This window comes from Entelurus aequoreus, linkage group LG14 (assembly GCF_033978785.1).
Source record: "Entelurus aequoreus isolate RoL-2023_Sb linkage group LG14, RoL_Eaeq_v1.1, whole genome shotgun sequence".
Lineage (NCBI taxonomy): Eukaryota > Metazoa > Chordata > Actinopteri > Syngnathiformes > Syngnathidae > Entelurus > Entelurus aequoreus.
The window spans coordinates 6,509,358-6,581,446 of NC_084744.1; the positions used below are offsets into that span (position 1 = coordinate 6,509,358).

At 41.4% G+C, this 72,089-nt stretch overlaps 2 protein-coding genes across 3 annotated transcripts in view; both read right to left on the minus strand.

Moving 5' to 3' along the window:
• Positions 1-15,240: 15,240 nt before the first annotated feature.
• LOC133665240 (uncharacterized) lies at positions 15,241-27,060 on the minus strand. Of its 2 annotated transcripts, XM_062070487.1 has the most exons (6): positions 26,925-27,060; positions 24,191-24,481; positions 19,591-19,839; positions 19,385-19,486; positions 18,629-19,125; positions 15,241-17,385 (listed from the first exon to the last, which is right to left on the minus strand). In XM_062070487.1, exons 1-6 carry the CDS (start codon positions 26,965-26,967, stop codon positions 17,371-17,373), a joined length of 1,197 nt encoding a protein of 398 aa, XP_061926471.1. In that variant the 5' UTR covers positions 26,968-27,060; the 3' UTR covers positions 15,241-17,370. The 2 variants fall into 2 exon arrangements, with proteins under 2 accessions (XP_061926471.1, XP_061926472.1); XM_062070488.1 differs by lacking the exon at positions 15,241-17,385 and having other exon boundaries at positions 18,551-19,122.
• A 17,776-nt stretch (positions 27,061-44,836) lies between these two features.
• LOC133664328 (zinc finger protein 654-like) overlaps positions 44,837-72,089 on the minus strand; it is a 62,886-nt gene continuing 35,633 nt past the window's right edge. The window contains exons 9-11 of the mRNA XM_062068845.1: positions 65,953-66,921; positions 53,923-54,887; positions 44,837-46,415 (exon numbers count right to left, since the gene is read on the minus strand). Of these exons, the coding sequence (XP_061924829.1) occupies positions 45,344-46,415; positions 53,923-54,887; positions 65,953-66,921 (3,006 nt within the window). The 3' untranslated portion in view covers positions 44,837-45,343. The remainder of the gene's footprint in view (positions 46,416-53,922; positions 54,888-65,952; positions 66,922-72,089) is intronic.

A 72,089-nucleotide genomic window follows, 5' to 3' on the forward strand; every position in this document is an offset into this window, starting at 1 on the left:
CCGATCTGCCCGTCGATCTCATGATCCACTCTGACTCACTCGTGAACAAGACTCCGAGGTACTTGAACTCCTCCACTTGGGGCAATATCTCTTCCCCAACCCGGAAATGGCACTCTACCCTTTTCCGGGCGATATAATTTGACTTTTTTTGAAGTCCATTAACATACATGTAATTTGGTTGCTCGTATATAACATGCCGCCATGAACTCCATACCAAAGAGCATTCAGTCTCCCATTCTCAGTTATCACCTTTGTACTCCCACTGCTTTCTGGGTATTCAAACGGCACCATGAGTCAAAGTAGCTTGGTATATATCTTTAAAAAGTTTTTATTCTGAACTGTGTAGCCTTTTAACATTAAAATGAACTTTAAGCTTTTTTTCCCCCAAGATGGCGCCGCTGTAGTGGCTGCTGGTGGAAGGAGCTCTGTGCTCTTGTGTCATCCTTTGGTGTTCCTGGTGTTTCCCTCTTGTTGTGTTTGTTTTGCCTTTCGGTTCGGGACCCTTTGGGACTGTGTGACAAGGGGTGGCACTTTTGTGACTTCTGCTGTGCATTTTTGTGAACTTCTGGATCTGCCTGCCGGGAGCCTTTTGGCCATGGAGACCAGGTGCTGTGTCTCTGCCACACCAGAGTCCGTTTGGAGAGACTGGAGGATATGCGGATGAAGAGACATGGCTGCGGAGCTGGCGCCGAGCGCCGGGACGGACAAGCTTCACAATGTCTTGGCTGATCGAGCAGGTATCGGACACCTCGGTCTCCTTGGACGTATCCTCGCTCATCCATGCGGACTGGACACTGGCCGAGAGTCGGTGGGGGACCGAGGGTGGAGTCGACTCTATTGGTTGCTTTGTTGGGTCTGCTCCTGTCTTTGGCCATGCTCCCCCCACCCCAGCAGACGATGGCGTGGAACACCGCAGAGGCCACCACAGTGTATATGTTTTTTTTGTGTTTTTTTGTTGTTGTTTTATTTTTGTGGCTGTGTGTAGAAGTGGCTGGTTGCATCAGATCTGCTCTTTTAATGTCTTTAATGTCCTTTGTGTTATTTGATGTTCCCCCCCCCAGGCGTTTACCTGTTTCTCAGCTTTTTTGTAAGGGGCACCGGACGTTATTTCCTTGTAAACGTGGTTTTGTTGTAAAACTGTTGTACACAGTTTATAGATTTGAGCAAATATGATATGAAATATGATCAATCATGCAACACAAATTTAAACAACTTTTTACTGCGTCCCCCTCTCGAGGTAGTCTATCCCAGCGGGATACACCCTGGACCAATCACCACCTAGTTTTCATATAATACTATTTATGACAATCTGCCAAATGTATAAATATCTAATATCATTTATCACTTTTTAGCTACATTATATGGTAAAAATGTAAATAACTAGAGGGTACGGTGTCTAACCTAAACTCCTCACCATGCTATTGTTAGTATGCTAACTTTTTTTTTTTTTTTTTAGCTAATTTTTAACCTGAGAGCATGCTAACGTTATCATGTTAGCATGCTAACCCTTTCAAGTACCAAGTTACATAGTCATGTAACTTGGTACTTGATACATGTCAACTTTAACAAAGCAGAAAAGAAGCTTCCGGTTACGCCGGAAAACAGATGTTATTTCAAAATAAAACCACAGTTTATTTGCCAAAACACAGTGCCACAGATGAAAACAACAAAGAGTTTTTTAGTTGCGCCAGGAAACAGGATGTTACTTCAAAATAAAAGCACAAATTGTGCGCCAAAACAGTGCCACATATCAAAACCAGAACAAAACAACAAATCAGCAAAGCAAGCTTGTCGTTGCGCCAGAAAACAGGATGTAACTTCAAAATAAAAGCATGTTTATGCGACAAAACAAAGTGCCACATAAATCGAAACCAGAACAAAATAGCTTTTAATTGAGCCGGAAAACAGGATGTTACTTCAAAATAAAAGCACGGTTTTTGCGACAAAACACAGTTCCACATAAATCAAAACCAGAACAAAACAGCTTTTAGTTGAGTTGGAAAACAGGATGTTACTTCAAAATAAAAGCATGGTTTGCGCGCCAAAACACAGCGCCACAAATCAAAAACCAGAACAAAGCAGCTTGTAGTTGCGCCAGGAAACAGGATGTTACTTCAAAATAAAAGCACAGACTATGCGCCAGAACACAGTGCCACATATCAAAACCACAACAAAGTAACAAAGCAGCTTCTGGGTCTGCAGGAAAACAGGATGTTACTTCAAAATAAAAGCACAGTTTATGCGTCAAAACACAGTGCCACAAATTAAAACCAGAACAAAACAAGAAAGCAGCAAAGCAGCTTCCAGTTGCGCCAGGAAACAGGATGTTACTTCAAAATAAAAGCAAATGGGACTTGGAAATTTGACTCAAGTGTTCACTTAGAGTTGAAAACTATAAAGTGTTTTACAATCTATATTCACACATTTAATGAACTAGTAAAGTATACATATAGCAATGTTAATATTTGGTTACATGTCACAGGCAACAATGAGAAGGACAAGCTGTAGAAAATGGATGGATCATTTGATAAAATCATTCATGTGGGTTAACTGCCTTATTGTAACAAACCTGTCCCCTGTTCTTCCTCATCAATACATGTTTCCTGTTCTTCCTCATCAATACATGTTTCCTGTTCTTCCTCATCAATACATGTTTCTATCTCAACTTCATCGTCTTCATAAGTCTTCTTTCTTAATTTTAAATACAGTTCTCGAGCTGTATATTCGCTCACTGGAACTTCCCAACCATTTTCAGTCCTAATGAGCTCCCAGCGCTTGAAGAGTGTTTCATCACAGGGGTACCGCCCTCTTGGGGTACACCTCCTCCTGCAGTCTTCAATATCCTCTGGGAGAACAGCTTGGAGTTTGTCTGCTGGTTCATCATCTGGTGACGTGAGTCTGTTGTAGTCACTTATGTACCTATTGTATACTCCAACAACCTCCTCCAGCTGCTCCTACAAGGCAAAACATGAGAATATTAGCAGACTTTTGGGAGAGGGGAAATGGATCGGATGGTTCTTGGGACTGAATCGCTGCTCCGCTGGCTTATGTATGGATTTGTTTGTTCATATATTGGTGTATGTATGTGTATGTGTGTATGTGTGTGTGTGTGTGTGTGTGTGTATGTGTGTATGTGTGTATGTGTGTGTGTGTGTGTGTGTGTGTGTATGTGTGTGTGTGTGTGTGTGTGTGTGTGTGTGTGTGTATGTGTGTATGTGTGTGTGTGTGTGTGTGTGTGTGTATGTGTGTGTGTGTGTGTGTGTGTGTGTGTGTGTGTGTATGTGTGTGCGTGTGTGTGTGTATGTGTGTGTGTGTGTGTGTGTGTGTGTGTATGTATGTATGTGTGTGTGTGTGTGCGTGTGCGTGTGCGTGTGTGTGTGTGTGTGTGTGTGTGTGTGTGTGTGTGTGTGTGTGTGTGTGTGTGTGTGTGTGTGTGTGTGTGTGTGTGTGTGTGTGTGAATACATGCATGTATATATTAATATGTGTATGGATGTCTATGGATGTGTGTACGTGTATAAATGTGTGTGTGCATGTGTGTATACATGTATATACATGCATATATATATATATATATATATATATATATATATATATATATATATATATATGTATGTGAGTGTATAAAGTATGTGTATAGCCGTATAACTGTGTGCGTGTGTGTGTTTGTGCATGTGTGTGTATATACATGCACCCGTTTCCATATGAGTTGGGAAATTGTGTTAGATGTAAATATAAACGGAATACAATGATTTGCAAATCATTTTCAACCCATATTCAGTTCAATGCACTACAAAGACAACATATTTGATGTTCAAACTCAACATTTTTTTTTTTTTTTTGCAAATAATAATTAACTTAGAATTTCATGGCTGCAACACGTGCCAAAGTAGTTGGGAAAGGGCATGCTCACCACTGTGTTACATGGCCTTTCCTTTTAACAACACTCAGTAAAGGTTTGGGAACTGAGGAGACACATTTTTGAAGCTTCTCAGGTGGAATTCTTTCCCATTCTTGCTTGATGTACAGCTTAAGTTGTTCAACAGTCCGGGGGTCTCCCTTCTGCTATTTTAGGCTTCATAATGCGCCGCACATTTTCAATGGGAGACAGGTCTGGACTGCAGGCAGGCCAGTCTAGTACCCGCACTCTTTTACTATGAAGCCACGTTGATGTAACACATGGCTTGGCATTGTCTTGCTAAAATAAGCAGGGGCGTCCATTGTAACGTTGCTTGGATGGCAACATATGTTGCTCCAAAACCTGTATGTACCTTTCAGCATTAATGGTGCCTTCACAGATGTGTAAGTTACCCATGTCTTGGGCACTAATACACCCCCATACCATCACAGATTCTGGCTTTTCCACTTTGCGCCTATAACAATCCGGATGGTTCTTTTCCTCTTTAGTCCGGAGGACACGATGTCCACAGTTTCCAAAAAAAAATTGAAATGTGGACTCGTCAGACCACAGAACACTTTTCCACTTTGTATCAGTCCATCTTAGATGAGCTCAGGCCCAGCGAAGCCGACGGCATTTCTGGGTGTTGTTGATAAACGGTTTTCGCCTTGCATAGGAGAGTTTTAACTTGCTCTTACAGATGTAGCGACCAACTGTAGTTAGTGACAGTGGGTTTCTGAAGTGTTCCTGAGCCCATGTGGTGATATCCTTTACACACTGATGTCGCTTGTTAATGCAGTACAGCCTGAAGGATGGAAGGTCACGGGCTTAGCTGCTTACGTGCAGTGATGTCTCCAGATTCTCTGAACCCTTTGATGATATTACGGAGCGTAGATGGTGAAATCCCTAAATTCCTTGCAATAGCTGGTTGAGAAAGGTTGTTCTTAAACTGTTTAACAATTTGCTCAGGCATTTGTTGACAAAGTGGTGACCATCGCCCCATCCTTGTTTGTGAAAGACTGAGCATTTCAAGGAATCTACTTTTATACCCAATCATGGCACCCACCTGTTCCCAATTAGCCTGCTCACCTGTGGGATGTTCCAAATAAGTGTTTGATGAGCATTCCTCAACTTTATCAGTATTTATTGCCACCTTTCCCAACTTCTTTGTCACATGTTGCTGGCATCAAATTCTAAAGTTAATGATTATTTGCAAAAAAAAAAAAGTTTATCAGTTCGAACATAAAATATGTTGTCTTTGTAGCATATTCAACTGAATATGGCTTGAAAATGATTTGCAAATCATTGTATTCCGTTTATATTTACATCTAACACAATTTCCCAACTCATATGGAAACGGGTTTTGTATGTGTATATATATATATATATTTATATATGTGTGTGTGTGTGTGTGTGTATACGTGCATGTATATATGTATACATCCATCCATCCATTTTCTACTGCTTGTCCCTTTTGAGGTCGCGGGGGCTGCTGAAGCCTATCTCAGCTGCATTCAGGTAGAAGGCGGGGTACACCCTGGACAAGTCGCCACCCCATCACAGGGCCAACACAGATAGACAGACAACATTCACACTCATACATACATATATATAAATATATATGAATGTGTGTGTATCTGGGCAGCACGGTGAAAGAGGGGTTAGTGGGTCTGCCTCACAATACGAAGGTCCTGAGTAGTCGTGAGTTCAATCCCGGGCTCGGGATCTTTCTGTGTGGAGTTTGCATGTCCTCCCCGTGACTGCGTGGGTTCCCTCCGGATACTCTGGCTTCCTCCCACCTCCAAAGACATGCACCTGGGGATAGGTTGATTGGCAACACTAAATTGGCCCTAGAGTGTGAATGTTGTCCGTCTATCTGTGTTGGCCCTGCGATGAGGTGGCGACATGTCCAGGGTGTACCCCGCCTTCCGCCCGATTGTAGCTGGCTCCAGCGCCCCCCGCGACCGCGAAGGGAATAAGCGGTAGAAAATGGATGGATGGATGGATGGGTGTGTGTATCCCTGTATAGCTGCATATGTGAGTGCGTTTGTGCTTGTGTGTATATACAGTATATATATATATATATATATATATATATATATATATATATATATATACAGTCAAGAAAATAAGTATTTGAACACCCTGCTATTTTGCAAGTTTTCCCACTCAGAAATCATGGAGGGGTCTGAAATTTTCACGGTAGGTGCATGTCCACTGTATGAGAGATAACCTAAAAAGAAAAATCCAGAAATCACAATCTATGATTTTTTAACAATTTATTCGTGTGATACAGCTGAAAATAAGTATTTGAACACCTGTCTATCAGCTACAATTCTGACCCTCAAAGACCTGTTAGTCTGCCTTTAAAAGTCCTCCTCCACTCCACTGTATTATCCTGAATCAGATGCACCTGTGTGAGGTCGTTAGCTGCATAAAGACACATGTCCACCTCATACAATTAGTAAGACCCAAACATTCAGCATGGCTAAGAGCAAAGAGCTGTCCAAAGACACCAGAGACTAAATTGTACAACTCCACAAGGATGGAAAGGGCTACGGAGAAATTGCCAAGCAGTTTGGTAAAAAAAAGGTCCACTGTTGGAGCAATCATTAGAAAATGGAAGAAGCTAAACATGACGGTCAATCTCAATGGGAGTGGAGCCCCATGCAAGATATCACCTGGTGGGGTCTCAATGATGCTAAGAAAGGTGAGGAATCAGCCCAGGACTACAGGGCAGGACTTGGTCAATGACCTGAAAAGAGCTGGGACCACTGTTTCCATGGTCACTGTTGGTAATACACTAAGACGTCATGGTTTGAAATCATGCATGGCACGGAAGGTTCCCCTGCTTAAACCAGCACATGTTAAGGCCCGTCTTAAGTTTGCCAATGACCATTTGGATGATCCAGAGGAGTCATGGGAGAAAGTTTTGTGGACAGATGAGACCAAAATTGACCTTTTTGGTCATAATTCCACTATGCGTGTTTGGAGGAAGAAGAATGATGCGTACCATACCAAGAACACCATCCCTACTGTTAAGCATGGGGGTGGTAGCATCATGCTTTGGGGGTGTTTTTCTGCTCATGGGACAGGACGACTGTACTGTATTAAGGAGAGGATGACTGCAGCCATGTATTGTGAGATTTTGGCCAAAAACCTCCTTACCTCAGTGTGATCATTGAAGATGAGTCGTGGCTGGATCGTCCAACATGACAATGACCCAAAGCACACAGCCAGGAAAACCAAGAAGTGGCTTCGTAAGAACCATATCAAGGTTCTGGAGTGGCCTAACCAGTCTCCAGACCTAAATCCAATTCAAAATCTTTGGAGGGAGCTGAAAGTCTGTGTTACTCAGCGACAGCCCAGAAACCTGACTGATCTAGAGAAGATTTGTGTGGAGGAGTGGGCAAAAATCCCTCCTGCAGTCTGTGCAAACCTGATGAAGAACTACAGGAAACGTTTGACCTCTGTAATTGCATACAAAGGCTACTCTACCAAATATTAATGTTGGTGTTCAAATACTTATTTTCAGCTGTATCACACGAATAAATTGTTAAAAAATCATAGATTGTGATTTCTGGATTTTTCTTTTTAGGTTGTCTCTCATACAGTGGACATGCACCTACCATGAAAATTTCAGACCCCTCCATGATTTCTAAGTGGGAGAACTTGCAAAATAGCAGTGTGTTCAAATACTTATTTTCTTGACTGTATATATATATATATATATATATATATATATATATATATATATATATATATATATATATATATATATATATTTATATATATATTAGGGGCGGCATAGCTCGGTTGGTAGAGTGGTCGTGCCAGCAACTTTAGGGTTCCAGGTTCGAGTCCCGCTTACGTAGTCCTAGTCACTGCCATTGTGTCCTTGGGCAAGACACTTTACCCACCTTTTCCCAGTGCCACCCACACTGGTTTAAATGTAACTTAGATATTGGCTTTCACTATGTAAAGCGCTTTGAGTCACTAGAGAAAAGCGCTATATAAATATAAATTCACTTCACTTCACATGCATGTATACATATATATGTATACATATAAATATATGTCTCCTCTCTGAGCTGCCACCTTATCGTGGTAGAGGAGTTTGCGTGTCCCAATTATCCTAGGAGCTATGTTGTCCGGGGGCTTCATGCCCCCTGGTAGGGTCTCCTAAGACAATTTTGATTGATTGATTGATTGAAACTTGTATTAGTAGATTGCACAGTACAGTACATATTCCGTACAATTGACCACTAAATGGTAACACCCGAATAAGTTTTTCAACTTGTTTAAGTCGGGGTACACATAAATCAATTCATGGTAAAACATGTCCTAGGTGAGGGATCAGACAAAGAGCAGCTCAAAGACCTCTATGAAAAGTACAAATCAAGGACCTAGATTTCCCTTGCCTGGACGCGGGTCACCGGGGCTCCCCTCTGGAGCCAGGCCCAGAGGTGGGGCACGATGGCGAGCGCCTGGTGGCCGGGCCTACCCCCATGGGGCCCGGCCGGGCTCAGCCCGAAAAGGCAACGTGGGTCCCCTCTCCACTCATGGGAGTGGTCACAGAGGTCGGGTGCAGTGTGAGCTGGGCGGAAGCCGAAGGCAGGGCACTTGGTGGTCCGATCCTCGGCTACAGAAGCTAGCTCTTGGGACGTGCAACGTCACCTCGCTGGGGGGGGAAGGAGCCTGAGCTAGTGCGCGAGGTGGAGAAGTTCCGGCTGGATATAGTCGGACTTACTTCGACGCACAGCAAGGGCTCTGGAACCAGTTCTCTCCAGAGGGGCTGGACTCTTTTCCACTCCGGCGTTGCAAGCATTGAGAGGCGACGGGCTGGGGTGGCAATTCTTGTTTCCCCCCGGCTAAAAACCTGCACGTTGGACTTTAACCCAGTGGACGAGAGGGTAGCTCCCTCCGCCTTCAGGTTGGGGGACGGGTCCTGACTGTTGTTTGTGCTTACGCACCAAACAGCAGCTCAGAGTACCCACTCTTTTTGGATTCCCTTGAGGGAGTACTGTAGAGTGCTCCCCCGGGTGATTCCCTTGTTCTGCTGGGGGACTTCTACGCTTATGTTGGCAACGACAGTGAAACCTGGAGAGGCGTGATTGGGAAGAATGGCCGTCCGGATCTGAACCCAAGTGGTGCTTTGTTATTGGACTTTTGTGCTTATCACGGATTGTCCATAACGAACACAATGTTCAAACATTAGGGTGTCCATATGTGCACTTGGCACCAGGCACCCTCGGTCGCAGTTCCATGATCGACTTTGTAGTTGTGTCATCGGATTTGCGGCCTCATGTTTTGGACACTCGGGTGAAGAGAGGGGCAGAGCTTTCTACTGATCACCACCTGGTGGTGAGCTGGCTCCGATGGTGGGGGAGGATGCTGGACAGACCTGGCAGGCCCAAACGCATTGTGAGGGTCTGCTGGGAACGCCTACCAGAGTCTCTTGTCAGAGAGAGGTTCAATTCCCACCTCCGGAAGAACTTTGAACATGTCACGAGGGAGGTGCTGGACATTGAGTCCGAGTGGACCATGTTCCGCACCTCTATTGTCGAGGCGGCTGATTGGAGCTGTGGCCGCATGGTAGTTGGTGCCTGTCTTGACGGTAATCCTAGAACCCGCTGGTGGACACCAGCGGTAAGGGATGCCGTCAAGCTGAAGAAAGAGTCCTATCGGGTCCTTTTGGCTCATGGGACTTCAGAGGCAGCGGAAAGGTACCGAAAGGCCAAGCGAAGTACGGCTTCAGCAGTCGCGGAGGCAAAAACTCGGACATGGGAGGAGTTTGGTGAAGCCATGGAAAACGACTTCTGGACGGCTTCGAAGCGATTCTGGACCACCATCCGCCGCCTCAGGGGGGGGAAGCAGTGCACTGTCAACACCGTGTATGGTGAGAATGGTGTGCTGCTGACCTCTACTGGGCTGTTGTGGATCGGTGGAGGGAATACTTCGAAGACCTCCTCAATCCCACCAACACGTCTTCCTATGAGGAAGCAGTGCCTGGGGAATCTGTGTTGGGCTCTCCTATTTCTGGGGCTGAGGTTGCTGAGGTAGTTAAAAAGCTCCTCGGTGGCAAGGCCCCGGGGGTGGATGAGATCCGCCCGGAGTTCTTTAAGGCTCTGGATGCTGTGGGGCTGTCTTGGTTGACAAGACTCTGCAACATCGCGTGGGCATCGGGGGCGGTACCTCTGGATTGGCAGACCGGGGTGGTGGTTCCTCTCTTTAAGAAGGGGAACTGGAGGGTGTGTTCCAACTATCGTGGGATCACACTCCTCAGCCTTCCCGATAAGGTCTATTCAGGTGTACTGGAGAGGAGGCTACGCCAAATAGTTGAACCTCGAATCCAGGAGGAACAGTGTGGTTTTCGTCCTGGTCGTGGAACGGTAGACCAGCTCCATACTCTCGGCAGGGTCCTTGAGGGTGCATGGGAGTTTGCCCAACCAGTCTACATGTGCTTTGTGGACTTGGAGAAGGCTTTCGACCGTGTCCCCCGGGAAGTCCTGTGGGGAGTGCTCAGAGAGTATGGGGTATCGGACTGTCTGATTGTGGTGGTCCGCTCCCTGTATGATCAGTGTCAGAGCTTGGTCCGCATTGCCGGCAGTAAGTCGGACCCGTTTCCAGTGAGGGTTGGACTCCGCCAAGGCTGCCCTTTGTCACCCATTCTGTTCATAACTTTTATGGAAATAATTTCTAGGCGATGTCAGGGCGTTGAGGGGATCCGGTTTGGTGGCTGCAGGATTAGGTCTCTGCTTTTTGCAGATGATGTGGTGCTGATGGCTTCAACTGGCCAGGATCTTCAGCTCTCATTGGATCGGTTCGCAGCCGAGTGTGAAGCGACTGGGATGAGAATCAGCACCTCCAAGTCAGAGTCCATGGTTCTCGCCCGGGAAAGGGTGTAGTGCCATCTCCAGGTTGGGGAGGATATCTTGCCCCAAGTGGAGGAGTTCAATTACCTCGGAGTCTTGTTCACAAGTGAGGGAAGAGTGGATCGTGAGATCGACAGGCGGATCGGTGCGGCGTCTTCAGTAATGCGGACGCTGTATCGATCCGTTGTGGTGAAGAAGGAGTTGAGCCGGAAGGCCAAGCTCTCAATTTACCGGTCCATCTACGTTCCCATCCTCACCTATGGTCATGAGCTTTGGGTTATGACCGAAAGGACAAGATCACGCGTACAAGCGCCCGAAATGAGTTTCCTCCGCCGGATGGCGGGGCTCTCCCTTAGAGATAGGGTGAGAAGCTCTGTCATCCGGGAGGAGCTCAAAGTAAAGCCGCTGCTCCTCCACATGGAGAGGAGCCCGATGAGGTGGTTCGGGCATCTGCTCAAGATGCCACCCGAACGCCTCCCTAGGGAGGTGTTTAGGGCACGTCCGACCGACAGGAGGCCACGGGGAAGACCCAGGACACGTTGGGAAGACTATGTCTCCCGGCTGGCCTGGGAACACCTCGGGATCCCCCGGGAGGAGCTGGACGAAGTGGCTGGGGAGAGGGAAGTCTGGGCTTCTCTGCTTAGGCTGCTGCCCCTGCGACCCAACCTCGGATAAGCGGAAGAAAATGGATGGATGAATGGATAAATATATGTATGTGTGTGTATAAAGTATGTGTATAGCTGAATATGATTGTGTGTGTGTGCGTTTGTGCGTGTGTTTGTATATACATGCATTTATATACATATATATACACTACCGTTCAAAAGTTTGGGGTCACCCAAACAATTTTGTGGAGTAGCCTTCATTTCTAAGAACAAGAATAGACTGTCGAGTTTCAGATGAAAGTTCTCTTTTTCTGGCCATTTTGAGCGTTTAATTGACCCCACAAATGTGATGCTCCAGAAACTCAATCTGCTCAAAGGAAGGTCAGTTTTGTAGCTTCTGTAACGAGCTAAACTGTTTTCAGATGTGTGAACATGATTGCACAAGGGTTGTCTAATCATCAATTAGCCTTCTGAGCCAATGAGCAAACACATTGTACCATTAGAACACTGGAGTGATAGTTGCTGGAAATGGGCCTCTATACACCTATGTAGATATTGCACCAAAAACCAGACATTTGCAGCTAGAATAGTCATTTAGCACATTAGCAATGTATAGAGTGTATTTCTTTAAAGTTAAGACTAGTTTAAAGTGATCTTCATTGAAAAGTACAGTGCTTTTACTTCAAAAATAAGGACATTTCAATGTGACCCCAAACTTTTGAACGGTAGTGTATATATATATATGTATATATATATATATGTATATATATATATATATATATATATATATATATATATATATATATATATATATATATATATATATATATATATATATATATATATATATATATATGTATATGTATATATATATATATATATATATATATATATATATATATATATATATATATATATATATATATATATATATATGTGTGTGTGTGTGTATACAGAATGTGTACAGCTGTATATATGTGTGTGTGTGTGCGTTTGTGCGGGTATATATATACATGCATATATGCAAATATACATATGTATATACTGTATATAAATATGTATGTGTGTATACGTGTATAGCTGTAAATGTTCATGTGTGTTTGTGTGTGTGTGTGTGTGTGTGTGTGTGTGTGTGTGTGTGTGTGTGTGTGTGTGTGTGTGTGTGTGTGTGTGTATATGTCAATGCATGTATGTATGTATATATATATATGTATATATGTACTGTGTATGTGTGTATGTATACATTGTTGGGGTCACTGTGGGGGCCTGCTTATTGTTGGCCATTGTAACATTACACTTACACTCAAAGTTGGATATAACGCGGTTGTTGGAGTCCATGAAATACCGATAGTGTTTTTCCCGAGATCACGTTAAACAGAATCAATCAATCAATCAATCAATGTTTATTTATATAGCCCTAAATCACAAGTGTCTCAAAGGGCTGTACAAGCCACAACGACATCCTCGGTACAGAGCCCACATACGGGCAAGGAAAAACTCACCCCAGTGGGACGTCGGTGAATGACTATGAGAAACCTTGGAGAGGACCGCATATGTGGGTAACCCCCCCCCCTCTAGGGGAGACCGAAAGCAACGGATGTCGAGTGGGTCTGACATAACATTGTGAAAGTCCAGTCCACAGTGGATCCAACACATCAGCGGGAGTCCAGTCCACAGCGGGGCCAACAGGAAACCATCCCGAGCGGAGACGGGTCAGCAGCGCAGAGATGTCCCCAACCGATGCACAGGCTAGTGGTCCACCCGGGGTCCCGGCTCTGGACAGCCAGCACTTCATCCATGGCCACCGGACCTATGCAACTCCCCCTCGCAAGGGACAGGGGAGAAGAGGAGAGAAGAAAAGAAACGGCAGATCAACTGGTCTAAAAAAGGGGGGGTCTATTTAAAGGCTAGATTATACAAATGAGTTTTAAGATGGGACTTAAATGCTTCTACTGAGGTAGCATCTCTAACTGTTACCGGGAGGGCATTCCAGAGTACTGGAGCCCGAATAGAAAACGCTCTATAGCCCGCAGACTTTTTTTTGGCTCTGGGAATCACTAATAAGCCGGAGTTCTTTGAACGCAGATTTCTTGTCGGGACATATGGTACAATACAATCGGCGAGATAGGCTGGAGCTAAACCGTGTAATATTTTATACGTAAGTAGTAAAACCTTAAAGTCGCATCTTAAGTGCACAGGAAGCCAGTGCAAGTGAGCCAGTATAGGCGTAATATGATCAAACTTTCTTGTTTTTGTCAAAAGCCTTGCAGCCGCATTTTGTACCAACTGTAATCTTTTAATGCTAGACATAGGGAGGCCCGAAAATAATACGTTACAGTAATCGAGACGAGACGTAACGAACGCATGAATAATGATCTCAGCGTCGCTAGTGGACAAGATGGAACGAATTTTAGCGATATTACGGAGATGAAAGAAGGCCGTTTTAGTAACACTCTTAATGTGTGACTCAAACGAGAGAGTTGGGTCGAAGATAATACCCAGATTCTTTACCGAGTCTCCTTGTTTAATTGTTTGGTTGTCAAATGTTAAGGTGGTATTATTAAATAGATGTTGGTGTCTAGCAGGACCGATAATCAGCATTTCCGTTTTCTTAGCGTTGAGTTGCAAAAAGTTAGCGGACATCCATTGTTTAATTTCATTAAGACACGCCTCCAGCTGACTACAGTCCGGCGTGTTGGTCAGCTTTAGGGGCATGTAGAGTTGAGTGTCATCAGCATAACAGTGAAAGCTAACACCGTACTTGCGTATGATGTCACCTAGCGGCAGCATGTAAATACTAAAGAGTGCAGGGCCAAGAACCGAACCCTGGGGAACTCCGCACGTTACCTTGACATAGTCCGAGGTCACATTGTTATGGGAGACGCACTGCATCCTGTCAGTAAGATAAGAGTTAAACCAAGACAAGGCTAAGTCTGACATACCAATACGTGTTTTGATACGCTCTAATAAAATATTATGATCGACGGTATCGAAAGCGGCGCTAAGATCAAGAAGCAGCAACATAGATGATGCATCAGAATCCATCGTTAGCAATAGATCATTAGTCATTTTTGCGAGGGCTGTCTCCGTAGAGTGATTTGCCCTGAAACCGGATTGAAAAGGTTCACAGAGATTGTTAGTCACTAAGTGTTCATTTAGCTGCTGTGCAACAGTTTTTTCGAGAATTTTGGAAATAAACGGAAGGTGGGAGACCGGTCGGTAGTTTACCATGAGGTCAGGATCGAGGTTAGGTCTTTTGAGCAGAGGATGAATAACCGCTTTTTTGAATGCTAGGGGAACAGTGCCGGAGGAAAGTGATAAGTTTATAATATTTAACACTGATGGACCTAATAATACAAACAGTTCCTTGATAAGTTTCCCAGGAAGTGGGTCAAGTAAACATGTTGTTTGTTTTATCCCACTTACACGCTGTAATAATTCCTCTAATGTTATTTCATCAAAAATAGAGAGACTATTTTGGAGGGCAGTGTCCGTCGTATATACAGTCGTATTTGTGTTAATAGAGCCCAGTTGTAGCTGGGATGCGTTGTCTTTAATCTCCTTTCTAATGAGTTCAATTTTCTTATTAAAGAAATTCATAAAATCATCTGCCGAGTGGGTGGAGCTACTGGGAGGAGTCCCTTGTTGGGTTAGCGATGCTACTGTACTAAACAGAAATTTAGGATCGTTTTTGTTGAGGCGGATGAGATTTGAGTAGTATTTAGTTTTAGCTAAGGTAAGCATGCGTTTATAAGTTATTAAACTATCACTCCATGCTTGATGGAAAACCTCAAGTTTAGTCGCGCGCCATTTGCGTTCCAGTTTTCTACATGATAATTTCTGAGCTCTAATTTCTTCTGTAAACCATGGGGTGCGCCTTTTAGGGGCCCTTTTTTGCTTTAGCGGTGCTATACTATCAATAATTTTGCGCAAGGCATCGTCAAAGTTGTTAGTGAGTTTATCAATAGAGCCGACATAATTTGGGAATGGTGCTATTACCGAAGGCAGTAGGTCAGCAAGAGTCATCGTTGTGGCAGCATTAATGTTGCGGCCGCTATAGCAGTTATTATTATTATTAGCTTGTTGACAAAGAGTCAAAACTTCAAATTTTATAAGGTAATGATCGGACATTACTTTAGTATATGGAAGTATCATAACTTTGGAGGTGGTGACACCCCTGACAAGCACTAGATCTATTGTATTACCGTTGCGATGCGTGGGTTCATGTATTATTTGTGTAAGACCACAGCTATCAATTATGGTTTGGAGCGCCACGCACTGAGGGTCCGATGGGGTATTCATATGGATATTAAAGTCCCCCATTATGATTATATTGTCGGCGTGCGTCACTAGATCAGCAACGAACTCTGAGAATTCACTGATAAAGTCCGAATAGGGCCCAGGGGGGCGGTAGATAACAGCCAGGTCGAGAGGTAGCGGTGTGACAGACCTCATAGTAAGCACCTCAAACGATTTATATTTATTATTTAGGTTAGGGGTAAGGTTGAAATTTTCATTGTATATTAGTGCGACACCCCCTCCCCTTTTAAGAGGGCGGGCAACATGCGCATTCGTATAGTTAGGAGGAGATGCCTCATTGAGCGCAAAAAATTCGTCCGGTTTGAGCCAGGTTTCGCTAAGACCAATGACGTTAAGATTGTTGTCTCTAATGACCTCATTAACCAATAACGCCTTGGGAGACAATGATCTTATGTTTAAAAAGCCCATATTATAGGTATTGGGCTCTTTTGACGAGTTTTTGTTAAGATTATCCGTAGTGGCAATATTAACAATGTTGCGTTTATTATGCGTAGTGCACTTTAAATAGTTTCGACCATATCTAGGAATTGATATGACGGGAATTTTCCGATTGTTTGCTTGGTGCTGCAATAGACTGGACATATCATAATTTGCCACCTCAGTAGAATGCATGTCCACCTCTGACACAGACACAACAGAAAAAACATTATGTGAATTGTGAATTATTCTAAGAGAATTGCTATGCGTACATGGATTATCCAGCCTGGCGCTGGCTAGTTCTAGCTTAACTGACTCCTCACCCGGACTAACAGACATTGTAATTGCCTGTGACCGGGCTTGCTCTAGTGTAGTCAGTCAAGTGAGACTTAAATAGTAGTCTATGTTTCTAGACAGGATGATGGCGCCTTCCTGGTTAGGGTGAAGGCCGTCTCTCATCAGCAAGCCTGGTTTGCCCCAGAAAGAGGGCCAGTTATCAATAAACGTTAGTCCCTGCTGCCTACAGTAGCTAGCCAACCACTTGTTAAGCGAGACTAATCTGCTATATCTCTCATCATTGCCTCTCGCAGCCAGGGGGCCAGAGACAATTACTCGATGCCTGGACATCTTTCTGGCGAGATCACAAGTCCTGGCTATGTTTCTCTTTGTAATCTCTGACTGTCTCATTCTAGTGTCATTGGAGCCAACGTGTACAACTATATTCGCATAATTAGTGGTGCGATTAGCCTGTCGTACGTGTTTACTAGGCCTGTTGCGAGTTAGCTCCCTAAGATTAGCTTCAATGTCAGGTGCTCTGGCCCCGGGGATACACTTTATTGTGGCTGGTTTGCTAAGCTTTATGTTTCGGGTGATGGAGTCCCCTATAACTAAGGTGTGGTGCCCGATAGACTGGGGTGTAGGACTAGCTAAAGAGCTAAATCTATTATGCGTCTCAACCGGTACACCGTAGCTTGTAGGCCGCTTAGGACTGCTACAAGCTGGGCTAGTTAGCTCGCTACAGCTAACGCTAGCAGATGTGTCCGCAACATCTAAAGTTACGACATTACTCTGCTCTAACTGGCGGACACGGCCCTCTAGCAGAGCCAACCTCTCCGTGAGTATGGTGCAAGACGCGCAGGAAGCCATTACTCACAGTGTTTTCTGTCACCGAGTGAAGTTCCTGCTGTCCTCAGGGAAGTGGTCGCGGTCTGTAGGAGTAGCTTCTTACTGACCGGCGCTGCCTTTCTCCGCGCTAGCTTAGCAGCTAGCTAGCTGAGGAAAGGGTGGTGGGACAGAGATCGGGTGATTTGCAAGTTAAATAGTACCACTAAAAATGTTTGAGAAGTGATAAAGAAAGCTGTAGAACAATTAAAAGCACACAGATAGAGCGCTACTTAGCTTTTTCGCAACAGCGAACAGACGGCGAGCAGTCACGCACGGTGAACCGGAACCGGAAATCCTTTTCTTCTCCAAAAAGTTATGTGTGTAAGTCTGCTGCCTAAACCTGCTCGGTGAATAGTTCCCCACGTGAAGTGACGTGAAGTGAAGGGTGGATTGTGCTCCCACTATCCACCACTAGGTGGAAGCCTCACTGGGTCCTTCTTTTTGGAGACTTTCCTAAAGATTTACTTTGTAAATTTGTAAATACGCGATAATTTGGTGAAAAACAACACGATTGACTCTGGTGGAAAAATCACGCTATGTAGAATGTTGCGTTATATTTGACCGTGTTGTATCCAACTTTGAGGGTAGTTTGAACAGTAACATTGTGTTTCCCTATAGGAAAATAAAATGCTGTACTTTAATCAAGTGATTCTTTGTTGTACCACTAAATGGAGCCTCCATACCACTAGCAGTACACATACCACCATTTGAAAATCAATGCTCATTTGCATGTTTGTGGCTGTTGTTGTTGCTGTTGTTATTGTTGTTGTTGTTGTTGTTGGTGTTGTTGTTGTTGTTGTTGTTGTTGTTGATGTTGTTGTTGCACGTGCCGTTCACGAGTAGCATGTTTTTCAAAATATACTGTAACTATAGATGTAAACATTGTGTATGTGCTGACAAATTCATTTATGATTGTTTATCAAAATGTAACTATAGATGTCAACATCGTGTAAGTGCTGAAAGATTCAAAGATTTTTAACTGTAAAATCCTGGCAACTGAGCTGTCAGCTTTTTTACTGTACAATCTATTGTCATTTCTACAGTGTACACTTTGATGAATAACTTGCTTTGATATAACTCAAGCAGATACTTATTTTGTTTTACTATTAAAATGTTTTAAATTATTGACAGTATTATATTTGTTGCATTATTAGTTGATAAAGTTTAAAATATACTCAATAGCATGCAATACATGTTTTTCTGTCCGTCACAATGAAAAGATGACATTTAGTAAATGATAAAATGCTTTGACTCTTATTATTTCAGGGTTTAATGATGCGTTAAATGATGTGTCGGGCCCCCGGGCTTTGAGTTTGACAGCTGTGTTATAAGACATTTATTTTATATTTACCTGGATGATGTGGAGGAAGCAGAACTGTATGAGGTTCTTGTCCAAATCGTTTCCTGTGAATTGTCCTAATTCTCCGAGATTTGCAAAACAGAACTTCCATGGCGTACATGTGTGTAACCACCTGTGACGGCTCAAGCTGAATCCATCCTTCACACTGTCCTCCCCAGCATAACAGTCTGTATGATTCCTACGCAGGAAAGTTTGCGCTTCTGTGATGTGTTTATTTTCTCTACTTGATTTGGCCAGCAGTCGCTGTGGACAACCTCCAATACGAGTCACTGTGTCCAGGAAGTGGTTGAGAAATACTGAAGGATCACCGTTGTTATTGTCTGCTTCAATCCACAATATGGTGTCACTAAATAAGTCAGTGCAGGCACTAATTGTAATACCATATGTCGTCAGTTCGTCATATGAGTCCAAAAACCATAACTCGTTGGGATTGTTGATGTTGTATAACCTCATCTCTATCCTTCTATTTTGTAAATATTCATCTTCTGCTGTGGAAACAAAATGCATCAGTTAGTGTAATCACTGATCTACAAAAGCCAGAAGCAGTGAAGTTGTCACGTTGTGTAAATGGTAAATAAAAAGAGAATACAATGATTTGCAAATCCTTTTCAAGACTAGTGTTAGACTTAGATAAGTCACATCTAGTCTTAGACTTAGATTGGTCACATCTAGTCTTAGACTTAGATTGGTCAGGTCTAGTCTTAGACTTAGGTTGGTCACATCTAGTCTTAGACTTAGATTGGTCACCTTGACGTTTTTTGTAGAATCCCAAAAAGATGCAGAGCCCAATAAACACGAGTGCAACAATGGAAGTGATGATGACAACCATTTCAGCAACAGTTAATTTGCCTGCAAAGGAACACAAAAGTCATAGAAACATTTCTGTGTGCATTCATATCAAAATAACGTTCACATTTCAATATCTCACTTTCATTATTATTGATTATGTTTACCAGATAAGCAGTCCTTAGCAGTGATTGTAGCCATTTCAATGGTCAGAGGGTTGCTGACCTCACAAATATAAACTTGATGATTAAGAAACTTCCTGAGAGTTATTGTTAAATTTGGTCCAGTTTGCTCATTTCCACCTGATCTCCACTTAAACTTTAATAAAGGAGAATGTTTGGACTCTGTTGAGCACACGAGCGTCGCCTGGTATGTGTCAATCATCTCACAACTTATGTTGGGTTTGGATACTTTGTCTGAAAACACAAAGAAGAAAATGGATCAGAGTACAAAAAACAGAATTCTATAAAATATGCTGCCCCCTATTGATTTGGAGTGTAATAGACTTAGACTCAGACAAACTTTATTTATCCAGCAGGGAAATTTTTCAACACAGTAGCTCAGTTACAAAGGGTAAGGATGGAAATGATAATGCAGGTATAAGGTAGACTAAAAATGTACCATAGTAGACCCAGACTTCCCTCTACCCAGCCACTTCGTCCAGCTCCACCCGGGATATTCCGAAATGTTCCCAGGCCAGCCGGGAGACATAGTCATCCCAACGTGTTCTGGGTCTTCCCCGTGGCCTCCTACCAGTCAGACCTGCCCTAAACATGTCCCTAGGGAGGCGTTGGGGTGGCATCCTGACCAGATGCCCGAACCTCATCTGGCTCCTCTCGATGGGGAGGAGCAGCGGCTTTACTTTGAGCTCCTCCCGGATGACAGAGCTTCTCACCCTATCTCTAAGGGAGAGCCCGCCATCCGGCGAAGGAAAATAATTTTGACCGCTTGTACCCGTGATCTTGTCCTTTCGGTCATAACCCAAAGTTCATGACCATAGGTGAGGATGGGAACGTAGATCGACCGGTAAATTGAGAGCTTTGCCTTTCGGCTCAGCTCCTTCTTCACCACAACGGATCGATACAGCGTCCGCATTACTGAAGACGCCACACCGGTCCGCCTGTCGATCTCACAATCCACTCTTTCCTCACTCGTGAACAAGACTCCGAGGTACTTGAGGTATACCGTTATATTATATTATTATATTATATCATATTTTTATATAATCTATCCAATATACAACAAATCTCAATTACCATGTACAATATTATAGTATATGTTACAGCTGCAGCAAAAAAAGAAAGAACAGCATAAAACAGAGAGTAGATCCAGCAGAAAATAGACATTATAAACAAAGAGAGGTAGCTAACATGTCAGGTGTCAGGTAATAGACAGATATCATCTATTGCTGTATGGCGAGTGATTATACAGCTGGATGGAGTGCGGAATAAAGGAGTTATTGAATGGAAGACTGTGGGAACGTAGATGAAGGAGCCTCTTGGAGTATGAACTCCGCTGTCCCTCAATTGTCTGGAGGAGTGGGTGGGCAGGATTGTCCATGATGGCGAGCAGTTTGTCCAGTGTCCTCCTGTCCCTCATTCACACAAACGCTTCCAACTGTGTGCCAATAGTTTGGCCGGCTTTCCGGATCAGTTTGTCCAACCGGATTTAGTCTCTTTTGCTGGTGCTGCTCCCCCAACAAACCACTGCAAAGTACAGGGCACTGGCCACAACAGACTGAAAAAAGATCACCAATAGCTTGCTGCACACATTAAAGGACCTAAGCTTCTTCAGGAAAAGGAGTCTGCTCATGCCCTTCTTGTATACTGCTTTGCTGTTGTCCTTCCAGTCCAATCTGCTGTTCAAGTGGACTTCCAGGTACTTGTACTTCCCCACTGCTGCCACCTCCTGGCCCTGGATGTTGATGGGCTCTACAGGGGTAATTTTCTTCTTGAAGTCGATGACCAGCTCCACATTCAGGAGCATATGGTTCACCTGAGACCACTTCACATAGTCAGCGATCCGTGTCCTGTACTCTAAATTATGTCCCCCTCCGATACACAGCAGAGTCGTCAGAGTATTTCTGCAGGTGGCAGGACCTGGAACTATACTGAAAGTCTGAGGTGTACAGGGTGAACAGGAAAGGAGACAGGACAGTCCCCTGTGGAGCACCTAAACCACTGACCAAAGTATCCGACAGGGAGCTCCCCAGTCGCACAAATTGGGGTCTATCAGACAAGTAATCAGTGATCCAGGAGACAATGGATGAACTGACACCCATCCTGAGCAACTTGTCACTCATCAGAATTGGCTGAATGGTGTTAAAGACACTGGAGAAATCAAAGAACATGATCATCACAGTGCCCCTCCCACCATACAGGTGAGAGTGAGCACGATGCAGCAGGTAGATGACAGCATCATCCACTCCTACATGGGGTTGATACGCAAACTGTAGAGGGTCCAGAGAAGGAGCCACCAGGGGTCTCAGCTGAGCCAGCATAAGTCTCTCGAGGACTTTCATGACATAAGACGTCAGGGCAACCGGTCTGAAGTCATTCAAGCTTGATTTGATGGGCTTCATGGGCACCGGCACTATAGAGGATGTTTTCCATAGCGCTGGTATCCTTTGTAACTTTAGCCTCAGGTTGAAGATGAAGTACAGAATCTCAGTCAGCTGAGCAGCACAAGTCTTCAGGACCCAGGGGTTGACTCGGTCAGGGTCTGCTAACTTGGCTTGGTTGACTCTCTCCAGCTGTCGTCTCTCATGACCAGGTGTCAGACACACCGTGCTGGCTTTCTCAGTGGGGGTAGAAGTGGGAATGAGAAACAGCAGCGGCAGGCAACAGTTTGTGGATTGATGGTCAGGGGAGGTGTGATGACGGAGTAGTGGGGGGAGGGCCAGTAAGGGGTGCATTGCTAAATCTATTGAAAAACAAATTCAGCTTGTTGGCTCTTAACCTGCTGGTTCAGAGTTGTATTGTCCCGTGTTGCACAGTGTACATATTGGTAGAAAGTGGGTAAAATTGAGTCCAAAGAAGCATGATTAAAGTCACCCAAAATGAGAGCGAGGGCATTGAGGTGTTTGGTTTGTTGCCTGAATGGTGTCACATTCGCATGTACACTCCGATGAAGATTACAGAAGTAAATATGGTCAAATTCTAACCGTCAGAAGTTCGATGTCCGGCATACAAAAACACTCCTTTACAGTCATATGTCCAGGATTACACCACCTCTCGTTCACCAAGATGGCAATCCCACCGCCTTTCTTCTTACCGCTCAGGAGTGTGTCTCTATCCACCCGTGAGGTTGTGCAGTTGGGTAGAAACGCGTGTAGCCAAGTCTCCGTAAAGCACATCATACTGCACACGGCGTACTCCTTTTGAGTTCGGACGAGCCCGAACAATTCTTCCATTTTATTCGCCAAAGACCGCTTCTCCGCTCCTTCATCTTTGTGCCGGCACGGCATCCCCGGCGCTTTTTCCGTAGTTCCACGGGAATGTCCGGCCGCGATCCCCATAGCGCTGGCAAGGAAAGCGCTAAAAACTCTTTGCATGTGTAAACAAAGGGCCGGCTGCTCAACTGATCAAAGCCAAACACAAAACGGCCCGAGAAGAAAAAGAAAAGTAACGAAAACACACAAAAGCGCCCAAGAACCATTAGTGGTTTATGGAAAAGATAAGTAATAAAAAAAAAGCAAGGAAATTTTAGAATAATACCAAAAATAAAGTAAAATGAAGGACGTCAAAGAAGCTACTGTAATGTGCTGCCACTCTTTCAAGCGCATCAAACATTGTCAGAATAACTTCATAATCAGGAAGACACGGCATTATCCATCCATCCATCCATCTTCAACTGCTTATCCAGAATCGGGTTGCGGGGACAACAGCTCCAGCAGAGACGCCCAGACTTACCTCTCCAGAGCAACATTAGCAACTTCCTCCTGGGGGATCCCGAAGCGTTCCCAGGCCAGAGAGGAGATGTAATCCCCGCATCTGGTCCTTGCCCTGCCCCGGGGTCTCCTCCCAGTGGGACGTGTAACGAGGACCTCCCTCGGGAGACGCTCGTGAGGCATCCGCACGAGATGCCCGAACCACCTAAGCTGGCTCCTTTCCAAGCGAAGGAGCAGCGGCTCTACTCCGAGTCTCTCTCGGGTGACTGAACTTCTCACCCTATCTCTAAGGGACATGCCAGCCACACTTCTGAGGAAACTCATTTCGGCCGCTTGTATCTGTGATCTTATTCTTTCAGTCATGACCCACACTTTTCGAACATGTTGAAAAGAGAAACTGGAAAAATTGTGATGTATCATGTTGTATGCTTGCATGTTCGAAATAAACTCAAACTCAAACACTTCATGGCCATAGGTGAGAGTAGGAGTGTAGATAGCTCGGTAGGCCGAAAGCTTTGCCTTCTGGCTCAGCTCTCGTTTTGTCACAACAGTGCAGCAGAGAGACTGCAATACTGCCCCAGCTGCTCCGATTCTCCGGCTGATTTCCTTCTCCATCTTTCCCTCAATTGTGAACAAGACCCCGAGATACTTAAACTCCTCCACCTGGGACAGAGTCTTGTTCTCTACCTGTACTGTACAAACCATCGGTTTCCTGCTGAGAACCATTGCCTCAGATTTGGAGATGCTGATCCTGATTCCAGCCGCTGAACACTTGGCTGCGAACCGATCCAGCATTATCTTGTTGTTATTATTCGGTATTACATATTGATTTGTGTAAGCACAATATTTCTGTTTCATGGATGAAAAGATAAACTTACCTATAACCTCAATTTTATACGCATTGTGATAGAGCTTCTTGTTGACTCTGACTTCCTGGTCATAGTTTCCACTGTCTTCATAAGTGGCCTGTTTGATGGTCAGTACTGCAGAGTTCCTGTCCAGAAGGATTCTGTTCTCGTATGTAGGGGCCACAGTCTCCATGGTGCCATCAAAAATTACAATGTCGTAGACATGACGTGTCCAGTATATTTCAGTTGGCTGTCGATAATTTGAAGGTCCCAAGGTTATCGCCTGACCCTTCAGTAGATATTTCACATCCCGTGCAGAAACTGGGAAAGATGCATAAATAAATGGATGAACATTTTTTCACACATTGAAACATGGACATTTGATCTCCATTTTAACAATATTTTTGGATCATAGTATTATAAAACATTCATTTTGGAAAGTAATTTGTAAAATGTGTACAGTCAGGGGGAAAAGGACATTATTACTAATGTAGAATATTATCATTACTGTGGAATATCATTACTACTGTAGAATATTATTATTACTGTAGAATATTCTCAGGACATTTCATCGATCGCAACTGGACTGTTTGGTTTGTAGACTTAAATTGGTCAAATCTAATCTTAGACTTAGATTGGTCAGATCTAGTCTTTGACTTAGTTTGGTCAAGTCTAGTCATAGACTTAGATTGTTCGGATCTAGTCTAAGACTCAGATTGGTCACATCTAGTCATAGACTAAGATTGGTCACAACTAGTTTTAGACTTAGATTGGTCAGATCTAGTCTTACACTTAGATTGGTCACGTCTAGTCTTAGACTCAGATTGGTCACATCAAGTCTTAGACTTATATTGGTCACATCTAGTCTTAGATTTTAAATTAGTCACATCTAGTCTTATACTTAGATTGGTCACATCTAGTCTTAGGCTTAGATTGGTCACATATAGTCTTAGACTTAGATTGGTCATATCCAGTCTTAGACTTAGATTGGTCGCATCTAGTCTTAGACTTAGATTGGTCGCATCTACTCTTAGACTCAGATTGGTCAGATATAGTCTTAGATTTAAATTGGTCACATCTAGTCTTAGACTTAGATTGGTCACATCTATTCTTAGACTTAGATTGGTCACATCTAGTCTTAAGCTTAGATTGGTCACATATAGTCTTAGACTTAGATTGGTCACATCTAGTCTTACACTTAGATTGGTCACATCTAGTCTTAGACTCAGATTGGTCAGATATAGTCTTAGATTTAAATTGGTCACATCCAGTATTAGACTTAGATAGGTCACATCAAGTCTTAGACTTAGATTGTTCATATCTAGTCTTAGATTTAAATGTGTCACATCTAGTCTTATACTTAGATTGGTCACATCTAGTCTTAAAATTAGATTGGTCACATCTAGTTTTAGGTTCAGATTGGTCACATCTAGTCTTAGACTTAGATTGGTCACATCTAGTCTTAAAATTAGATTGGTCACATCTAGTTTTAGGTTCAGATTGGTCACATCTAGTCTTAGACTTAGATTGGTCACATCTAGTCTTAGGTTTACATTGGTCGCAAACATGATTTAGGTTTAGATTCAACATATATATTTATATTTAACATAGATTTATAATTAAGATTTAGGTTTAGTTTTAACATATAGATTTATATTTAACATATAGATTTATATTTAACATATAGATTTATCATTAAGATTTAGGTTTAGTTCTAACATATAGATTTGTATTTAACATATAGATTTGTAATTAAGATTGAAGTTTAGATTCAACATATAGATTTATATTTAAAATTAAGATTTAAATTGAACATTTATGTCACAGTCCCTGCAGTGTCTGTGTTGTTTGCCTAGGTGTGGTCATGTGTGGGCGGAGTTTGGGTTCCTGGCTTCCCAGTCTGGCACACCTGGCGCTGATCAGCCTACTCACCTGCCTGCCATCAGCTAATCACCTCCACTCCACAAAAGCCCTGGCCTCCTCACACGACGCTGCCAGATCGTTTCACAGCTCTCCACGTGGTAACGCTTCTCGCCAGTTCTAGTAGTCTTTTGATGATCTTGTTGATCTTTTCTTTGTGCCTTTGCTCCTGGTATCTTGTTCCTCGACTCACCATTGTTTCCTCTGCCTCCAGTGCCTACCTCCTCTAAGCCTGCCTGCCTGCCAGACACCTCCACTCCAGTTGACGACGCCTTTCCCTAATCCCTCATTTGCCCAAATTAAACCCTTTGGACTTTTAATCTGCCTGTCTTGTCTGCTTTTGGGTCCGCCATCTTGTTAAATCGTGACCATTTAGATATACTATTTAGAGTCAACATGTAATTTAAACTCTAATGTAATGAAAATTAGCTAAATTTGAGAAAAGTGAGTTGAATCTGAGAAATATATCAGAAAGAGTGGATTGCAGAGAAATAAGAGGTGAGGCAAAACAAGAGACAGCAGGTACAGGTCAGACCAGCCTAGCAAGTTCAGGCAAGAGAAGAATTTCACCCTTCCTCTTTTAGTCAAAGGTAAAAACTAGCTCTGGTTCCACCTGACTTCATGCCTCATCATAAATATCAAATATACTTTAGTGAAATGAGTGAATAAATACTGCACTGTATTTACAAATATGTACTGTAGTGTAAATGATGCAATAGTCTACCCAACAATTATGTACACATGCAACAAAACATGTTAACATGGCATCCTATTTAGTTCTAACCTGCAGTTTTCAACACCACATAAACAACAATATATATTTTTAAGTAAGAACAAAACTTACCTAAACTGCAAGTAAAAATGAAACAGATGTGTTGGTAGTCCATTGTAGTCCTTAAATATGCACTTATAGCAATATTAATACACTATTTTGATGATAACATGACATCACTGAAGACAAATGTAATGCCCTAACACCTGCTCACCTCTTCAAGCAAGACAATGAAAGTGAAAGCAAGGACATGTCCATTATAGTAGAGCAGAAGATTTTCACATTAAGAGCGCAAGCTGAGCATTCCCACTTCAACAAAATTAATAAAGTATATAAAAAGGGTGATCTAGTTATGTAGGGACTAGAGTTGTAGTACCGCGATACTAATGAATCATAGTCGATACTATACCTCCTCTAATAAGTACCGGTCCACCACCCCCCGCACCCCCTGTCGTCATCACATCATGACATTGCTGGTTTTACGAGCAGAGGAGCATGTTGGGCAGCGCACAAACACAGAGTACTTACAAGCAGACACAGTGTGTAGACAGAAAAGGGAGAACGGATGAATTTGGGTGTAAAAAGTAAAGACAAAAGTGAAGTTATAACACTGAAACACCCTCAGGAAGAGGTGCTTTAAAACATGGATAACTAGCTAGTGGCTAACGTCCATCCGCAGTCTGCAGTGTTTTAGCTACTTCTAAATCACTAATCCTGGCCTCCATGGCGACAAATAAAGTACGTTTCTTATATGTAGCATTATCACTGGAGGACGAGGATTAGCTAAACATGCTTCGCTACACACCGTAAGATACAATAGCTCACCGGCGTCACAATGTAAACAAATGCCATGGGTGGATCTACACCTGACATCCACTGTAATGATACCAAGTTCAGGAGAGTATCTAGTCGATACGACTATGATTACATCGATGTTTTTTAGCATCAGAAAATCTTCTTTAGTTTTTTCAAAATTCATATTATGTTTATAAAGTCATGAAATACGTCCCTGGACACATGAGGACTTTGAATATGACCAATGTATGATCCTGTAACTACTTGGTATCAGATCGATACCTAAATGTGTGGTATCATCCAAAACTAATGTAAAGTATCAAAGAAGAGAAGAATAAGTGATTATTACATTTTAACAGAAGTGTAGATAGAATATGTTAAAACAGAAAATAAGCAGATATTAACAGTAAATGAACAAGTAGATCAATAATACATTTTTACAGTTTGTCCTTTATAATGTTAACAAAATAATAGAATGATAAATGACACAATTAATGTCAGGCTTGGTAAAAAGGATAGGACTCAGATGCAGAGTAGGGAACTTTGACAAGCTTTTATTTTGGCAGCTTCCTTTCATCTCCAAAGTGAAGGAATACAATATCTATATCAACCAAAAAACTAATCGGCGAAAAAGGTTCCAAAAAATAGGAACAACCGAAAATCACTCCGAACGGAGGAAAACACAAAAGCAAATACGAACTATAATTGGCGCCGTATATGCTATAAAATGTATTAACAAAAAACGCTCCAACAGGAGGAAGAAACAACAGCTATGAAAAATTCTACACTATCCAATCTAATAAAGTTTAACAAAAATAGTCACTCAAAAATTTGAGGAAAGAATGAAAAATAACTGATAACTCACCACTTCGGCTGAATAAACTCAATAACAAAAAATCACTCTGATGAGGAGGAAGAAAGGAAAACTCAAAATAGCCACCAAGGGATTCAAGATCAAGGAACATAAGCAGGAGACAAGGCAAGGCATGGACATGGGCATGGATGCTAGAGAGCACGAATAAACGAGACAATCTGGCACAGAACAAAGGGAGGAGTGGGCTTATAAGACACATGAGGCTAGAGAGCACGAATAAACGAGACAATCTGGCACAGAACAAAGGGAGGAGTGGGCTTATAAGACACATGAGGCTAATAGGGAACAGGTGGAAACAATCAGGGAACAGGGATGACGTCAGACTGATGACACAAAAGGAAGGACAAGTGACCTGAAATGAGAGGAGAGTTTGTCAGGGTTGTCCCTGACAGTTTGGTCAAGTTTTAGTTTTCCTCTGCGTTTGTCTTGGTTTCCTGTTTTTAGTTCCTGTCAGCACTCTTATTTTGGTTATTTCCTGATTATCTCCCTGAGTGCTTTGTCCCCTCAGCTGTGGCTGATTGGCACGTGGCCACACCTGGTGCCAATCAGCCAGCTGCTATTTATACCTGCCCTGCCCTCCAGTCACTGCTGGATTATTGTCACTTCTACCTGTAGCTTCTACCTGTCACTATTTGTCATTGTAGCTCTGTCTACTTTTGTCCACTCCGCTCAAGTCATAGTTCCTTCCTGTCACAGTAAGTGTTTTTGTTTCTTGTTCACAGTTAGCCTTTGTGCTATTTTAGTTCATAGCCTAGTTTGTTCGCCGCCTTGTGCGTGCCTTTTGTTTGTACCATTTTTGTTTGTTTTTGCTATAGTGTTTAATTAAATCATGTTTTCCCGTTCAATGTCTGCCGTCTCTGCATCTTGGGGTTCGTCACCTACAAACTCTGACAGAGTAACTTTTCAAACTAAAACATGTAAATCACAAGACAGAAAAAACCAAGACAAGACATCCCTCACCGCGGTGTGACAATTAATAAGTACAGACCTAACTGCTTGGCATCTCTGCCTGTCGCACCTCCTCCAGTGCACTTCGAGGTCAGCTGCAGGGTCGTCAGCTGGTGCCACCGTTCACTGATGTTTCGCCTCCAAGCCAGGACACCTCGCGGTGGGGGGGCAGTGGCTAAGCGGGGACGTCTCCCCGCGCCACTCCCTGCAACTGACCTCAATGGGGTGTTGAGCCCCAAGTATTGTCCCTCCTTCTTAGCCACATCCAGAAACTTGCCTTCCAGAAACTGGCCTTCTCTGCCAACTCCTTGATGGCCCTCCTCAGGCTGCAACCGGTCATTCCCGCCGCACGCAGGAGCGAGGTCTCAGAACCTCCTACGAAGCCCCTGCATCCGATCTGCACGGGATGAATGGACGCAGACCAGCCTCCCCCCTTGCAGTCCTCTGCCAGGTCGCTGTACTTTGACCGTTTGAACTCATGTGCTACTGGTATTCCCTCCTCCCATGGCACGGTTAGTTCAATGATGAGGACTTTCTTAGCAGCTGAGGACCCCGTCACAACGTCTGGTCTTAGCGTTGTCTGTATTACCTCAGTTGGGAAGACTAGCTGCTTGTCCAGGTCAACATGCATCTCCCAGCCCTTACCAGGGGTAAGCAGAAGTGATGATCTTCCCGCCTCTGTCTTCTGTCCTACCTCTCCTGGTTTGATGAAAGTGATGTTTGGCCGATGGGGATCTGTGGATTTGTTTGCCCCGACTCTGCATCTCTCCAACAGCTCTGCCAACTTCCTCAGCACCTGATTGTGTCGCCACCGGAAGCGCCCCTGCGTCAGCACGACGTTGCAACCTGACAGGATGTGTTTGAGTCCTGCATTGTCTTTGCTGCACAGGGAGCACTTGCCCTCACTTCCGAACCACTGGGTGAGGTTTCGAGGGCATGGCAGGGTGTCATACGCCGCACTCACGAGGAAGCTGAGCCGTGATTGAGGAGTTCGCAAGATTTCGGCCCAGGTTATGACTCTTTGGATGGTATTCTCCCAGCAAGTCCATGCCACCTGTTTTCCCTGGGATACAGCCTTGCGCCACTTGTGAGACCTCTTCCACCACCATGGCCTTCCTCTGCTGACATACTCTTCCCAGCGTGTCCTGGGTCCTCTCCCTGGCCTCCTACCGGTCGGACGTGCCCTAAACACCTCCAGAGGGAGACGTTCGGGTGGCATCTTGACCAGATGCCCGAACCACCGCATCTGGCTCCTCTTGATGTGGAGGAGCAGCGGCTTTACTTTGAACTCTTCCCGGATGACAGAGCTTCTTACTCTATATCTAAGGGAGAGCCCCACCACCTGGCGAAGAAACTTATTTCGGCCACCTGTAACCGTGATCTTGTCCCTTCGGTCTTAACCCAAAGCTCATGACCATACGTGAGGTTGGGAACATAAATTGACAGGTAAATTGAGAACTTTGCCTTACGGCTCAGCACTTTCTTTGCCACAACGGATCAATACAGCATCCGCAATACTTACGCCGCACCAATCCGCCATGAAGTTGTCATTTATGTACTGAATTATGCTGAATTCAAGATAACATATTCATTTAAAAAACACACAAAACTCATTAGGGACCAATTAGACCAGGATCAAAGTCAAAGGGGAGTCCAGTCTCTTCATTGACTCCAATCCCAAAGTCCCAGTCATTATGTACAGTATTTTACCATCTTGCAAAACAGGAGTCACAACAAATCTGTTCACCAGAGGAGGAATTATTCTCCCAACATTTCTCATCACCCGCTTTTTGTCAAAAGTGTGTTTGACCCTGGAGAACAAACTAGACGATGCCTTCGCTAACATGCTTGCGAGAATGTACACCATTACCCCGAGCATTCCATCTTCCCCTGCTTCTGCGGCAGCCACTCCCTGGAACCCCTATTATGTCCGGGAACCAAAGATTGACATCCCCAGACCATTTGAGGGGGACTTTGACCTTTGTCTGGGATTTCTGGTCCAATATGAGCTCATCTTTAAACACCAGCCGTCTCGTACGCATCTGATGGGGCCAAGATTGCGTTTTTTTTGTCACTCCTTGCTGGTAGGGCTCTTAGGTGGGCCACAGCGGCGGTTGACCGTAAAAATGGGCTGGGCACCGACTATTCGGCTTTCCGCTCAGAACGCCGGGCCGTGTTTGACCGCCCGGTGGACGAGGGGGATAACGCCTCTTGCCTCCATTCCATACAGCAGGGCTCCCGCGCTGTCGCTGACTACACCCTGGAATTCCGCACCCTTGCGGCTGATAGCGAATGGGGCAACAAGGCTTATCGACTGGGACTCAGCGAAGACATAAAGAATGGCTTATTGCGGGACAGACCAAAGTCTTGCCAGGACCTCATTACTCTGGCGCTACATATGGACCAAAGGCTGATCGAGCGAGCCGTGGAATGTGCACAAGTAGCCCGTAACAGAAGCCCCAGACCGACATTTGTTGAGTCTCGGACTCCCGTAAGCTCCTTGTAACGGTACCAGGGAGAAGGAGACGGCACAGAGGCAGGTGAACGATTTAGTCTTAGGCGTGTTTATTATTAAGCAGCAAGACATCCAGGGGAAGTCAGAGGAAACGAGAAGCACAGCTCGAATTGAGGGAACAGAGGGATACTGCCACCGCCGGATGAAGGATAGGGTACGATGGACACCAGGCTGCCCTGTCAGAATTTATCGAACACCACCAGCTATTGCAGGGCACGCTCGGCTGTGTGTTGACAGCTTAGTTAGCATAGCAGCAAAGAAAACTTAACGAAAGCCCACAGCAAAACCAAATTACTTGCATAAGAAAGGTAAGTAAAAGTTCAATGATTTGTGTCTCCACGTGTAAAGTGTTTAGTACCCAGATGTGCAGCCATCAAGGAGGGAAGCATTTGTAAACATGAAAGTGAATGGAATGATAATGTAAAAGTCAAAAATCCGGGATAAGTCCATGTCAAAAGATGCTGAAACGCCACAAACACTTGCACAACAACAAAGATAAACATAACCCCCCAAAGGAGTGTTGTGTGGGTTAAGTGGCGGCAATTGCCGAAGGAGATCAATTCCACATATAGATATTAGCCATATAGTTATTCCACATTTAGATATTACCCATATAGTTATTCCACATTTAGATATTACCCATTTAGTTATTCCACATATAGATATTTCCCAGATACTTATTCCACATTTAGATATTACCTTTGTATATATTCCACATATAGATATTACCCAGTTGTTCCACATATAGATATTATTCATATATGTATTCCACATTTAGATATTACCCATATATGTATTCCACATTTAGATATTACCCATATAGTTATTCCACATATAGATATTACCCAGATAGTTATTCCACATTTAGATATTATCCGTATAGTTATTCCATATTTAGATATTACCCATATAGTTATTCCACATATAGATATTACCCATAGTTATTCCACATATAATTAACCATATAGTTATTCCACATATAGATATTACCCATATTGTTATTTCACGTTTAGATATTACCATGTATATATTCCACAAAAAGATATTCCCCATATAGTTATTCCACATATAGATATTACCTTTATAATTATTCCACATGTAGATATTACCCATGTAGTTTTTCCATATATATATATATATATATATATATATATATATATATATATATATATATATATATATATATATATATATATATATTACCCATATAGTTATTCCACATTTAGATATTACCTATGTATATATTCCACTTATAGATATTATCCGTTAAGGTATTCCACATATAGATATTACCCATATACCCAAACAGCTTCCCAAAAAATGCTCAGTCTTTCACAAGAAAGGATGGGGCGAGGTACACCCCTTTGTCCACAACTGCGTGAGTAAATAGTCAAACAGTTTAAGAACAACGTTTCTCAAAGTGCAATTGCAAGAAATTTAGGGATTTCAACATCTACGCTCCATAATATCATCAAAAGGTTCAGAGAATCTGGAGAAATCACTCCACGTAAGCGGCATGGCCGGAAACCAACATTGAATGACCGTGACCTTCGATCCCTCAGACGGCATTGTATCAAAAACCGACATCAATCTCTAAAGCAGGGGTCACCAACGCGGTGCCCGCGGGCACCAGGTAGCCCGTAAGGACCAGATGAGTAGCCCGCTGGCCTGTTCTAAAAATAACTCAAATAGCAGCACTTACCAGTGAGCTGCCTCTATTTTTTAAGTTTTATTTATTTACTAGCAAGCTGGTGTCGCTGTGCTCAACATTTTTAATTCTAAGAGAGACAAAACTCAAATAGAATTTGAAAATCCAAGAAATTATTTATTAGACTTGTTCTTCACTTGTTTAAATAAATTCATTATTTTTTTTAATTTTGCTTCTTATAACTTTCAGAAAGACAATTTTAGAGAAAAATACAACCTTAAAAATGATTTTAGGTTTTTTAAACACATATACCTTTTTACCTTTTAAATGCCTTCCTCTTATTTCCTGACAATTTCAATCAATGTTCAAGTAAATTTATATGTTTTATTGTAAAGAATAATAAATAAATAAATTAATTTAATTCTTCATTTTAGCTTCTTTTTTTTCGACGAAGAATATTTGTAAAATATTTCTTCAAACTTATCATGATTAAATTTCAAAAAAATTATTCTGGCAAATCTAGAAAATCTGTAGAATCAAATTTAAATCTTATTTCAAAGTCTTTTGAATTTCTTTTAAAATTTTTGTTCTGGAAAATCTAGAAGAAATAACGATTTGTCTTTGTTAGAAATATAGCTTGGTCCAATTTGTTATATATTCTAACAAAGTGCAGATTGGACTTTAACCTATTTAAAACATGTCATCAAAATTCTAAAATTAATCTTAATCAGGAAAAATTACTAATGATGTTCCATGAATTCTTTTTTTAATTTTTTCAAAAAGATTCGAATTAGCTAGTTTTTCTCTTCTTTTTTTCGGTTGAATTTTGAATTTTAAAGAGTTGAAATTGAAGATAAACTATGTTTCAAAATGTAATTGTAATTTTTTTCGTGTTTTCTCAATCAATCAATCAATCAATCAATCAATCAATGTTTATTTATATAGCCCTAAATCACAAGTGTCTCAAAGGGCTGCACAAGCCACAACTACATCCTCGGTACAGAGCCCACATACGGGCAAGGAAAAACTCACCCCAGTGGGTCGTTGGTCTCACGTTTTCTCCTCTTTTAAACCGTTCAATTAAGTGTAAATATCATTAATTATTAACAATAACAGAGTTAAAGGTAAATTGAGCAAATTGGCTATTTCTGGCAATTTATTTAAGTGTGTATCAAACTGGTAGCCCTTCGCATTATCAGTACCCAAGAAGTAGCTCTTGGTTTCAAAAAGGTTGGTGACCCCAGCTCTAAAGGATATCACCACATGGGCTCAGGAACACTTCAGAAAACCACTGTTACTAAATACATCTAAGTCCATCTAAGATGGACTGATGCAAAGTGGAAAAGTGTTCTGTGGTCTGACGAGTCCACATTTTAAATTGTTTTTGGAAATATTCAACATCGTGTCATCCGGACCAAAGGGGAAGCGAACCATCCAGACTGTTATCGACGCAAAGTTCAAAAGCCAGCATCTGTGATGGTATGGGGGTGCATTAGTGCCCAAGGCATGGGTAACTTACACATCTGTTAAGGCACTATTAATGCTGAAAGGTACATACAGGTTTTGGAACAACATACTGTATGCTGCCATCTAAGCGCCGTCTTTTTCATGGACGCCCCTGCTTATTTCAGCAAGACAATGCCAAGCCACATTCAGCACGTGTTACAACAGCGTGGCTTCGTAAAAAAAGAGTGCGGGTACTTTCCTGGCCCGCCTGCAGTCCAGACCTGTCTCCCATCGAAAATGTGTGGCGCATTATGAAGCGTAAAATACGACAGCGGAGACCCCGGACTGTTGAACGACTGAAGCTCTACATAAAACTAGAATGGGAAAGAATTCCACTTTCAAAGCTTCAACAATTTGCTTTCTCAGTTCCCAATCGTTTATTGAGTGTTGTTAAAAGAAAAGGTGATGTAACACAGTGGTGAACATGCCCTTTCTCAACTACTTTGGCACGTGTTACAGCAATGGCATTCTAAGTTAATTATTATTTTCAAAAAATAAATAAAGTTTATGAGTTTGAACATCAAATATCTTGTCTTTGTAGTGCATTCAACTGAATATGGGTTGAAAAGGATTTGCAAATCATTGTATTCCGTTTATATTTACATCTAACACATTTTCCCAACTCATATGGAAACGGGGTTTGTATATGTATATATATATATATATATATATATATATATATATATATATATATATATATATATATATATATATATATATAATTATATATATATATACATATATATATAACCCATATAGTTAGTCCACATTTAGATATTACCCATGTATATATTCCACTTATAAATATGATCCATTAAGGTATTCCACATATAGATATAGATATTACCCATGTAGTTATTCCACATTTAGATATTACCCATGTAGTTATTACCCAGTTATTCCACATATAATTACTGACGGAAGTGGATAGTTACATATATCCATATTTAAGTGTTACTTCTTTAGTTTCGTAGTCGTATTGCAAAACAGTTCCATTTTGGTTCTCTTTTGAGTCTTTGAAAGTGTACGGTATGTTCTGGCCTTGAAGTTCTGGAATGCAGGAGACAGAGAAGAAGGAATCCTCCCTGCTCCCAATGAGACATCAGTAGTCGCGCTGGAAGGTGGGGGCGAGAGCAATGGATAGAGGGCGGGGGGGAGAGAGGGAAGAACAGATGTCTTTCGTGATGTGTTGGTCAGATCGATCTCAGCTGCGCTAGTGAACGCTTCTGTACTGGATTGGTCTCACGTTTATTTTCAAAGCTTTGAAAATAAATCACAAAATACCCATTCTGTCTGGTGGTCAAATTGAACTCAGTTTATGTGTCATCAAAAGAACTTGGGAGCAGCCAGCACAACTTAATTTCTCTTGGAGGAAGATCTGCTGGGACGCAACAATTTGGGGGCTTCGTCCGAGATGACACGCTGACGATTGGAAATCTCTTGCACTCTTTTGGACAGACTCACTTGGCCAACACATACTGTGAATCAGGTAAGCAGAGCCTTTTTCTAAAATCTGCATTAGGAGTCTGTCCTGAAGTCTGTAAGCCAAACGCTGTTTTGTACCCCAGACGCAGAGTAGTGATTTTGATGGATTGATTGCATTTTTGCCGTGCCCGCCATTGCATTAAAGTTGTAAATAAGTGGTGAACTCACGTCATTGTGTCTCGACTACCATGACGGGTAGATTCATTGACGAGTGAACTAATAGTTGGGTGTGGCTCACCCTGGGTTTGATCACCCCTAAAAGAGTAACGGGTTGGATGCCCTTCATACGGTACAGTAAATACTCCCTGGTTGTGAGTTCCCTGTTGACATTTTTATGTGCACACAAACTAAGGATGGGTTGGAAGCCATTTGTAATAAGTACAATAAATCCCCTGATTGCAAGTTCCATGTGGCATTAACATGTGTACTAAAATTAAGGATCGTACGGGAGGAGGCCCTTCTGTACCATATGATAAATTCCACGGCTGGAGGCCATTTGTAATAAATACAATAAAGATTACCTGGTTGCGAGTTCCAGGCGGCACTGAAGTGTGCGCTAAAATTAAGGAAAAATAGACACAATGGCCACGGAGTGTGACAGACAAGAATGTGATGGCGGCTGGGGAAAATGTGATGAATGGTTATCGTTTAATGTTCAATTGAATGTACTGTTGTCGACAATGAAATTAGCAGGTAGAGTTTAAAAAAAAAAGAGAAAAAAAAAAAGGGAACGTTCCTTGAAAGGGTTAAGAGGGAGTTTACAACACTCGTAAAGTCGTGAACTCAAACGTCTGGTAAATTAAGAAAAGTAAGTGGAAGTTTTATGGTAAAGTGAAACGCAGAGAGAGAGCTTTCGTTTAGCTTTTTCTTGTGTGTGTGTGTGTGTGTGTGTGTGTGTGTGTGTGTGTGTGTGTGTGTGTGTGTGTGTGTGTGTGTGTGTGTGTGTGTGTGTGTGTGTTGGTCTGGTGGCAATCAATTCCGCGGGGAGAGAAAAACGAAATGCAGCGAAAGAACCGATAATTAATGAGACAAATATGATAAAATGGACTGACTGGTCTTTCGCCTATCGCACAGGCGTCAAATTATTTAAACGACCCGCCCAGACTTTGACTAGGCCACCGCCCCCAAGTGAGGGAGGTACTCACACGCCCCCTCTAAAATTGACTCCACCTCCGAAACTTAAAGTGTCTCCATTGACTCAAATTATTAACCCCTTCTTTTTGCACGTCTGACCATTTTCCTCCGGCAGATGGCGGTGCACACCAGACATTTTTGACAAATGACATACATTCATATTACACATGCTACGGGACACAGGGAGGGAACCTTTGGCTAAACACTTTGGACAAAGGTAACCCTGATATACACGGTGCCAAAAAACAACACATGGCAGGGACATCTTATCCACCACATACAGAATTGGACTAAGCAGGATGAGGATGATAAGGCTAATGACAGGGCAACAAGGAAACTACTACTTAAATTACAGATCGCTGAAGATGAAAAGTTAAAAGAACTAATTAGTCAAAAATCAGCCAAAGTATATTCAGCAGTGGGTGACCTTGCTTTTGAGTTCCAGCAGGTGGAGGAAAGAATCCTCAACAGATGTGAGACCAGACGGTTGGACTCGGGTGGTGGACAACACGGTGCTTCAAAGCAAGTCCGGGGTGGAAACTGTTTCGGCTGTGACCAGCCTGGTCACTGGAGTCGAGACTGTCCGAACAGGAAAGGTTCCGTCGTGCCAACAAACGAACACAAAGGCGTGGCAGAGGACGCCCACAGCAGGATCCCCAGCAGGAAATACAGACTGGCCCCCTGCTGGACATGAGTGTCAACGGACAATGTTATCAGTTCGTGATTGACACTGGTGCCACCCACTCGATTCTGAATGCAGAGGTACCAAAGAAACTGTGTGCTTCCTCTTTAAAGGTCGAAGGCTTCGCTGGGGTCACAAGAAGGTTACCTGTCACCAAACCACTTCCGGTTCAGATTGCTGGACACACACTGAAGCACCCCTTCGTGGTTGACCTGCACACACCTTGCCTAATTGGTAATGACCTCCTTTACAGACTGTACCCTGACATTCAATATCGCACAGAAGGAACCTTCCTTGTGTTACCTGACGGCTCAACCACCCAGCTGCGACACCACTACCAAGGCTCCTCCATGAGCTCATACCACAGCCTGAAACAACAGGAATGGCTGACATCCAACTGCTCTAACAGTGAAAACCCTGGCTGGCTGACATGCTTCTGTGTGTACCGCCAGGGGCGCCAAAAAGGGCGGGTAAAGGAGACGGATTCTAGGGGCCCATGATGGAGGGGGGCCTAGAGAGGCCCCCAATGATGATGAAATTATAACACAGGGGGCCCTGTAAAGATTCTTTTCATGGGGCCCAAAATCCCTAGCGGCGCCCCTGTGTACCGCCACCCGACCCGCCTCATGTTAGGATCACCAGTTAGACACTCATACCAGGAGGCATTTGACTCTTTTATATTTATATATGTTGGAACTCAAGGTGTGGCTGCTCATGTTGACCTATCTTTGCAACAACTAGCATGGTGTAAGATGGACACAAATGCTGTCCCACATTGTTCCCTTGCTCTCTGCCCCGCCTACAAAACCAAAGACATAGGTCCAATGATAAAACACGGCGTAGCTGCCACACATTGCACCGACACCCAAATACCACATTTTCAATTGTTTAAGTTTTCTGTAAAACACATAGCTATCGGCTGCACTTTAGACACCCCGGCTGTAGGCTACAAGGAGCTAGCAGCTACACAACAGCTGAGCTAAAACGACACATTACACATTTAAGCATATCAAATAATTATAGTTGCTCATTACATACACAAAGTTGCCATGACAGAAGTCTGATAGAAAGTATTCAGTAACAAACGTGTCCGCATCATTCAACTTTGAGCTTGACTTAATGAATTATTGGGGCCACCAGGTGTGGTAAAATATCAAATTACTATTGCTAAAGCATCCGCCATAAGGTTAGTATTTTTCTAGTATTTGTGTCAATATAAATATAAGCATATTTTGTCGCTTTCACCATATTGAATAAGTTACATAAAATTTAGGGTTTAGTTGAGTTTGAGTTATTTCTGATTTCGCTAAGGGGTCCCCTACCCTAATACCACCCTCCAGTGGTCCACAGAGGCTGAAAAGACTTTCATTGACCTCAAACATGACCTGTCCTCCGCTACTTGACTATTAGCTTACCTTTTTCTTAGATGTTTCTGAAAGTGACAGTAATACTAGCACAGTCCCTTTTTCAGAAACAGAAGGGGGTGAGGGTGGATACAGACTCCTTACAACAAAATCAACAATCATCCGACTGACACATTCCATAGTTTTAAACATTTTTCCCGTGGGTAAGAAGTTATAACTAATTTTACTTTGAAAATAACGATTTGCACATCAATAGTAGTCTAGTAGATCAAAAAAATGTTACTTGCTGACTTGTGTTGACAATTATAGTGGTTGGCCGGAAGCAACCCCAACCTCAAAAGAGGATGCAATATCAGTAATTAAATGACTTGTGAATGACCTAATACCCCGACATAGTTTCCCCAAAAAGATTAGGTCAGAAAACAGCACCCATTTTAAAAATACTCACTTAGCCTTGGTCGAAAAGGCTCTCGGACTAGAACAGAGGTTTGGGATACCATCCTATGTCCCTAGGTAAGGTTGATAGGATGGACCAGAACATAAAAAACTAATTGGCTAAAATCTGTGCACAGACCAAATTGAATTGGATTGACATGTTGCAATTAGCGTTAATGATCATTCGAATGTCTGTGAATGAAACTGTTTTACCGCCCTTTGAGTTTTTCACCCTATGAGCTGCATACAGGTCAGCCCTTCCCAGGACCGCCACCCCCCCATGGAGGGAGGAATCAGCGTAAAACCAAAATGGTATTTTACACAAAATGCAGAATTTGTGTGCCAGTTCTTCTGTACAGATTCGAGGATGACAGCCCGCCACTCCAGATTCCCTTCCGCCCGCTGAGAGGGTCAAGATCAAGGTCATCAAAGGCAAGTGGACGGATCCCAGGTGGACTGGTCCCTTCAAGGTCGTGGAACGGACGTCCCACGCCCTTCGACTGGGTGGTAAAGGGGACACCTGATACCACCTCTACCTCTGCACTCCTGCTGAGGAACCTGACACGGAAGGGGCCCAGAAGACGCTGAGAGAGACCTCCCTCCGTTGAGCTGCTGTCTACCGTCGTTAAATCTACCTACATTACTCTGATCAACTTCAATATTGTATATCATTGCTTGAGACCATTCCATATGCTAAATGTTTCTTAGTTTTTCTTGCTTGTTTTCAGCATAACAATTTGTGTTGTTACATTAAGTGAAAAGTTTGATGTTTATCCCCGTTTTGTTACCTAAATTACTCTGATATTGATAGACGAAAGGCAGGATGTTACACCCGGTAGTATTCCCTGACAGACTGGTGCTTGGGCTTGTTCTACTGTCTTTGTGTCTCAGTTCTTCCTTCCCGACGACAGTGACTGACAAGTGTCTTAGAACATATGGCGGTCTTTAAATAGACTGGGTTAAAGGGGACAGCAAGACTTATTTTTGACCTATGCAGTGTGTTTAATTGCAGGGGACATAATAGCTAATACCGTGGTAATAACCTCTATCTTTGTTACGACTCAACCCTGAACCATTGGTATCGGAATCTGACAACATACTCTGGTAAGTGGTGCCCCTCATCCCTTTTATGTTGTTTTAGGGGTTGACCAGACTGATACAGACTCTAAAAGAATTATTAAAATTAATGTCCTTGAGAGGGCGTTAACTACTGTACCTCTACACCCTCTGTAGCACCTAAAGTACCACCCCACCTCGGTGGTGTTTCAAAGGCTCTCACATCTGTGTGTGCTAATGACATCACCACCGAAGGCCTGGTAACTTTGACCTTAGTAGCGGGTAAAGATAAACCTGTGGCTCAGGTGGATGCCAAAACCTGGGTGACTGTGTTGCTTGTTCCGCTGGATGTCCCTTTCCCCACACTTATCCCGCCCTTTTAAGTTGACTGACACAAATGGCTCAAACTGTTATCTCAGCAGGAAACCGATGGATTGTACAGTCCAGGTAGGGGACGAGACTCTGTCCCAGGTGGAGGAGTTTAAGTATCTTGGGGTCTTGTTCACGAGTGAGGGAAAGATGGAGGAGGAAATCAGCCGGAGAATCGGAGCAGCTGGGGCAGTATTGCAGTCTCTCTGCCGCACTGTTGTGACGAAACGAGAGCTGAGCCAGAAGGCAAAGCTCTCGGTCTACCGAGCTATCTACATTCCTACTCTCACCTATGGTCATGAAGTGTGGGTCATGACCGAAAGAATAAGATCGCGGATACAAGCGGCCGAAATGAGTTTCCTCAGAAGGGTGGCTGGCATCTCCCTTAGAGATAGGGTGAGAAGCTCAGTCACCCGAGAGAGACTCGGAGTAGAGCCGCTGCTCCTTCGCTTGGACAGGAGCCAGCTTAGGTGGTTCGGGCATCTCGTGCGGATGCCTCACGAGCGTCTCCCTAGGGAGGTCCTCGTTGCACGTCCCACTGGGAGGAGGCCCCGAGGCAGGCCAAGGATCAGATGGGGGGATTACATATCCTCTCTGGCCTGGGAACGCTTCGGGATTCCCCAGGAGGAAGTCGCTAATGTTGCTCTGGAGAGGGAAGTCTGGGGGTCTTTGCTGGAGCTGTTGTCCCCGCGACCCGATTCCGGATAAGCGGTTGAAGATGGATGGATGGATGGCTTATCTCCTTGTTTTCTGAACCCACTGCGCCAGGTTGCGATTTGTTGGCTAGTGTGTACCCTCCTGTTGACAATTCCACCCGACTTCTTCCATTTGTGGCCCAAAAGCTGAATTACACGTGTTTTCAATTTACAGGACCCTCTTCGTCCCCCAACAAATTGGGTGACATTAACCCTTCCTGGTGCACCACACTGATAGATGGCTCAAGGATAGGTCCTTGAGCACGAGCTGACTTATTCTGGTATTGTGGGGAGCACAGGTTGTACATTAGAATCCCGACGTCAGCCGTTTGGCTTTGTGCTATGGTTAGACTGGTGACCCCACTCACCCTAGTGGGTACCAAATTTCCACCCCTTGGAACTCCTGTTTCAGCTACTTTTTTACTTCCCGCCGACGCCGCCATGTTTTATCTCGGAGGAGTGTAACGGGCTCCTTTGATTTGATGAGAACCCCTGATGGTGTTTACTTTGATGCAATTGGACAACCAAGGGGGGTCCTCTCACAACACAAATTGTGGTGTGAATCCTGTGCAGGTTTCGAGAACCTTCCTATCATTGGTGCTATTTTCCCTATGACTGCTACTAAAAACGTAGAACGCATTATCTTTTTTTTTTATAATCTGTTGAGACTGACCAACCTGACTCGTGACACCGTTGAGGGACTTGCTGAACAACTTGCCCCGACCTCCCTCATGGCCGTCCAAAACCGCATAGCCCTTGACCGCATCCTAGCCAAGGAAGAAGGTGTGTGTGTAATGTTTGGTGACCAATGCTGTACCTTCATTCCTAACAACACCGCCCCCGATGGCTCGGTCCAGAGGGCCTTAGAGGGCCTCCAAGCCCTGTCTAAGGAACTTACTGAAGTTTCCGGTGTCTCTGACCCCTTCAAAGATTGGCTCCAAGGCACCTTTGGCAGGTGGACTGACCTAATTAAGTCTGCCCTGATCTCCATTTGAGTTTTCTTGGCCATCATAGCCTCATACGGTTGCTTTATCGCCCCCTGTGCTAGGTCTCTATGCACCCGCATCATTGTTAGAGCTGTCAAAGGTCAACCCCACCCTGTTTCTAGGTTTGCGATGTCTCTGAAGGGGATCGAGCAAGGTGGTGACTTTAAGACTTTCGAGAATTGCTAGTTTCCTTCCCTGACAATGACGACATTGACATAGACTCCCTCCATTTATCTCTCATGTAGCTATGCTTTTATTTTATTTCTAGCTTGCTCAAAAAGGGGCGTGTTTTATAAGTGTTGTATGAGTGATAAAGATCTTTTTAGAAGATCTTGAAGGGGGATTGACGGAAGTGGATAGTTACATATATCCATATTTAAGTGTTACTTCTTTAGTTTCGTGGTCGTATTGCGAAACAGCTCCATTTTGGTTCTCTTTTGAGTCTTTGAAAGTGTACGGTATGTTCTGGCCTTGAAGTTCTGGAATGCAGGAGACAGAGAAGAAGGAATCCTCCCTGTTCCCTTTTCGGGCCGGCTTGAGATAACAGGGACAATGAGACATCAGTAGTCGCGCTGGAAGGTGGGGACGAGAGCAGCGGATAGAGGGCTGGGGGGGGGGGACAGGGACAGATGTCTTTCGTGATGTGTTGGTCAGATCGATCTTAGCTGCGCTAGTGAACGCTTCTGTACTGGATTGGTCTCACGTTTATTTTCAAAGCTTTGAAAATTAATCATAAAATACCCATTCTGTCTGGTGGTCAAATTGAACTTGAGAGCAGCCAGCACAACTTAATTTCTCTGGGAGGAAGATCTGCTGGGACGCAACATTACCCATATAGTTATTTCACATATAGATATTACCCAGTTATTCCACATTTATATATTAGCCATTTAGTTATTCCACATTTATATATTACCCATATAGTTAATCCACATTTAGATATTACCCATATAGTTATTCCACATATAGATATCACCCTTATAGTTATTTCACATTTAGATATTACCCATATAGTTATTCCACATATAGATATCACCCTTATAGTGATTTCACATTTAGATATTACCCATATAGTTATTCCACATTTAGATATTACTCATATAGTTATTCCACATTTAGATATTATCCATGTATATATTCCACATATAGATATTACCATCAAGTTATTCCACATATAGATATTACCCATATAGTTATTCCACATTTAGATATTACCCATATATATTCCAAAAAAGATATTACCCATTAAGTTATTCCACATATAGATATTACCCATGTAGTTATTCCACATTTAGATATTACCCATATAGTTATTCCATATTTAGATATTACCCAGTTATTTTACATATAATTACCCATATAGTTATTCCACATTTAGATATCACCCATTTAGTTATTCCCCATACCGTGTCCAAGATCCAAACGTGTGATTTTCAAACCTCATCCAGCAATGTTTTGGAATGAAATATGCACTGCTTGAATAAATATGAGATATTTACTGATTGTTTCATTGTTTTATTGAAACGTACACTCTGTGTAACAAAAATAGTTTGGTGTTATGAACCATATAAAAAAAAAAAATCACTTTTCGTTTGTACATATAGACAGTTCTCTACAAAAATAATCATAAATTATTAATTAGATTTGTTCACAATCAAGCAAAGAGACGTATTCTTCTGCGTTCAAATCAAACTCCTTATTAACTCCAGTGAAATACTGAGAAGGCAATAAGTAAATCATGTACAGTATGAGACATTTTCATACATTTTGGCGATTGCTGGAATAAACATTTCTTTAAATTAATCCTAATGTGGAAGCTGTGAAGCACAAATACATGATTTTAAATATTAATGGTTAGATTAAAGTTTGACTTGGAAGACACTTCTAAGGACATGATTATTAGAATTATTGATAGTCGTCGGCAACAAAAGGTGGATGGTTGATCCATAAGCAGAGTGAGATATCAATAAGCAGAGTGAGATATCAATAAGGCGGCAGGCTAACTTTCCTCATCCGAGTCGAATCCAAAGAGCGCGGAGCAGGTGTTGAGACTCTTGTGTTTGTCCAAGTCTTCCAGGCTGCTGAAGGAGGACAAGCACTTGATGCATCGATGTCTAACCCGCTCTTTAGGCGTGCCATGGCCCAGTGGTTGGGGCTGGTAGGACCTGGTTTTGTTGCACCAGGAGCTCTCCACCGGAGCCGAGTGGTGCGTGTCTCTCCTCCTGCGCATGACCAGCAGAGACTCGTCCATGTAGCTGCAGGGTGGCGGGCGCATGAAAGGTTTCTTGCTGGACGGCGAGCACGAGTCCTCCCGGGGGCCGAAGGTCTTGATGATGAGCGGCTCTAGGACGTCTAATTGGACCGCCTCGTCCAACAGAGTCCGCCTGTCCGGCTTCTTGGCGTTCAAGGGGTCCAAAACGGGCTTGGCGGTCGGGGACTTTTTGGGAGGCGCCGCATGAGTGCTCGGAGGCGCCGCATGAGTGCTCGGAGGCACGGCATGAGTGCTGTGAGGCGCTGCATGAGTGCTCGGAGGCGCCGCATGAGTGCTCGGAGGCGCCGCATGAGTGCTCGGAGGCGATGCGTCCCGGTCTTCCGGTCCGGTGTCCTCACAGCCGTTAACAGGCCTGTTCTGCGTGGCCTTCGGACAAGCCTCCTGGCCAACTCTGCTGGGTTCCCCCGCAAGTCCGAGGTGAGACCCATCACCCGCGCGGTCCCACTTGAGGGTGTCCCTCGGCGCCGGTTTGTGCAGCCAGAGTTCCTCCACCCTCACCTTCTGCTTCCAAGGAGCCGCGATGCTCTCCCTCAGCAGTCGGTTGGCGTTGGAGTCCACGTCGGGCGCCGGAACGTAGTGCCTCCACTCGTGGTCCAGGAGACTGGGCAAGGTGAAGAACCGCTTGTCGCAGTTGGCGAAGACGCACTGGGGCAGAAAGGGATTGTGGGTATTGACGTGCTCCTTCAGCTGCTGCGGCGTGAGGAAGCGTGCGTCGCATTGCGAGTGGTAGCAGAAGTGCGGCAGGGAAGGATCGTGGCGCCTCATGTGGTCTTTGTAGTGCTGCAGGATCCCGAGTTTCCTGGTGCACACGCGGACATAAACACAGTTAGATCTACATTAAGTCATACAAACTTAAATCAAGATTAAGTTATATAAACAAAGTTATATAAACATTAAGCTATATAAACAAAGTTATACAAAGTTAGATAAACATCAAGTTATACAAACAAAGTTAGATAAACAAAGTTATACGCACATGTTTATATAAACAAAGTTATATAAACATTAAGTTATATAGACAAAGTTTTACAAACAGTTATATAATAAAGATATATAAACATATTTATAAAAACAAAGTTCTACAAACAGTTATATAAAAATTAAGTTGTATACAACAAGTTATACAAAGTTAAATAAACATGTTTGTATAAACAAAGTTTTACAAACGGTCATATACACATTAAGTTATATAAACAAAGTTATAAAAACAGTAATATAAACAAAGTTATACAAACAGTTATATAAATAAAGTTATATATACATAATTATACAAAGTTTTAACAGTTATATAAAACTTAAGGTATATACAACAAGTTATACAAAGTTAGATAAACAGTTATATAAACAAAGTTGTATAAACACATTTATATAAAGGTTTTACAAACAGTTATATAAACAAAGTTATACAAACATTAAAAACAAAGCTATACAAACATAGTTATATACATAAAGTTATATAAACATACTTATGCAAAGTTTTAAAAACAGTATTATAAACATTAAGGTGTATACAACAAGTTATACAAAGTTAGATAAACAGTTATATAAACAAAGTTTTGCAAACAGTTATACAAAGTTATATAAACATTAAGTTGTATACAACAAGTTATACAAAGTTAGATAAACAGTTATATAAACAAAGTTGTATAAACACATTTATATAAAGGTTTTACAAACAGTTATATAAACAAAGTTATACAAACATTAAAAACAAAGCTATACAAACATAGTTATATACATAAAGTTATATAAACATACTTATGCAAAGTTTTAAAAACAGTATTATAAACATTAAGGTGTATACAACAAGTTATACAAAGTTAGATAAACATAGTTATATAAACAAAGTTTTGCAAACAGTTATACAAAGTTATATAAACATTAAGTTGTATACACAGTTATACAAAGTTATATAAACAGTTATATAAACAGTTATACAAACAAAGTTATACAAACAGTTGTATAAACATATTTATATAAACAAAGTTATACAAACAGTTATATAAACATTAAGTTGTATACAACAAGTTATACAAAGTTAGATAAACAGTTATATAAACAAAGTTATATAACCATATTTATATAATCAAAGTTTTTCAAACAGTTATATAAACAAAGTTAGATAGTTATATAAACATTAAGTTGTATATACAGTTATACAAAGTTAGATAAACAAAGTTATATAAACATAGTTATATAAACATAGTTATACAAACAATGTTTTACAAACAGTTATATAAACAAAGTTATACAAACATTAAAAACAAAGCTATACAAACATAGTTATATAAATAGAGTTATATAAACATACTTATGCAAAGTTTTAAAAACAGTATTATAAACCTTAAGGTGTATACAACAAGTTATAGAAAGTTAGATAAACATAGTTATATAAACAACGTTTTACAAACAGTTATACAAAGTTATATAAACATTAAGTTGTATACACAGTTATACAAAGTTATATAAACAGTTATATAAACAGTTATACAAACAAAGTTATACAAACAGTTGTATAAAGTTGTATAAACATATTTATACAAACAAAGTTATACAAACAGTTATATAAACATTAAGTTGTATACAACAAGTTATACAAAGTTAGATAAACAGTTATATAAACAAAGTTATATAACCATATTTATATAATCAAAGTTTTTCAAACAGTTATATAAACAAAGTTAGATAGTTATATAAACATTAAGTTGTATATACAGTTATACAAAGTTAGATAAACAAAGTTATATAAACAAAGTTATATAAACATAGTTATATAAACATTAAGTTGTATATACAGTTACACAAAGTTAGATAAACAAAGTTATATAAACAAAGTTATACAAACATAGTTATACAAACAATGTTTTACAAACAGTTACATAAACAAAGTTTTACAAAGTTACATAAACATTAAATTGTATACACAGTTATACAAAGTTAGATAAACAAAGTTATATAAACCAAGTTATAGAAACAAAGTTATATAAACAAGGTTTTACAAACAGTTGTATACACGAAGTTAGATAAACATAAAGTTGAATAAACAAAGTTATATAAACAAAGTTATATAAACAAAGTTTTAAACAGTTATATAAACAATATTATACAAACATTAAGTTGTACACGCAAAGTTATATAAACATACAACTATACAGTTATTTAAATAAACAGTGTTTACATAATATGCAAAGTTATATGGACATACAATTATATATCGTTATATAAGAATAAAGTTATTTTATACACAATTTGAGAAGAATAGTTATATAAACAAATGTACATAAAATAGTTATATTAAGATACAATTATATACACAGTTATGTAGGAATACAATTGTATGAACAAAGTTATATAAGAATAAAGTTACATAAACAAATGTGTATGAACATACACTTATAAGTTATATAAGAATAAATTATGAACCTAAAGTTTTATAAAAAATAAAGGACCTCTTAGGGACACAATGAATCTAGAACATGAAGTCTAATCATGTATATTACTTTGATGTTTTTGGTTTTACATACTATCTTTACATACTGTATCTATGTACCATCTTTACATACAAACTTTACACATCTATGTAACCTGTATCCTTGCACTGCTCCGGCAGATAAGACAAGCAGGACCCGCAGCCAGGGAAAGAACCACAGAGCCGAGGGTCCAAACATTGTTGACATGCGGATGGTAGAGGAAGAACCCCCTGAGCGGAGCAGTACCCCCCTGGCATGTGAGCATGCCGAAGATAGACCTGCCAGCCCCCCAGTCACCCAGCAAACAGAAAAGAGGGAACCAAGACGAAAGTGCACCGTCAAGTGGCCTAGAGCAAGTGATGTGAAGACATGGCAGAAACTGGACTCAGACCTCAGTCTACAGCTGGAGCACTCGCTACGTGGTGAAGTGGATAAGAAACTCAACCGTCTTGGGGACATCCTGTACGAGGAGTGCAAAGCTAGATTCGGTAGAGTCACCAAGAAGCAGCACAATCTCCCCTCAATAAAGGGCAGGAGGGAGGCCGAGATTGACGCCCTGGTGCAAGATCGGCGCAAGATAGATAGATAGATAGATAGATAGATGGATAGGTCTTTATTGTCATTGCACAAGTACAACAAAACTTTGTTTTCAGCACAAACCCGTTCAAGATTAGACAAACAGTGTACAGGCTTACAGAACAGGAACGCTGATGGATCGCCACAAGGCGCCCCGTAAAAGATGGGAAAAAGGTAAAATGCTGGGGAGGATGACTAAAAAAAATACAATCTAGACTGGGCTCCTAAGGGGGCCCAGTCTGGAGTGGGAAAAAAACCTCCATAGTAAAGCACATATACATATTACAACATACATCTCGAGATATCTAGCAACAGAGGGAAGGGAGTGCGGGGTCATGGTGGTAGGCCGCAGCTCTCAGGCGCTGACCATCCTTTCATCACCCCTATGGGATTTGCGTCGAGGGCGTTGGGTTGGGGGGGTGTATGTGTGGCGTATATTTTTTTGGATGCATGTTTGTGTGTAAGCCTGCAGTGTCTCTGTTCCGCGGCCTTGATCTTGTGCAGTCGCTAGTCCAAAGTCAACGACAGGTGTGTGTCCATGAGAGACAAGAAGGAAGTTTGTTGTGTCATCACTGCACTGTCCTTCGGGAGAGTCTCGAAGCCAGGGTAACAATCCAAGTTAGAATGTTTTGTATGCGAGTGAAAATAGAATTTGCTCTTCACTCTAAATTGTCTATGACTGGTCCTCAAAAATCCTGCGGGGCAGACAGTCCGATGTTATCCAAATCACAAGTGTCCACAGTTCTTCCCGCATCCTCCAATCATTTGTGGCAGCTTTGGGGTACTTTGAAGACCGCCAGCAACTTCCAATTTGTCAACAAACCAGAGCAACGCTTACTCCAATCAGCAGATGTCCAGTTGTCATAATTCCGAATAGGTGGATATCTTCACGTCCTCGACAGAAAAGGGTCGCCAGGCACGCGGCACTCCTTCTTCTCCCAAGAGTCCGTCGTGTGTCCAGCAACAACCGCTCTGTCACGACAGCAGGTTCCCCCAAACCCAAGATCTTGTCAATTTCGTTGAGGCCAGTTAAATAGTTCCAATATTTAGATTTGGAGAGCAGTGCAAAAAGAGGCAACAAGAAAGTTAAGACAAGACAAGACAAATAAACAAGCAGGAGAGATAAGGGAGAGGAAAGGGGAGCGTCCATCCTTGATGAGTGCCAGAGAGAAAAAAATAAAAATATATAAATAAATTTCCTCCATCTCCTGCTGAGATGGAGGAAAGCATCGGCGGAGGAGAGAGAAGGCCTGAAGGTGTTATGGGACGAGGTGAGACAGAAGCTGGACAGCATGCGAAGAGCAGAACGTATTCGCAGACACAGGAAAATAAAGTTTGACAGCTTCTCTCCTCGGCTGAGCGAGGTAAGAGCCGTCGTCAAGAAAGCGAGGTCAGCATCAGCTCCTGGGCCTAAAGGTATCCCCTTCAAGCTTTACAAGAACTTCCCCCAAGGGCTGAAATGCTTGTGGAAGCTAATGAGCACAGCATGGAAGAATCTACTTGTTCGGAGTGGCAGAGAGCTGTGGCGGTGTTTATTCCGAAAGAACAGGAGTCCCAAATACATCAGTCAATTCAGGAGCATTGCTCTGTTGAAGGTCGAGGGAAAGATCTCTGCTGTCATGGCCAAGAGACTAACATCTTACCTCACAGAGAATGGCTATATTGACACCAGCTGTCAGAAAGCAGGAGTACCAGGTTTTCCAGGATGCATGGAGAATTCTTCAATGATTTGGGGACAGATCCAGAGGGCCAAGCAGGAGAAGAGGGACCTCCACGTGGTGTGGCTTGACCTTGTGGCTTAAGGTTCTGTCCCTCACAAACTCATCCAGTTTGCATTGGAGTTCTTCCACATCCATGTTTCCATCATCAACCTGGTAACCAGCTACTTCAGGGACTTCCAGATGTGTTTCAGCCTCCAGGATTTCACAACAAAATGGCAGCGTCTGGAAGTAGGCATCGCTATGGGGTGTTCCATCTCCCCAGTCCTCTTTGTCGCAGCTATCGAAATCATCCTCCACGGAGCCCGTCAGAAAGTAGGAGGAATAAGGCTGCAGACAGGTCAGAAGCTTCCACCACTCCGAAGCTACATGGACGATATCACTGTGGTACTGCAAACAGCCCCATGCACGAGAAGGTGTCTGAAGAGGCTGGATGAGCTAGTGACATGGGCACGGATGAAGATAAAACCCTCCAAGTCACGAAGCCTCTCTTGCCCAAAGGCACCAGGAACGACAATACCATCTTTGTTGCAGGAGGTGAGCAAATCCCTCTACTGGTCAACCAGTCCATCCATAGCCTAGGGAGGCAGTACAATGCGGACCTTTCGGACAAGCACGCAGGCTGGGCAGCACGGAAACAACTCTCAGAAGGCCTGGCGAGTATCAACAAGAGCCAGCTCCCCGGAAAGCACAAGTTGTGGTGCTACAACTTCCCACTGTACCAAAGGGTTATGTGGCCACTGAAGATGTGCAAGATTCTATCCTCAACAGCCAACGGGTTGGACAGACAAGCCAACTCCTACATCCGAAAGTGGCTGGGCCTACCGCCTTGCTTCTCAGACACTGGCTTATTTGGGGCAACTTCGCTGCATCTGCCGATCCAGTCCATCACCCTGGGCAATCTATGTGACATCTTTACATATCTATGTACCATCTTTACGTATCTATGTACCAACTTTACATACCATCTTTTTGTGCCATCTTTACATATATATGTACCAACTTTACATATCTATGTACCATCTTTACATACCATCTTTTTGTGCCATCTTTACATATCTATATACCATCTTTACATACCATCTTTCTGTGCCATCTTTACATATCTATGTACTAACTTTACATATCTATGTACCATCTTTACATACCATCTTTTTGTGCCATCTTTACATATCTATGAACCATCTTTACATACCACCTTTTTGTGCCATCTTTACATATCTATGTAAAAACTTGACACATCTATGTACCATCTTTACATACCATGTTTACATGTCTATGTACAATCTTTACATACTATCTTTACATACCATCTTTACATATCGATGTACCATCTTTACATTCCATCTTTACATATCGATGTACCAACTTTACATTCCATCTTTACATATCGATGTACCAACTTTACATATCTATGTACCATCTTTACAGACCATCTTTTTGTGCCATCTTTGCATATCTATGTACCATCTTTACAAACCATCTTTACATATTGATTTACCAACTTTACATATCTATGTACCATCTTTTTGTGCCATCTTTACATATGTATGTGCCATCTTTGCATATCTATGTACCATCTTTACATACCATCTTTACATATGTATGTACCAACTTTACATATCTATGTACCATCTTTACATACCATCTTTTTGTGCCATCTTTACATGTCTATGTACCATCTTTACAGACCATCTTTTTCTGCCATCTTTACATATCTATGTACCAACCTTACATATCTATGTACCATCTTTACATACCATCTTTTTGTACCATCTTTACATACCATCTTTACATATCTATGTGACATCTTGACATATCTATGTACCATCTTTAAATATTTATGTACATCTTTACATACCAACTTTACAATTTTACGAAACCATTTTCCATACAATCTTTACAAACAACATTTACGTACCATTTTAATGTACCATTTTTCATACAATCTTTACATATCTCTATGTACGATCTTTACATGCCATCTTTTTTACAATCCTTACATCTTAACGTACGATCTTAATGTACCATCTTTAAGTATGATCTTAACGTACGATCTTCACATATCATCGTTACATGCCATCCTTTTTACAATCCTTACCAAGCTCTATGTACGATCTTAATTTATCATCTTTACATACCATTTTTACGTACGATCTAAATGTACTATCTTTACGTACGATCTTTTTGTCCCATCTTTACATTTTTACGTACCATTTTTCATACGATCTTTACATATCTTTACACACAACCTTTACGTACGATCTTCATGTACCATTTTTCATACAATCTTGACATATCTATGTACGATCTTAAATGCCCCTGAGATAACTTTTTTGCAATGTGTTGCTGCCATTAAATTCTAAGTGAATGAATGAATGAAAAAAATGAAGTTTCTCAGTGTGAACATTAAATATCTTGTCTTTGCAGTCTAGCCAATTGAATATAAGTTGAAACGGATTTGCAAATCATTGTATTCTGTTTTTATTTACACAGCGTGCCAACTTCACTGGTTTTGGGTTTTGTTCATGTGGACTCTTACCTGGTACAGAAGGCGCACTTGTGCTTGGCCCAAAGGAACACCTTGTCCAGCACCTGGTCCTCGTGGAGGTGACATCTGATGGCATGTCTGATCACCGCGGAGGTGACTTTAACGAAGACTCGATCGCAGGACAGAGAGGGACACAGGAGACACTTGAGGTCCACACTGTAGCCGTTTTCTCCTGCCGACTTGTCCTGTCCGTGCGGTCCCTCCTCCTTCGTGGTCCCGTGTGGACTTGAGACCACCACCAGGCTGTCTTTGATGACGACCTGCTCGTCTGTGAAGTTTAGTAGCGTCGCTACGTTGGCGTCGTCTTTCTTCAACTTCTTCATGAGCGAGCGAAAGTTGCGGATGATTCGAGCCTCCCGACCCAGGCTGGCATTTTCCACTTTCGTTAATCTCCGAACTTCCTTCTTCGAAACTTTAGGCGGCTTTTTGGGCGGATTTTCTGGCGGTTTTTCGGGCGGCTTTTCAGGCATCTTTTCAGGCATCTTTTCAGGCATCTTTTCAGGCATCTTTTCAGGCAGCTTTTCAGGCAGCTTTTCAGGCGACTTTTCAGGCGACTTTTTAGGCAGCTTTTCAAGCGACTTCTTAGGCAGCTTTTCAGGCGACTTTTTAGGCAGCTTTTCAGGCGACTTCTTAGGCAGCTTTTCAGGCAACTTCTTAGGCAGCTTTTCAGGCAGCTTCTTGGCCATCCCATTGGTGGCTGGAGCTTCCTGGCTGTCGTTATTGTTGTTCTTGCACATTTCCTGGATGTGATCCCAGATGTGTTTCTTGGCCACTTGGTGGTGCTGGAAGAGCTTCTCACACAGGATGCAGATGCTGCTGGTCTTCAGGTGAGCAACAGCATGTCTGCAAACGTTCAAGCCTTTGTAGCTTTTCTTACAGGCGCTACAGTGGTACGTGATGTGCGCATATTTTTGACCTCGCTCAACCTTCTCCTTCCACGTAAGGCCTCTTTTCACCTGCAACAGAAGACAAGACATGAAACACGTATATTTACGTTCACAAAAAACACGTATATTTACGTTCACGAGAAACACGTATATTTACGTTCACGTGAAACACGTATATTTACGTTCACGTGAAACACGTATATTAACGTTCACGTGAAACACATATATTCACGTGAAACACGTATATTCACGTGAAACACGAATATTCACGTGAAACACATATATTTACGTTCACGTAAAACACATATATTCACGTGAAACACATATATTCACGTGAAACACGTATATTCACGTGAAACACGAATATTCACGTGAAACACATATATTTACGTTCACGTGAAACACATATATTCACGTGAAACACGAATATTCACGTGAAACACATATATTTACGTTCACGTAAAACACGCATATTCACGTGAAACACGTATATTCACGTGAAGCACGTATATTTACGTTCACGTGAAACACGTATATTTACGTTCACGTGAAACACGTACATTCATGTGAAACACGTATATTCACGTGAAGCACGTATATTTACGTTCACGTGAAGCACGTATATTTACATTCACGTAAAACATGTATATTCACGTGAAACACGTATATTTACGTTCACGTGAAACACAAATATTTACGTTCACGTAAAACATGTATATTCACGTGAAACACGTATATTCACGTGAAACACGTATATTTACGTGAAACACGTATATTAACGTTCACGTGAAACACGTATATTAACGTTCACGTGAAACACGTATATTAACGTTCACGTGAAACACGTATATTTACGTTCACGAGAAACACGTATATTCACGTGAAACACGAATATTCACGTGGAACACGTATATTTACGTTCACGTGAAACACGTATATTCACGTGAAACACGAATATTCACGTGAAACACATTTACGTTCACGTAAAACACGTATATTCACGTGAAACACGTATATTCACGTGAAGCACGTATATTTACGTTCACGTGAAGCACGTATATTTACGTTCACGTGAAACACGTATATTTACGTTCACGTGAAACACGTATATTCACGTGAAACACGTATATTCACGTGAAGCACGTATATTTACGTTCACGTGAAGCACGTATATTTACATTCACGTAAAACATGTATATTCATGTGAAACGTGTATATTTACGTTCACGTGAAACACAAATATTTACGTTCACGTAAAACATGTATATTCACGTGAAACACGTATATTCACGTGAAACACGTATATTTACGTGAAACACGTATATTAACGTTCACGTGAAACACGTATATTAACGTTCACGTGAAACACGTATATTAACGTTCACGTGAAACACGTATATTAACGTTCACGTGAAACACGTATATTTACGTTCACGAGAAACACGTATATTCACGTGAAACACGTATATTCATGTGAAACACGTATATTCACGTGAAACACGAATATTCACGTTCACGTGAAACACGTATATTCACGTTCACGTGAAACACGTATATTTACGTTCACGTGAAACACGTATATTTACGTGAAACACGTATATTTACGTGAAACACGTATATTCACCGAAACACGTATATTAACGTGAAACACGTATATTTACGCTCACGTGAAACACGTATATTTACGTTCACGTGAAACATGTATATTTACGTTCACGTGAAACACGTATATTTACGTGAAACACGTATATTTACGTGAAACACGTATATTCACCGAAACACATATATTTACGTGAAACACGTATATTTACGTTCATGTGAAACACGTATATTTACGTTCACGTGAAACACATATTTACGATCACGTGAAACACGTATATTTACGATCACGTGAAACACGTATATTTACGTTCACGAGAAACACGTATATTTACGTTCACGAGAAACACGTATATTCACGTGAAACACGTATATTCACGTGAAACACGTATATTCACGTTCACGTGAAACACGTATATTTACGTTCACGTGAAACACGTATATTTACGTGAAACACGTATATTTACGTGAAACACGTATATTCACCGAAACACGTACATTTACATGAAACACGTATATTTACGTTCACGTGAAACACGTATATTTACGTTCACGTGAAACACGTATATTTACGTTCACGTGAAACACGTATATTTACGTTCACGTGAAACATGTATATTTACGTTCACGTGAAACACGTATATTTACGTTCACGTGAAACACGTATATTTACGTTCACGTGAAACACGTACATTTACTTTCAGTGTTGGGACTAACGCGTTACTGTAACGCCGTTAGTTTTGGCGGTAACTAGTAATCTAACGCGTTATTTTTTATATTCAGTAACTCAGTTACCGTTACTACATGATGCGTTACTGTGTTATTTTACGTTATTTTTTATGTAGTATCGGCTAGAAACAGACGATCTGAGTGTGTTTTATTGGAGCGCTGCGGTGTCGTCCTTCTGTGTCACAAGGAAAAGAAAAGGCGTGCTTTGTGTGGTTGGGGACGGGGGGTGGGGGGGTGGGACTATGTACTTCGGGGCTAACAACCTTCACTTTACCCGGCAGTGGGTCTTTACAGCTCCAGACTCGAGGGTGAATGACGAGGTCGGCGGTTTGTTGTAAATTTGTGACTTTATTGGTGTCTTGCACCGTGCACGCAGACAAGCTAGATCACATGCACACGCTCCCTCACCTCTCTCGCCCACTCACTCACTGACGTCACCCACCTCACATGCTGTCATATCTTAAAGGGCCACACACACACACACATAGGGTACTCTCATAACGACTAACAAGACATCATGGCGAAGCCAGAAGTCGAGTTTCTTAACATTCTCACTACTTTTCTTTTGTCGAGCACAAAGAAAAGAACATTTTAGTTAAATGTAAGTTGTGTCTTGGATCAAAGATCCCATCTACTTAAAGTTAAAGTGCCAATGATTGTCACACACACACTAGGTGTGGCGAAATTATTCTCTGCATTTGACCCGTCACCCTTGATCATCCCCTGAGAGGTGAGGGGAGCAGTGAGCAGCAGCAGTGACCGCGCCCGGGAATACTGCCCAAAACAGCAATTCAAATCTGCTGAAATAGCTACAAAAGCAACATCCTTCGACGAAGCTAGTAAAGAGAGAAACAGACTCCGATGCCACTTCACCTCCACCTAAGGATTTTAACGGAGGGACTGCTAGCCAGGACAACATCGATAGAGCCATTGCAGCGTACGTGCTAGAAGACATGCAGGCTATTTCTACAGTGGAGTCACCCGCTTTCAGGCAGCTAATTAGCATGATACCGGCGTCAAACAGCAAATGGCACGGAAAACATGTTCCAAGTACCTGGACAGTGAGTACATAAACATGGAAAGCGAGCAAAAGAAAACACTCCAAACTCTGCCTCTGCTCATTATTCATCATTGAAGGTACACACTTTATGTCAATTCTCTTATATACTCTTTCATTCTAAACTTCTAGAGTGTTTGATTATCACATCACTCTAAATGTATAGACTATAAAGTTCACAAACATAAAGAGGGATCTTAGTGGGCCAGGCCAATCTTTCCTTATCTCTAAACTAAAACTGGGGAAATGTGTAGAGTGTTCTGGGCTTCAGTACAGTGTTGATCTCCTGAAGACATTATTTTATTTCACAATTCCTTGAGAGAAAAATATGCCTGGTTAGGATTTGTGTATGTCATGTGTGCCTTCCTTGGGTGAAGCCAGGTTTACAGCTATGTTGTTATTATGCTGTTTGTTACTTATGTATGTTATGTTGCAGCTATTTAAAATAGTTTTGTCAATTTGTTCTAGCCTGAAATAAATTGGCCCTTTGAAACATATCTTTATCTTTGTGTGTTGTATGTAGACCACGTTGCTTTCTGAGTTCACTGATGCAAATGAATGTCAAGTTGATCAACAGATTGTATTATTCTCCAGTGCAATAACAGTACTGAAATGAAGGCTAAAAGGGCATTAATGGGAGCTTAAAAAAAAAAAAAAAAAGTAGTACTAAATAGTTACTTTTCACAGTAACGCATTACTTTTTGGTGTAAGTAACTGAGTTAGTAACTGAGTTACTTTTGAAATAAAGTAACTAGTAACTGTAACTAGTTACTGGTTTTCGGTAACTAACCCAACACTGTTATTACGTTCACGTGATACACGTATATTTACGTTCACGTGAAACACGTATATACACGTTGACGTGAAACACGTATATACACGTTCACGAGAAACACGTACATTTACGTTCACGAGAAACACGTATATTCACGTGAAACACGTATACTTACGTTCACGTAAAACACGTATATTTACGTTCACGTGAAACACGTACATTTACGTTCACGTGAAACACGTACATTTACGTTCACGTGAAACACGTACATTTACGTTCACGTGAAACACGTACATTTACGTTCACGTGAAACACGTATATTCACGTGAAACACGTACATCTACGTTAGCGTGAAACACGTATATTCACGTGAAACACGTATATTTACGTTCACATGAAACATGTACATTAACGTTCACGTTAAACATGTACATGGTGAAACGTGTACCTTTACGTACACGTGAAACGTGTACATTTACGTACACGTAAAACGTGTACATTTATGTACACATGAAACATGTACATTTACATACACATGAAACGTGTACATTTGCGTTCAGATGAAACGTGTACATTTGCGTTCAGGTGAAACGTGTACATTTACGTTCACATGAAACACGTATATTTACGTTCACATGAAACACGTATATTTACGTTCACATGAAACACGTATATTTACGTTCACATGAAACACGTATATTTACGTTCACGTGAAACGTGCACATTTACGTTCAGGTGAAACGTGTACATTTACGTTCACATGAAACACGTATATTTACGTTCACATGAAACACGTATATTTACGTACACATCAAACACGTATATTTACGTACACATGAAACACGTATATTTACGGACACATGAAACACGTATATTTACGTTCACATGAAACACGTATATTTACGTACACATAAAACACGTATATTTACGTACACATAAAACAAGTATATTTACGTTCACATGAAACACGTATATTTACGTTCACATGAAACATGTATAATTACGTTCACATGAAACATTATCAGAGCTCTCTAAACATGGAATAATACCCATACACTAATTGTGCTAAAAAAAAAAATCAATCCACATCCAAATCGCACTTTAAAATTATTGCGATTCTAAATGAATTCATGATTTTCAAGAGTCGATCAATTTTTTTAAAATCCGTTTTTGGATTAAAAACATTAAACAACCATTATTGATATTGTAAGTATTGATAATATTTTCATACATTTTTTAGTGTTGCATGTAGTAAGTATGGTATGTGTATGGCTTTTCAATTGCTTTGTAAATGTATATCCTAAGTAATAGTTGCCCTGTTTCCTTTTATTAGATTAACATTCTGTGATTTTTGTAAATAAAATGAGAAATACAAAAAAAACCAAATTTTTTAGACCAATATTGCAAGTATAAGTTGTACTTCAGCAGCCAAGAGGAGTTTTTGTGACCTGTAACCTGTTTTGGAAGGTTTTATTGTAATTTATACAGTAATTAATTTACTGTGAGAATCGTGTTAAATCAAAAATCGATTTTCAATCGAATTGTCACCCCAAAATTTGGAATCTAATTACGACGGGCACAAAGATTCACACCTTCACCGTATAGTCACCCTTACATGTCAGATGAAACAAAAATGGAGCTGTTTGGCCACAATATCCAGCAATATGTTTGGAGGAGAAAAGGTGAGGTCTTTAATCTCAGGAACACCATCCCTACCGTCAAGCATGGTGGTGGTAGTATTATGCTCTGGGCCTGTTTTGCTGCCAATTGAACTGGTTCTTTACAGAGAGTAAATGGGACAATGAAAAAGGAGGATTACCTCCAAAATCTTCAGGACAAGCTAAAATCATCAGCCCGGAGGTTGGGTCTTGGGCGCAGTTGGGTGTTCCAACAGGACAATGACCCCAAACACACGTCAAAAGTGGTAAAGGAATGGCTAAATCAGGCTAGAATGAAGGTTTTAGAATGGTCTTCCCAAAGTCCTGACTTAAACGCGTGGACAATGCTGAAGAAACAAGTCCATGTCAGAAAACCAACACATTTAGCTGAACTGCACCAATTTTGTCAAGAGGAGTGGTCAAAAGTTCAAGCAGAAGCTTGTGGATGGCTACCAAAAGCGCCTTATTGCAGGTAAACTTGCCAAGGGACATGTAAGCAAATATTAACATTGCTGTATGTATACTTTTGACCCAGCACATTTGCTCACATTTTCAGTAGACACATAATAAATACATAAAAGAACCAAACTTCATGAATGTTTTTTGTGACCAACAAGTATGTGCTCCAATCACTCTATCACAAAAAAGAAAGAGTTGTAGAAATATTTGGAAACTCAAGACAGCCATGACATTATGTTCTTTACAAGTGTATGTACACTTTTGATCGTGACTGTACATATAAATATTTATATATATATATATATATATATACATATATATATATATATATATATATATATATATATATATATATATATATATATATATATATATATATATATATATATACATATATACTGTACACACATACACATACGTACACTACCGTTCAAAAGTTTGGGGTCACCCAAACAATTTTGTGGAATAGCCTTAATTTCTAAGAACAACAATAGACTGTCGAGTTTCAGATGAAAGTTCTCTTTTTCTGGCCATTTTGAGCGTTTAATTGACCCCACAAATGTGATGCTCCAGAAACTCAATCTGCTCAAAGGAAGGTCAGTTTTGTAGCTTCTGTAACGAGCTAAAGTGTTTTCAGATGTGTGAACATGATTGCACAAGGGTTTTCTAATCATCAATTAGCCTTCTGAGCCAATGAGCAAACACATTGTACCATTAGAACACTGGAGTGATAGTTGCTGGAAATGGGCCTCTATACACCTATGTAGATATTGCACCAAAAACCAGACATTTGCAGCTAGAATAGTCATTTACCACATTAGCAATGTATAGAGTGTATTTCTCTAAAGTTAAGACTAGTTTAAAGTTATCTTCATTGAAAAGTACAGTGCTTTTCCCTCAAAAATAAGGACATTTCAATGTGACCCCAAACTTTTGAACGGTAGTGTATATATATATATATATATATATATATATATATATATATATATATATACACACATACATACATACAGCCCGGCCAAAAGTGGTTTAATTGTAATTTTGAAGAATTCATTTGGATGTGCATGAACTATTTCTGTTCAAAATTGTTAGAAATGTCACATGTTAAATATTAACTGTCAGTTTACTGTACTGTGCCAACTTTACTACTTTATGAGTACGTATTTTCTATCGTTTCATTGAAAATAAAACAGCAGAGTCCATCCGTTTTAATTATGAGACACAATTGTGTCAAAGTCATGATTTTTTTTTTCGTGCTTGAATTAAGATGTGATTACTTTGAAAAAGCAGTTTTATACTTGTGAGTGTTGATGACACAGCTTTGCAACAGTTGATATTCTAGTTCCAAGCATGTTTTACTCAATATAGGTCATAGAATCCCAGCATCAAGCTGTAATATCTTACTGAGATCATTTAGGACCAAAACACTTAAAACACTCTAACATAAAATCTGCTTAGTGAGAAGAATTAACTTATCAGACAGAAAATAAGCAAATATTATTATTTGAGATATTTAATCTTACTTAGATTTCAGTTTTTGCAGTGTGTGTACTGTACTATATGTATATATATATATATATATATATATATATATATATATATATATATATATATATATATATATATATATATATATATATATATATATATATATATATATATATATATATACACTGTAAAAACTGAAATCTAAGTAAGATGAAATATGTCAAATAAGGGTGATATTTGCTTATTTTCTGTCTGATAAGTTAATTCTTCTCACTAAGCAGATTTTATGTTAGAGTGTTTTACTTGTTTTAAGGGTTTTGGTCCTAAATGATCTCAGTTAGATATTACAGCTTGTTGCTGAGATTTTATGACCTATATTGAGTAAAACATGCTTGAAACTAGAATATCAAGTGTTGCAAAGCTGTGTCATCAACACTCACAAGTATAAAACTACTTTTTTAAAGTAATAATTTCTTATTTCAAGCATGAAAAAAAAAAATCATGACTTTGACACAATTGTGTCTCATAATTAAAACAGATGACTTTGCCGTTTTATTTTCAATGAAACAATAGAAAATACGTACTCATATAGTAGTACAGTTATTAGTGAGAATATACTTATTTTAAGGTATTTTTGGGTTCATTGAGGTTAGCTACCGTATTTTTCGGATTAAAAATCGCTCCGGAGTATAAATCGCACCGGCCGAAAATGCATAATAAAGAAGGAAAAAAAACATATATAAGTCGCACTGGAGTATAAGTCGCATTTTTGGGGGAAATTTATTTGATAAAATCCAACACCAAGAATAGACATTTGAAAGGCAATTTAAAATAAATAAAGAATAATAACTACCTGGGCGTGGGGACGCAACTGTACGGTTGACAAGCCTCTCCCGGCAGCACGTTGTTCAAGCACCCATTTGTGAATTCGTTCCTTGAGCTGTGGCTACCTAGCTTTTAGCCCGCAATTAGCTTTTTTAGTTTTCTTCACTTCAGTAAGAGTAACCTCCGCTTTTCGCCAGTCCCTTACAAGTTTCTCGCTTACTCCAAACTTTCTTTCTGCTGCTCGATCGCCGTTTTCTGCTGCATATTTCACTACTTCCAGCTTGTAACCTGCAGTATATGATTTCCTTTTTGGTGCCATTTTTGTTCAGCCCTTCTCAGTTTTTACAAGTTGCCGCCAATGTTGAAATGGTCAATTTTCATAGGTGCGGAAGTAGTAGCAGGTAGCATCTTTTTTCCCCACAATGCACTTCTGCCATGACCTGCCCCCGCCGAATTTTCATTGGTTGACGTGTGTGAGACGATTGCTGATATACGCTGACGGAGATAGATATCTACATATATCCATATTCAAGAGTTATTTCTTTCTATAGTCATGTTTAAAATAGCTAGTGTTCCATCTTGTACTCTTTCTATTTTTTCTCCATCTCATGACCGATGGTACACTGTGGACTACCTTGAGCTCAGAATGCAGGGAGTAGAAATACTCCTTTTTATTTGTTATCTCATCCTGTCTCTAGCTAAGGAGAACAGTAGACATGTGTATTCGTTCTGGAGGGTGGTGGCGAGGGACATATTGAAGAACACAGCATTTGGGTAAGGTTTTTCAGATCAACTTGGCTACACAATTGAATGTGTTGTTCTAGGCTGGTCTCTATCTCCAAAGCTTTGGAAATAAATTACAAAATACCTATTCTGTTCTGGTGATCATTTAAACTCAGTTTATGTGTCATCAAAAGAACTTGGGATTGACCAGTAACTTAAATTCCCTTGGAGGAACATCTGGTCTGGAACGCAACAACGCCTAGTCTTTTACGTGAATTACATAAATAATATTATTTGATATTTTACGGTAATGTGTTAATAATTTCACACATAAGTCGCTCCAGAGTATAAATCGCACCCCCGGCCAAACCATGAAAAAAACTGCGATTTATAATCAGAAAAATACGGTAATTTTACTTGTTTTGGAAAGTCTTGACAAGCCAAATTTTCTTGTTCTATCGGCAGATAATTTTGTTTACCGTATTTTTCGGAGTATAAATCGCTCCGGAGTATAAGTCGCACCGGCCGAAAAAGCATAATAAAGAAGGAAAAAAACATGTAAGTCGCACTGAGTACAAGTCTCATTTTTGGGGGAAAATTATTTGATAAAAGCCAACACCAAGAATAGACATTTGAAAGGCAATTTAAAATAAATAAAGAATAGAATAGAATAAGTGTACGTTATATGAGGCATAAATAACCAACTGGTATGTTAACGTAACATATTATGGTAAGAGTCCTTCAAATAACTATAACATATAGAACATGCTATACGTTTACCAAACAATCTGTCACTCCTAATCGCTAAATCCCATGAAATCTTATACGTCTAGTCTCTTACGTGAATGAGATAAATCATATTATTTGATATTTTACGCTAATGTGTTAATCATTTCACACATAAGTCGCTCCAGAGTATAAATCGCACCCCCGGCCAAACCATGAAAAAAACTGTGATTTATAATCCGAAAAATACGATAATTTTACTTGTTTTGGAAAGTCTTGACAAGCCAAATTTTCTTGTTCTATCGGCAGATAATTTTGTTTACCGTATTTTTCGGAGTATAAATCGCTCCGGAGTATAAGTCGCACCGGCCGAAAAAGCATAATAAAGAAGGAAAAAAACATGTAAGTCGCACTGGAGTACAAGTCTCATTTTTGGGGGAAATGTATTTGATAAAAGCCAACACCAGGAATAGACATTTGAAAGGCAATTTAAAATAAATAAAGAATAGTAAACAACAGGCTGAATAAGTGTACGTTATATGAGGCATAAATAACCAACTGGTATGTTAACGTAACATATTATGGTAAGAGTCCTTCAAATAACTATAACATATAGAACATGCTATACGTTTACCAAACAATCTGTCACTCCTAATCGCTAAATCCCATGAAATCTTATACGTCTAGTCTCTTACGTGAATGAGCTAAATAATATTATTTGATATTTTACGCTGATGTGTTAATCATTTCACACATAAGTCGCTCCTGAGTATAAGTCGCACCCCCGGTCAAACTATGAAAAAAACTGCGACTCATAGTCCGAAAAATACGGTAGTTCAAATAAAGTACCCCTCATTTTTGTTTTGTTTTTTCTTGTTTTTGAACACTGACTTTTTGCAGTGTATAAGAAATACTTGAATTTCAGTGAATTCTAGCTATAAATATACTCCTCCCCCCTTAACCCCGGCCGTGCCCCCCCCCATCTCCCGAATTCGGAGGTCTCAAGGTTGGCAAGTATGACACACGCTCAAAAAAGAATGTCAACATTTCAAGAAACAAACCAACTCCAAGATGGTGACAAAATAACACACTGACCGCTGGCTTTGACTTCTTGGCGAGTTGTGGCTTTCCTGGTCCGAGCGCGGGCGCTTCCGCAGGCTGTGCCGTGTCGTTGTCAGGGTGTGTGGACTGAAGATGGTAACTGTGGCGCACTTCCACTGGGAAGCTGGTTACATCCAGCAGAGGTCCGTCCAGCTCTGGCTCCCCTTGGACAGCGAGGGCTTCACCAACATCACAATCTTGGCCTCGCTTCTCCAGGTGTGCACGCTCCAGTTCCACCTCGTTCTCCAGGTGAGGCATCTCCTCCTCTGCGGGGTCCGGCCCACACTCCTCCCTGGGAAGGGGTAACTCATTATCGGGGTAGGAGACTTCCCATCTGTATAAAGGCTTCCTGCCCCGCTTTTTCCCTTTCACCACCACCAACTTCTGCTGAACAATCGGTGCCTTCTCCAAAGTGGGAAGACCCTGCAGCCACCTCCTCCTCTTGCCCTTCCTCGTCAAGATCTGGCTTTTCACACAGCGGGACAAGTTTTCCCGGTTAAGAGGGAGCGTGTCGTCAGAGTTTTCCCTCCGGGTGTGATTGTGTCTCAGTGCGTAGACGGCCTTTTCAGACCCTGAGGAAGGTTTGAGGTTGTATTTGAACTCGGGATCGTTCTCTTCGTCTATTAGATCGTCGTCCAGTTGGATTCTCTTCTGCAGTTTTCTCTTCCTGACAGGCACGTGACTCAACGGGCTTACAATCTTGCTGTCAGAAATAGGTTCCTGTGGAGGGTCCTGGTTCTCCGCTGGAGTGCCAGTGCACTCGCAGGAACCTAAATCTTTAGTGTTAGCATCATTTGTGGCAGTACTCGTCAACAGCTCATCATCACAATAGTCCTTTTCCTCCTCAGTCTCGTTGAGAACAGCATTTTGGGTTACTTTGTCACCGATCAACTCCAAGCAGCGACTCCTGAGTGTCAGGATATTCCAAAACTCTGGGTCGAAACACAGACGTTCTTTGAGCATCTGAAATATGAAGCAAAACGATATAGTTAGTTCTCAATATCGACTGGTACACTGCAAAAACTGAAATCCAAGCAAGATTAAATATCTCAAATAAGGGTGATATTTGCTTATTTTCTGTCTGATAAGATAATTCTTCTCACTAAGCAGATTTTATGTTAGAGTGTTTTACTTGTTTTAAGGGTTTTGGTCCTAAATGATCTCAGTTAGATATTACAGCTTGTTGCTGATATTTTATGACCTATATTGAGTAAAACATGCTTGAAACTAGAATATCAACTGTTGTAAAGCTGTGTCATTAACACTCACAAGTATAAAACTACTTTTTTAAAGGCCTACTGAAAGCCACTACTACCGACCACGCAGTCTGATAGTTTATATATCAATGATGAAATCTTAACATTGCAACACATGCCAATACGGCCGGGTTAACTTATAAAGTGACATTTAAAATTTCCCGGGAAATATCCGGCTGAAACGTCGCGGTATGATGACGTATGCGCGTGACGAAGTCAGAGTAACGGAAGTTATGGTACCCCGTAGAATCCTATACAAAAAGCTCTGTTTTCATTTCATAATTCCACAGTATTCTGGACATCTTTTGCAATTTGTTTAATGAACAATGAAGGCTGCAAAGAAGACAGTTGTAGGTGGGATCGGTGTATTAGCAGCGGACTACAGCAACACAACCAGGAGGACTTTGTTGGAGAGCAGACGCGCTAGCCGCCGACCTCACCTTGACTTCCTACGTCTCCGGGCCGCCAAACGCATCGGGTGAAGTCCTTCGTCCTTCTGCCGATCGCTGGAACGCAGGTGAGCACGGGTGTTGATGAGCAGATGAGGGCTGGCTGGCGTAGGTGGAGAGCTAATGTTTTTAGCATAGCTCTGTGCGGTCCGGTTGCTAAGTTAGCTTCAATGGCGTCGTTAGCACAGCATTGTTAACCTTCGCCAGCCTGGAAAGCATTAACCGTGTATTTACATGTCCACGGTTTAATAGTATTGTTGATTTTCTATCTATCCTTCCAGTCAGGGGTTTATTTTTTTTGTTTCTATATGCAGTTAAAGCATGATGCTATCACGTTAGCTCGTAGCTAAAGCATTTCGCCGATGTATTGTCGTGGAGATAAAAGGCACTGAATGTCCATTTCGCGTTCTCGACTCATTTTCAAGAGGATATAGTATCCGAGGTGGTTTAAAATACAAATCCGTGATCCACAATAGAAAAAGGAGAGTGTGGAATCCAATGAGCCAGCTTGTACCTAAGTTACGGTCAGAGCGAAAAAAGATACGTCCATCACTGCCTCTCAAGTCCTTCACTGTAACGTTCCTCATCTACGAATCTTTCATCCTCGCTCAAATTAATGGGGTAATCGTCACTTTCTCGGTCCGAATCTCTCTCGCTCCATTGTAAACAACGGGGAATTGTGAGGAATACTAGCTCCTGTGACGTCACGCTACTTCCGGTACAGGCAAGGCTTTTTTTAATCAGCGAGCAAAAGTTGCGAACTTTATCGTCGATTTTCTCTACTAAATCCTTTCAGCAGAAATATGGCAATATCGCGAAATGATCAAGTACGACACATAGAATGGATCTGCTATTCCCGTTTAAATAAAAAAAAATCATTTCAGTAGGCCTTTAAAGTAATAATTTTAATCATGATGCCGAGCGCATATCATTATGTCAAGATAATGGCACTAACATTTACTTAATTTAAGAATATTTTTCAACATATTGAGCAAAAAGGTCTCTCTTTTTTTCTACCTAGAAAAGTGCACTTGTTATTAGTGAAAATATATTTATTTTAAGGTATTTTTGGGTTCATTGAGGTTAGCTAATTTTACTTGTTTTGGAAAGTCTTGACAAGCCGAATTTTCTTGTTCTATTGGCAGATAATTTTGCTTAATTCAAGTAAAATACCCCTCATTTTTGTATTTTTGTTCCTTGTTTTTGAACACTGACTTTTTGCAGTGTAGTCAAGAGGCCGATAAGCCATAGTTGGAGGTGATATTAATTTCCAGTAAAAGTTTTTTTAAACATGGATATTATGTCAGTAGGGTTGTCCCAGTATCAAAATGTATTTCGATGCTTTTCTAAATAAAGGGGACCACAAAAAAATTCATTAGTGGCTTAATTTTAACAAAAAATCTTAGTGTACATTAAATATGTTTATTATTGCAATTTTGGTACTTAAATAAAATAGTGAACATACTAGACAACTTGTCTTTTAGTAGTAAGTAAACAAAGGCTCCTAATTAGTCTGCGTATGCAGTAACATATTGTGTTTATCATTGTATTATTTTGTTAACATTATGAAGGACAAACTGTAAAAATTGATCTACTTGTTCATTTACTGTTAATATCTGCTTATTTTCCTGTTTCAACATGTTCTATCTACACTTCTGTTAAAATGTAATAATCACTTATTCTTCTCTTCTTTGATACTTTACATTAGTTTTGGATGATACCACACATTTAGGTATTGATCCGATACCAAGTAGTTACAGGATCGTACATTGGTCATATTCAAAGTCCTCATGTGTTGTTTTAATATGTCATCTTAGTGACATCATGCACAAAAGTGCACTCATAGCTTGTTTTAAAATGTCTCTGACAATCTTGCACGTTCTGTTTTGGAAATGACATGAATGTTTGTGCCACTGCTTAATAACTGTTTAATAAATACACTTTTGGTCAATTGACTTAGTGGTGATTTCCCTTTCTGCATGAAAGTTTAAAATGAGCATATATTTATGCAGTATGAAGAAGAATGTTTTAATGTAGACACATAGAATCATCATACTGCTGTGATTATATGCATCAAGTGTTCATTCAAGGCTAATGGAAAATATCCACATATATATGGTGTATCGTGACATGGCCTAAAAATATCCAGATATTAATAAAAGGCCATATCGCCCAGCCCTATGTCCACCCATCTCTCATGTTACTATTTTGATTAAGTCACGGAACATGAAACTGGCGGCGCTCCTTTGCTGAGTCAACGCTCCCGAGTCTTGCAAGCAGAGGCTTGTCGTGCGACTCCATCGCCGCAGTAGCGAAAACACACAAAACAGGAGCGAGAAAGAAGGACAATAACTATTTCCTGGCAAAAAAAAATGTAAGTTTTGACCTGTAAGCCGAGGAGACGTACTGTAGGCGAGCGGCACTGCAAGAGCGCTGCGGTCGAGTAAACCAAATAATTCTCACAAGAACTACTATAAATGAATGCCCTGTCAGATATGACATATTTGGGGGAAAATATTTACAATTAAGAGTAATTGTTATTCTTGAATTAATTAATAAAAAACAGACAATTGGGTAACAGCAAAAAGAAAAATTTTCATGCCGAGTAAATTAGTGCTCATTACTTATCTACTTCACTAATTATATATTTTTTAAAATACTAAATACTGGTATCATACAGTATGTGTATATACTGTATCAGCTACAGTAGAAAAAACCCCCCAAAACACGATACCAATACAAAAATGGCTGGTAAAGATATATGTCAAAATGAAATATTGGCGCCGATTTTTGGTATGATACTTTTTTCCTCCACTTTGAACCCTGCGGATAATTTACAGATTATTCTTTGCTGACAGAAATATTTAAAATAATTGCATAATTAAAAAAAAAAAAAAAAAAAGAAAAACCCAGAGAGAGTGTTTTTGTTGGTGCTATGGCGCCATCTTTTGGAAGAAATCTCTCACTGCTGGTGGTGCCGTGTCCCACTGATTGTAGTGGGTTTGGTTTAAAGGCCTACTGAAATGAAATTTTCTTATTTAAAACGGGGATAGCAGGTCCATTCTATGTGTCATACTTGATCATTTGGCGATATTGCCATATTTTTGCTGAAAGCATTTAGTAGAGAACATCGACGATAAAGTTTGCAACTTTTGGTCGCTGATAAAAAAAGCCTTGCCTGTACCGGAAGTAGCGTGACGTCACAGGTTGTGGAGCTCCTCACATCTGCACATTGTTTACAATCATTCCCACCAGCAGCGAGAGCGATTTGGACCGAGAAAGCAACGATTACCCCATTAATTTGAGCGAGGATGAAAGATTTGTGGATGAGGAAAGTGAGAGTGAAGGATTAGAGTGCACTGCAGGATGTATCTTTTTTCGCTCTGACCGTAACTTAGGTACAAGGGCTCATTGGATTCCACACTTTCTTCTTTTTCTATTGTGGATCACGGATTTGTATTTTAAACCACCTCGGATGCTATATCCTCTTGAAAATGAGAGTCGAGAACGCGAAATGGACATTCACAGTGACTTTTATCTCCACGACAATACATCGGCGAAGCACTTTAGCTTCGGAGCTAACGTGATAGCCTCATGCTTAACTGCGGATAGAAACAGAAGAAACATGCCCCTGACTGGAAGGATAGACAGAAGATCAACAATACTACTATTACTTCTACTATCAGGAGACACCGAACTAAACCCTGGACCTGTAACCACACGGTTAATGCTGTCCCGCCTGGCGAAGCCTAGCAATGCTGTTGCTAACGACGCCATTGAAGCTAACTTAGCTACGGGACCTCGACAGAGCTATGCTAAAAACATTAGCTCTCCACCTACGCCAGCCCTCATCTGCTCATCAACACCCGTGCTCACCTGCGTTCCAGCGATCAACGGCGCGACGGAGGACTTCACCACAATCATCGGTGCGGTCGGCGGCCCGGAGACGGAGGAAGTCAACCCAGACGAGGTGAGGTGTCCAGGTGAGGACAGCGGCGCGGCGGCGGACGGCGTTGTGGCTTTCGACGACACCCCGGCCGCCATCAGAGTCGGCAAGAAACAAATATTTCTCCAAAGTTACGTACGTGACATGCACATAGCGGCACGCACGTACGGGCAAGCGATCAAATGTTTGGAAGCCAAAGCTGTACTCACGGTAGCGCGTCTGCTATCCATCTCAAAGTCCTCCTGGTTGTGTTGCTGTAGCCAGCCGCTAATACACCGATCCCACCTACAACTTTCTTCTTTGCTGTCTTCATTGTTCATTAAACAAATTGCAAAAAAATTCACCAACACAGATGTCCAGAATACTGTGGAATTTTGCGATGAAAACAGACGACTTAATAGCTGGCCACAACGGTGTCCCAATACTTCTGCACAATCCGTGACGTCACGCGCAAACGTCATCATACCGAGACGTTTTCAG

Excerpts from the sequence above, each read along its gene's own strand:
- LOC133665240 (XM_062070487.1), bottom strand. The coding sequence starts at position 26,967 with ATGGACTACCAACACATCTGTTTCATTTTTACTTGCAGTTTAG. Across the intron at positions 24,482-26,924 it reads CATTTTTACTTGCAGTTTAG|TTTCTGCACGGGATGTGAAA; the intron begins GTAAGTTTTGTT and ends CATCTTTCCCAG. Across the intron at positions 19,126-19,384 it reads ATTCTACAAAAAACGTCAAG|CAGAAGATGAATATTTACAA; the intron begins GTGACCAATCTA and ends TTGTTTCCACAG.